The 72,089-nt window shown below is 40.2% G+C and overlaps 1 protein-coding gene across 1 annotated transcript; it reads right to left on the minus strand.

Annotated features, from left to right (window-relative positions):
- Positions 1-2,433: 2,433 nt before the first annotated feature.
- Positions 2,434-29,660, minus strand: FAM240B (family with sequence similarity 240 member B). Its single transcript, XM_044938412.2, has 3 exons — positions 29,551-29,660; positions 12,176-12,321; positions 2,434-3,173 (listed from the first exon to the last, which is right to left on the minus strand). Exons 2-3 carry the CDS (start codon positions 12,316-12,318, stop codon positions 3,080-3,082), a joined length of 237 nt encoding a protein of 78 aa, XP_044794347.1. The 5' UTR covers positions 12,319-12,321; positions 29,551-29,660; the 3' UTR covers positions 2,434-3,079.
- Positions 29,661-72,089: the final 42,429 nt, after the last annotated feature.

Below are 72,089 nucleotides of genomic sequence, written 5' to 3' on the forward strand. Positions count from 1 at the left end.
CTGATGTTGAAGCTGAAACTTTGGCCACCTGATGTGAAGAACTGACTCATTTGAAAAGACTCTGATACTGGGAAAGATTGAGGGCAGAAGGAGAAGGGGATAAGAGAAGGATGAGATGCTTGGATGGCATCATGGACTCAATGGACATGGGTTTGGGTGAACTCTGGGAGTTGGTGATGGACAGGGAGGCCTGGCGTGCTGCAGTTCATAGGGTTGCAAAGAGTTGGACACGACTGAGCAACTGAACTGAACTGAACTGATGAGGAAATTAAACCAATAAACAAATGGAAAGAAATCCTCAACCACTAATGGTCAAAGAAGCAACATGATGTCACTCAACACTCCTCAGATTAGAAAAAAATTAAAAACAGCTATGATACATATTACTGGCAGCAATTTAGAAGGAGGGTACTCTTATAGACTGCTGGTTCACAGGGGAGTTTCACCAGCCTTTTTGGGATGTGTTCTAGTAACATTTTTAAAGTAGAAACTGCAATAATGTTTGCTTTAATTTCCTATTCCTCAAAATCAACTTACTTTCCAGTTCAAAACCACTAGAATAAAGGAACTGTATTTACTGCTGCATTGTTCAAATGGCAAAAACCTGGATGTAGCATGACTGTTTCATCTCTAAAGGAACTGCTGACTTTATTATGGTGCATCTGCACCATAATATGATCCCATTAAAAATATGTATTTAATATTAAATATGTATTAAAATATATTTTAATATATCAGGAACAGTTGAGTAAGGAAATCAAGATGCAGAAAAACTGAAATCATCTTATTTTGTAAATTGTTACCACACAAATATATTCACACAAAGTCCTGTAGATGTAGAGTGTGTGTAAGTGTGTGTTTGTTGTGTATGTGAGTGTGTGTGTTTGTACATGGCTATGTGAATACAGGAAAAACTACAGGAAGACTCATATTGGGTAATTAATATGGGTTAAGCGGTACAAGTGTTGCTGATGGTAGAGAGTACAGAAAAAAGGGAGGGAGCAAGCCAAGACAGTAAAAACAAGATTAATAAAAGATTAATACAAACAGTAATAAAATCATATCAGCATGTATATTTATGCACTTCTATAAAATTATATACACATATATATGTATACCCAAAATTTGAAAAAATTAAAAATGCATATCTAATCTGTTCATTTCACTACCTGTCAAGGACTTCCTAATTCCCTGTAGATCAATACAGAATCTTTAGCTTGGGCTCCAGAGGTCCCTGCTCACATCTCTACCCTCCTATGAAATATAAAATAGTTGCCCTCTTCATTCTGTGTCACAGACACGTATTTCCAGGTCCATCACTTCCCAGGACCCTCTCCTCCTCTACCCTGCAGTCCTGCTGCTCCTCTTTAGTTCTTCTTTCATGCTGTTTCTTTTCTTCTGCATGACTCTTACTCATTTTTATAGGCCTCAGCTTAAACATCAGTGTCTCAAGGGGCTTTCTCTGACCCTCCGATGTAGTTAGGTACTCTGATGTTTATTCCCATGGTTCTCTGTCCTTACTAAATTTCCATTTTATTATTAGCCTCTTTCCCCAAACTTTGCTCAATTTTTCCCAGCTGTAATTTACTACTTATTAGATGTATCTGGGCTTCCCTGATAGCTCAGTTGGTAAAGAATCTGCCTGCAATGCGGGAGATCCTGGGTTGGGAAGATCCACTGGAGAAGGGATAGGCTACCCATTCCAGTATTCTTGGGCTTCCCTTGTGGCTCAGCTGGTAAAGAATCCGCCTGCAATGCAGGAGACCTGGGTTCGATCCCTGGGTTGGAAAGATCCCCTTGAGAAGAGAAAGGCGACCCACTCTAGTATTCTGGCCTAGAGAATTCCATGGACTGTATAGTCCAAGGAGCTGCAAAGAGTCAGACACAACTGAGCAACTTTCACTTCACTTAGTTGTATCTGAATTGGATAAGAGGCTATAGCAAACAAAGATTTGAGCATTGTACTCTGTATCTCATAACTGAGGGATTGTGGAATCACCTCTCTAGCCCTCTTGCCACCCCGTGACCGCCTCAGCCATAAGGATCTCTTTTAGTTTTACAGTGGAAGAAGTTTATGCCACCACATAGCATCTGTGAGTGCTGTGATACTCTCCCCAACACTGTGCGTGTCATTCTCTGGGTCCCTCTGGCCATTTGGGCTCTTTGGCTGGCTGGGCCTTCTCACTCTGCTCCTGTCCACAGTGAAGCATCCCTGGGTAGAGGAGTGGAGGAGCCCTAGTGCCTGTGACTGACAGAATCCCTCCTGATCTGTGTCCATGATCATGTCTGGGCCCAAGAGGAGGCTTCAGTGAAAGTGACTTTAAATTCCAAAATGTGTCTAAAGGCAGCTGGAACTGACACTTGCTAGAGCTTCAGAGAACTAACCATGACAGGCATGAGGGAGTTAACACAGGGCACACACCATTAGGGCACAACAACCAAGTTTATTAACATTCTCTTGCTTTCACTGCATGCTTCTAATTAAAAGTTCATAAAAATTTGTATGAGGAGAAAATAATTTAGTTCAGTTCATTTTCAAACCATAATGTTAAGAATTATTCTTTTTATAAGAATGATTTCTTTCTTTCTTTAGCTTTCTTTCTGTTAGCAGTAGCATTTCTGTCTTCATTTAGAAAAAGGGTGTGGGGACAGGAAACAAGATTGAATGACTCTGTTTTTCCAGAATACTTAGGGAAGCCAGGTTCCCAAACAGTAACTGCCCCTGGTAAGCCTGGATAAAATATTCAGATTTCAAAATGAGAAGAAAATGTGGAAATAAATTACATTACGTGGATCTTTGAAACTTGGAAGTGCTAATTCCAAGAGATTTTTATATTAGATACCCCAAGCTTCGCATCCCATTGGCGGTCATCCTGTCCTCTGTGACAGGGAGGATTGAGATGGATAAAGAGTCCCATTAGCACTAGGGGAGGTTTCACATGTAAATCCCTTCACAAATGGGAGAGCAAATAAAGAGCGTCCTGCTTAGTAAGTCAACATAACTTGGGTGTTAGTTTTTTCTCCTAGAAAAGTGCCCTTGGTGGTTTGTCATCTTTGAAGGCTATGAGGCAGGAAGCTCTCAGCCCACAGTGTTTGCCTGCTTCTCCTTCCCATCAGGATTGTCCAACATCCTCAGCCTTTTCTCCAGTCTCTGCTTCCATTCTTCTCTGAGCCTGAGGAGAAGAAACAATATTCATGGTTATTGCATTTGTTTCCACATCTGCTGGTCCAGTGAAGTTTATTTTCTTCTGAAGAATATTTTTAAGAGAAACAATTGGCTTTTACAAATTAATGAAGAAAATAATTAATAAGAGTAATGAACAGTCTATGAATGTGTAGTTTTCTCCAAAATTTACTTCTTCTGAAATCCATATGTGGATTCAGTGTAATATCAAGCAAAATCCCAGCAGGACTTTTCTGTAGCTATCAACAAGCTGATCCTAAATTTTATATGGAAAGGCAAAAGAAGTTGATTAGCAAAACAATTTTAAAGTAGAAGAAAGTTGGAGGATATAGACTATGTGATTTTGAGGCTTAATATAAAGCTACCATCAAGACAGTGTAACATCAGTGAAGGAACAAACAGATCATAGAACAGAATAGAGTATAGATATAAATACACACAAACACAGACAACTGATTTTTGATCAGGGACAAAGACAACTCAATGGAGGAAGGATGTGTGAATGCTCAGTCGCTCAGTTGTGTCCACCTCTTTGTGACCCCATGGACTGTGGCCCACCAGGCTCCTCTGTCCATGGGATTTTCCCAGCAAGAATACTGGAGTGGGTTGTCATTTCCTCCTCCAAGGGATCTTCCCAACCCAGGGATCAAACTCACACCTCCTGCATTGGCAGGCAAGTTCTTTACCACTGGGCCACCTGGCACGGAGGATAGCTTTAAAAAAAATGGTACTGGAACATTATACATCCATATTAAAAAAAAAAAAATATGGCCCTTGACCCACACTCCACATCTTATGCAAAATTAACTAAAAATGGATCATAGACTTGAAGGTAAATAAGACTAAGGCTTCAACAAAAAAGCCAAAAAATAATATCTTCATGATCTTGTGATCAGGAAAAAATTCTTATATACACCACAAAAAAGCATGATTCATAAAAGAAGAGAAAATTTGGGACTTTATCAAAATTAAAACATTTACCCTGTGAAAGATACTGTGAAGAGAATAAAAGATAAGCCATTAACAATATTTGCACATAACATGTCTGATAAAAGACTTGTTTCTAGAAAGTATAATATTTCAAACTCAATAATAAGAAAATAATATAATGGATAAAATATTTGAACAGCCATTTTTCTAAAGAAGCTATATGAGTGGCAAATAAACTCACAAGACATGCTCAACATAATTAGGATGAGTGGCAAATAAACAGATAAAAGATGCTCAATATAATTAGGAAAATACAAATTAAAACCACGAAGAGGTATCACTCACTTGACAGAATGATCAAAACAAAAACAAAGCCAACTCTGTCACTCTCCACCTCCCCTGGCAAAACTAAAATTCAACCTTCACCCACCAAACCAAAAAAACCTTCACAACAAAACTCAAACCAAGCATTAGTCAACATGCTGAGTAACCAGAATTCTCTTACATTATTATTAAAATGCAAAATGGTGCAGTCAGTTTGTAAAACAGTTTCTTACACAATTAACCGTATGTTAACCATATGACCCAGTAATCTCAATCCTGAGAGTTTACTCAAGAGAAATAGAAATTTATGTTCACACAGAAATCTGTATGTGAATGTTTATAGCACTTTATTTATAGTCATCAAAACCTGGAAATAACCTAAATGTAATTCAGTGGGGGAGTGGATCACCAAGTTATGATACAGTCCTACCATAGAAAAGTACTCATCAATGAGAAGGAATGGATACACACAATTGATACACACAAGAAGAAGAAATCCTAAGTACATTGTGCTAAATGAAAAGAACCAGACGTAAAAGATTAGTACTGTATAATTCATTTATGACATTCTGGAAAAGGCAAAACTATAGTAAGGTAGAACAGATCAGTGGTTGTTATGGACTGGAAATTGGTACAGAGGTTGACTCAAAGCAGAAGCATAGGGGATTTTTTTCAGAGTGATGGAATTATTCTATATCTTGACTGTGGTGATTACATGATTCTGAGCATTTGCTAGACTCAAAGATCTGTAGACAAAAAGAAAAGAAATGCAGGCTTATAAGTCAATTAAGAAGAAGAAAGTCTATAATCTACCAGGCACAGGCTATATGTATACAAATATAGTTTCCTTAGAAAAAAAATCCAGCTAGTTCCTATGCATATGAAAAGATCTCAACCACACTTATAATTAATTAAATTCAGTTTGAAACAGTGAGATGCCATTTTCACCTGTTAGATTAAAAGTGATTAAGAGTTTGACAACACACAGTATGAGTAACAGTAAAATTTGGCATTCCCACACTTGAGTGGAAGTTTAAACTAAAACAACCTCTTTGCAAGACAAGAGGGCAATAGTTATCAATATTTTAAACATTCATCCTTTGACATAACATCTTCATTTCTATGAACTTATCCCATAATATTATCCATGTATGAAAAACGTATGTGTAAGTATTCTTATTGCAACATTGATTGCAAAGTCCCCAAATGAAAAACAACCTAAACGTCCTTCAAGGTGATTGGTTAAATTGTCACATCATTACAGCAGAAAACATTTAAGAACTGAAAATGTTTATAGAAAAACTTCCAAGAGTAAGTTAAAAAAGGAAGTTGCCGAAGAGTGAAGATTGTATAGGTCCCATTTTGTATAGAAATATAGCACACATATTTATTTACTTATTAAAACTAAAGTTTTGGGGAGACATATATAAGAAATTGTTGATGGCTATTTTCTCTGGAGAGCATGTCAAGGAGCCTAACTGAGAAGGACACTGGTTTTCCAAGGTATACACTTGGTTAGTTTCTTAAGTTGGATAAATGCTTGTATTCATTTATGAGGGCAGCCATAAAAAAAAATAACACAGACTGGTTGGCTTAAACAACAGACATTAAAAAAAAAAAACAAAAAACAGACATTTATTGTCTCATAGTTTTAGAGGATGGGAGCTCGAGATGGAGGTGTCAGCAGGTTTGATTTCTCCCAAGGCCTCTTTCCTTTGCATGCAGGTGGCCTCCTTAATCCATCCTTTTCTCTGTGTTTGTGCATTCTTGGTGTCCCTTTGTGTATCAAACCTCCTCTTCGTATCAGGACAACACTTAGATTGGACTGAGACCTATCATAAAAGGTCTCATTTTAACTCTCATCTTTTCTAAAGGCGCTATCTCCAAATACAGTCACGTTCTGAGGTAGGTCTGGGGGTTAGGACTTCCACATACAAATTTTCAGGGTGGGAGGCACAACTCATAACAATGCTAAAGCAGTGCATGATTATTATGGATTAATTAGAATATATAATAAAGAATAAAGAAAACTTGGATTCAGCTTTATTTTACAGTCTTGTAAATAACCCTAAAATGAATACGATAATATGTAATACTCTTTCTGTATACTAGTCTACTTTCATTGAAGAGATTCCCAGAGGTGAATAACGAGAGGGTGTAATTTTTTTAAAATTTATTTTTATTTTTGACTGCACTGGGTCTTCATTGCTGTGCTCAGGCTTTCTCTAGCTGTGTCTAGGAGGGGCTACTGTCTAGTCCCAGTGCATGGCTTCTCACTGCAGTGGCCTCTCTTGTTGCAGAGCATGGACTCTAAGGTGTGCAGGCTTCCATAGTCGTAGGGTGTGGGCTCAGTATTTGTGGCATATGGGCTGTCGTTGCCCTTAGGCTTGTGAAATCTTCCCAGGCCAGGGATCGAACCCATGGTCCTCTGCATTGTCAGGGAGATTCTTAACCATTGGACCACCAGGGAAGTCTGAGGGTATAAATATTTTGAAAGCTCTAGGCATCTATTACCAAACTGTCTCCAGGAAACTTCTTACTTAAAAGTCTGCTCAATTATGGGCTCAAGAGAGAATGCAAAGAATTTGGAATGTTGGCCTGTTGTTTGGTGGTAGTTGTTGCTTAAGCACATTAGCAACCAAGGATGGAAAGTTGAAATATTGAGAGAATTGAATACTGTAAAGACATTGGTTATCATTCTCATTCTGCTTCAACTTTAAATAGAATGAATGACACAAAGATATAACTTTCCAGTTTGAAAGGGGAGATAAAACTTGTAACTGATGCTTTTCTATTAGTGGGCACATACCTTACACATGGACTTCCCTGGTAACTCAGTTGGTAAAGAATCCACCTGCAATGCAGGAGACCCCAGTTCGATTCCTGGATCAGGAAGATCCCCTGGAGAGGGTTGCCATTTCCTTATCAAAAGGATCTCCCCAACCCAGGGATTGAAACTGTGTCTCTGGCATCTTCTGCATTGGCAAGCAGATTCTTTACCACTGTGCCACCTGCGAAGCCCCAGTATCATGTAGGTTCATCATTAATTAAAGGGGCTTTAACTTTTCCTTTGTGTGGCGAGCATGAAAATGTGTTGCTCAGAGATCCAGCTGGCCAATTGCCTGTTTTGGGCAAACTTTTATCAGAATATAGCCCTGCCCATTTGTTGACATACTGTCTGTGACTACTTTCACACAGAAGCAGAATAGAATAGTTGCAACACAAGAGCATATGACCCACAAAGCTGAAAATATTAAGCATTTATTGTTTGTCTGATTTCATCAAATCATAGCTGAATTGCAATCACAGGTGGACTATAGACACAAAGGTTAGCAAAAGCCAATAGAAAGATGCTATGAGAATCCATTGGCTATATTAAATGTGTAATAAAAAGCATTGTATATTTTCTTATGATTTGTAAAGATTTGTGTTACACATCTTTATATCAGTAAAATTTATAATAAACTTATGTACATATATGTGTATATATATCAGTTCAGTTCAGTTCAGTCGCTCAGTCGTGTCCAACTCTTTGCGACCCCATAACTGCAGCACGCAAGGCTTCCCTGTCCATCACCAACTCCTGAAGCTTACTCAAACTCATGTCCATTGAGTCAGAGACACCATCCAACCATCTCATCCTCTGTCGTCCCCTTCTCCTCCTGCCTTCAACCATTCCCACCATCAGGGTCTTTTCAAATGAGTCAGTTCTTCGCGTCGGGTGGCCAAAGTATTGGAGTTTCAGCTTCAGCATCAGTTCTTCCAATGAATATTCAGGACTGATTTCCTTTAGGGTGGACTGATTGGAACTCCTTGTTGTCCAAGAGACTCTAAAGAGTCTTCTCCAACACCATAGTTCAAAAGCATCAATTCTTCGGTGCTCACCTTTCTTCATAGTCTAACTCTCACATCCATACATGACTACTGGAAAAACCAAAGCTTTGACTAGATGGACCTTTGTTGGCAAAGTGATGTCTCTGCTTTTTAATATGCTGTCTAGGTTGGTCATAACTTTTCTTCCAAGGAGCAAGTGTCTTTTAATTTCATGTCTGCAGTCACCATCTGCAGTGATTTCGGAGCTCAAAAAAATAAAGTCTGTCACTGTTTCCATTGTTTCCCCATCTATTTGCCATGAAGTGATGGGACCAGATGTCATGATCTTAGTTTTCTGAATGTTGAGTGTATATATATATATATATATGTATATACTCCACAGAGAAGTAGTTGTTAAATATTTACCAGCACACCATAACTTGCTTCCCATTTTTCTTTCACAGGAGCTTCCCCCAATAAATCTCATGCTCATCTAACTTCATCTTGCCCTCTGCTTCTTGGAGGACCCAAATGAACACATTTGGAATGATTAATTTATTATAGGAACAGAATTTAGGAATCTGGGGTTTATGACACATTTATTCACTTTTTTATAATAGCTATATCACTATATATTACCAGATGGATGATAGATGCCACTATCCACCTAAATCCCCATTAAATCCTGTTTTATGAGTATTTGTACTGTTAACTGCCCCTTTCTGGTCACTATCTTTCATTACTGTGCTGCTTCTCTATCTTTGTGCTCTCAGTAATTTGGTGAATGGAAGTGTGTATATGGACCTTTTAGTCTGTAGTAAGAAAGGTCAATATGAAAAAGATAATACTTAAAAATTGGTATACAGAGTCAGATACAGTAGAAGAGTAATTAAACAGATATTAAAGCTTGAAGAGAAATTTTTTTCCCTTAAGCTTAGAAATATTGACCTCCCTTTTCAAATGGAGACCAAATAATACTTACTATTTATTGTTCTAGATTCATCTGATTTGTGGAGGAGTTGTAATTAATATCTAGGAATACAAATTCTGCTTGATTAGTATGGGTTTTGACTAGAAAGCAGGATTTGGTGAAGGGGGGTGGTGAATCTTAAACCAGAATCCTAAGAATCAGAGATCAGTTGGGCACATAATTAGTGTTTTTCTATCACGTGCTTGCTAGGCCCAAATAAATGTGTTGGTTTGGGTCCTCCAAGAAGCATAATTGAAGGAATTACCTATGGAAAATAGAGCAGGGGCTGGGGGGTGGGGTGGGGAAGGAAAAAATGATTGGATAGGAAGAACCCCAAACCACAGCATAGTTGACATAACTGATAAGCAGGAATCAAAACAGAGGAAGGTGAATGGTCTTGGGGTGAGGACTAATAAACCCCTCTCATCACACAAGTCAACCAGATTTAATGTATACTGACATTGTGAGTTCTGCTAAATTCTGAATAAGAATTTTGAAGGTCATACTTATTGCATTAAAACATTATTTTTTTCATATAAGTATTATACAGTTACTCAAATATAGTTTCAGCCTGGTTATTTAGACTTAGATGTTCATGTAAGTTATCATCTAAATTGAGATTCTTTGGAAAATAAAAGGGAACATAATACATGATGATAACAAAATGATATACATACACCTGGACTGTCCCAGCACACCAGGAGATTTGTTCATTATTCCCACAGTACGCTTGACTTCTCTCAGATTGCCTCAACGGTTATTTCAAACCCGTTTTCTACTTCTCCAGGGGACTGACACCCACTGTGTTGCTTCTTTTTAGCCAGACTCAGAGAGAGTAAGAGGATTTCTAGTTCTGAGACCACCCACTTTGACTTGTGATCTCATCGCCGGGACCTCTTCAACTCACATGTGTTGCCAGGGTAATTGGATTTCTGCAGCTCTGGCTGCATTCCTCCCCATCAGTGAACCCATAGGCGTGTACTAATAAGCATGTCCATGGTAAAACACCTGTTTCCACTCTACCCAGATTTGGCACAGGGTCTTGCTGGTTAGCTCAGCTGGGGAACAGAAGGCATTATTGGCTCTGGCATCAGTGAAAATTTTTGAGATTTTTTTTTTTTTTTTAGATTTTTGTCTTCTTCCGTTCATTTAGAACATTTCTTGATTGCACAGTGGCTTGAATTTGCCACTTTTTTAAATGGAGGGTAAAATTTTTTTTATAGTGTTGGTGTTATATGTTTGTTTGTCACCTACATATATGCATTTTGGAAAGTCATAACCCAGGGGGCTGAAATAGGAACCCAAGTGTTTATGCTATTCATTGGTCTGGTCAAGTGTACGCTGGAAAATAATTATTCTAGGACAAAGTTTCAAACTGTATGGTTACATTAGCAATATATAAACAAATATTCTGACATTTTGTTTTGATTTCTCTGGGTACTGAGAGGCTATTTCCCCTTAGGAGCTGAAGAAGAAGGGTTTTAAGAAGTTAATGTTGGTACAACACAATACATGTGAATTATATGTGTTTTTAGCTCAGCATACTCAGAAACATGGAGGCACATGCCTCGTTGTCCCTCAGAACACAGATGCCATTACACTTGTGAATAAGCATCTTAGCAAACAGACAGCTTGGCTGGGCTATTCCCATTTCAGTGATGGAGAACCCAGACAGTCCCTGAAAAGGTGAGCTGATTCGTCTGCTCCAAGGCACTACACACGTGAGGGCAAGTGCTGGCCATTTCAGTCAGAGCAACGTTGACACATGTGACACATGTCTTCTCACATAAATAAATGTTCCCCTCTCAGCAGACTGTTTTAGCTAGAACAAGTTCAACTGCCAGTGAAGGGAAGACCACATTATCCTCCCCACCCCAGATCTTAATATGTAGGATCTCAAAGGTGGAATCTTTCACACTTTTACACATCTGTTGATCTAACTCTGAAATTCAGTGTAACCTTGTGTCCTGGGGATTGCAACAGAGGCAGGGTGAGGAACAGATTTTTTTCAGTTCATTAAGATATAAATAACAGAAACTCAATTTTGTTTATACCAAAAAAAAGCTTGTTCATATCTATATCATTTGTTCTCAATCAGGGGCGACTCTGTCCTCCAGGGGACATTTGGCAATGTTGGGAGATAATTTTGGTTGTCACAATGGGGGAGGGGAATCCTACCAGCATCTAATGTTTTGAGGGATACTGCTAAACTTCTTACAAAGCACAGGACAGCCACTCCACTAACAAAGAATTACAAGGCCCTAAAAGTCAGTAGTGCTAAAAAGTTGAGAAATCCTGATATAGATGGTGGCATGAGTAGATGAATAAATCATGTCTGTAATTTTCTATATTTTATGATATTTTGACATCTTAGAAAGCTTAATGGCCACAGAAAGGCTGCCCTTCCCAGGGCTAGCCCTTTCTTTTGCATGCCAACCAATCCTGAGTCTGTGGCCCCTAACACCTCCTTATCTCTCTATCATACATAAAGCCATATTTCTTCTGCCCTATACCATCCCAGGGCCAGGACAAGCACCAGACAACTAGAGACCACCCATAAATCCCAAAACCCCTGGGCATTATTCAAACTAGCCAATCCTAAGCTGTTTACTCTGCCTTGACTTGTCTTTTCCTTGGAAATGCCAATAAAGGCTCTGGCTTAGACTTTCCCCTTGCTTTCATCTTCTGTCACCTGGCCAAAACCTGGTGCTTCCCCTGTGGCACTGCATGGCATGCAGCGATACTCTCACTGAAAGCTGTGAATATAATAAACACCTTCTTTCTAAGCCTTGTTCTCCTTTTGATTTGTGGCTGCACTGGCCTAACAATATCGCTTCCAACATTTGCATCATTAGCACATGGGTAATGAAAATAATTCAGCTTCTCCATCTTCACATCTGGTATATTTCTGGGGAAATCTCCCTTGAAAAACAGTGAAGAAACAATTCACATACTTTCTCAGGGCACTCCTTCCCTGGCGATCTTCCTCCAGTTCCCGGTAACAGGTCTGTTTGCTAATTTCCTTCTCCCAGAAGCTTTTGAGCTCATGACAGGTTTCACAGCAGAAGACTTCTCGACGAATGTATTGATTGTTCATCCTCTAAAAATAAAAAGAAAAACAAATCCAAGTACTTAAAATAAAGCCACTCTAATTTTGGAATGATGAAAGATGTTTGAATCCATACACTGCTATTTACAGATTTTGTGACCTCATGGATTATAGCCCTCCAGGCTCCTCTGCCCATGGAATTATCCAGGCAAGAATACTGGACTGGGTAGCCATTCCCTTCTCCAGGGGATCTTCCCAACCCAGAGATAGAACTCAGGTCTCCTGCACGGCAGGCAGATTCTTTACCATCTGGTCCACCAGCGAAGCCCTGATTGCCTAAATATGTGGGGTTTTTTAAATTCCCCTTAAATCAGTTTTAGTATCTTACTAATTTTGTCATTAAATAAAGTAAAAAATTTGATACTAGTTCATCTCATATTTGTGAGAGTCATGATTTTAACTTAAAAAATTATCCTTTAACAGTTATTTCCCAACTCTGTGTGTGTGTGTGTGTGTGTGTAGATTGAGATGGTATGTGCAAAACTCTAGATGCAATGCATGGCAAATAGCAGGCACCCAACAAATGTTATGCTCTTTCCATCCTTCCTCACAGAATAAAAATACCATCTACCATTTACAGATATCAAAGGAACACTTCATGCAAAGATGGTCACAATAAAGCACAGAATGGTAAGGACCTAACAGAAGCAGGAGAGATTAAGAAGAGTTGGCACGAATACACAGAACTATACAAAAAAAGTTCTTAATGACCCAGATAACCACCATAGTGTGATCACTCACCTAGAGCCAGACATTGTGGGATGTGAAATCAAGTGGGCTTTAGGAAGCATTACCATGAACAAAGCTAATAAAAGTGATGGAATTCCAGCTGAGCTATTTCAAATCCTAAAAGATGATGCTGTTAAAGTGCTGCACTCAACATGCCACAAATTTGGAAAACTCAGCAGTGGCCAACAGACTGGAAAAAGTCAGTTTTCATTCCAATCCCAAAGAAGGACAATACTAAATAATGTTCAAATTACCACAAAATTGTACTCATTTCACATACAATAGCAAGGTAGTGTTCAAAATTCTCCAAGCTAGATTTCAATAGTATACAAACTGAGAACTTTCAGTTCAAGCTGTATTTAGAAAAGACAAGGGAACCCAGAGATCAAATTGCCAACATCTGTTGGATCATAGAAAAAGCAACAGAATTTCAGGAAAACACCTACTTCCGCTTCATTGACTATGCTAAAGCCTTTGACTGTGTGGATCACAACAAACTGTGAAAAATTCTTAAAGAGATCAGAATACCAGACCACCTTATCTGCCTCCTGTGAAACCTGTATGCAAGTCAAGAAGCAACAGTTAGAATCAGACATGGAACAACAGATTGGTTCAAAATTGGGAAAGGAGTACGTCAAGGCATATATTGTCACCCTGCATATTTAACATATATGCAGAGCACATCATGTGAAATGCTGGGCTGGATGAAGCACAAGCTGAAATCAAGATTGCTGGGAGAAATATTAATAATCACAGATATGCAGATGATACCACCCTTATGGCAGAAATTGAAGAGGAACTAAAGAGCCTCTTGATGAAGGTGAAAGAGGAGAGTGAAAAAGCTGTTTTAAAGCTCAACATTAAAAAAACTAAGATCATGACATCCGGTCACATCACTTCATGGCAAAGAGATGGGAAAACAATGGAAACAGTGACAGACTTTATTTTCTTGGGCTCTAAAATCACTGCTCATGGTGACTGCAACCATGAAATTAAAAGATGTATGCTCCTTGGAAGAAAACCTATGACCAACCTAAACAGCACAGACATTAATTAAAAATATTAAAAAGCAGATATTAAAGATATTAAAAAGCAGAGACATTACTTTGGCAAAAAAGGTCCATATAGTCAAAGCTATGGTTTTTTCAGTAATCATGTATGAGAGTAGAACCATGAAGAAGGCTGAGTGCCAAAGAATTGATGCTTTTGAACTGTGGTGTTGGAGAAGACTCTTGAGAGCCCCTTGGACTGCAAGATCAAACCAGTCAGTCCTAAAGGAAATCAACCCTGAATATTCACTGGAAGGACTGATGCTGAAGCTGAAGCTTCAATATTTTGGCCAACTGATGCGAAGAGCCAACTCATTTAGAAAAGACCCTGATACTGGGAAAGATTGAAGGTGGGAGGAGAAGGGGACAACAGAGGATGAGATGGTGGATGGCATCACTGACTCAATGGACATGAGTATGAGCAAGATCTGGGAGATGGTGAAAGACAGGGAATCCTGGCATGCTGCAGTTCATGGGGTTGCAAAGAGTTGGACAGGACTGAGCGACTGAACAACTACCATTTATTGAGCATATCGTATATAATAGGCATTTCTTACACATTGTCCCATTTGATCCTCACAACAGTTCAGACAGAGGGATGTATAAATGTCTTAAACTCTCTAAGTTTCTCCATCTGAACCATGAGTTCAGAATCAATTCTGAATTCATGTTTCAGATGGAGAAACTGAAAGACAGAATTTGCCTATAGCCTCATAACTGAACATAACTGAAAGAGCAGAAATTTAGATCTTGGTCTGTCCATCTTAAAAGTGTATACCCTCTATTTCTATTAATCCTCATCGCAAGAAATGTTGACTATTTTGGATCTGAGCATATCCAGAGCAAGTTCATGTAGCATATGTGTGTATGTCCCATGAAAGTATACATGTTTAATACTAAAAAACATTTACTTTTTACCTAAACTTTGCTCATTTTTCATCTTAGTGGCTTTTGGGGGCAAGTAGATTCAAAGACTGTAAAACAAATCCTTTTCTACTTACTGGTGAGTGCCTACTCAGAAAAGCTGTGTCTCCAGCTGGAGATTAGAAAGGACCTTGACCTTCACTCCCTCACTACAGAGTGCCAGTGATCCCATGCAAGCTGAATTGCCTAGGTGGGCAGCCCAGAGGATTGAGAGTGAGAGAGAAGTTTAGAAAAAGTTTCAGGGAATAAGTAATCCATTTATTATATAGCATTTATCAGTTCAGTTCAGTTCAGTTGAGTTCAGTTGCTCAGTCGTGTCTGACTCTTTGTGACCCCATGAATTGCAGCACACCAAGCCTCCCTGTCCATCACCAACTACCGGAGTTCACTCAGACTCACGTCCATCGAGTCAGTGATGCCATCCAGCCATCTCATCCTGTCGTCCCCTTCTCCTCCTGCCCCCAATTCCTCCCAGCATCAGAGTCTTTTCCAATGACTCAACTCTTCACATGAGGTGGCCAAAGTACTGGAGTTTCAGCTTCAGCATCATTCCTTCCAAAGAAATCCCAGGGCTGATCTCCTTCAGAATGGACTGGTTGGATCTCCTTGCAGTCCAAGGGACTCTCAAGAGTCTTCTCCAACACCACAGTTCAAAAGCATCAATTCTTGGGTGCTCAGCCTTCTTCACAGTCCAACTCTTATATCCATACATGACCACAGGAAAAACCATAGCCTTGACTAGATGGAACTTTGTTGACAATGCTATCTAGGTTGGACATAACTTTCCTTCCAAGGAGTAAGTGTCTTAATTTCATGGCTGCAGTCACCATCTGCAGTGATTTTGGAACCCAAAAAAATAAAGTCTGACACTGTTTCCACTGTTTCCCCATCTATTTCCCATGAAGTGATGGGACCGGATGCCATGATCTTTGTTTTCTGAATGTTGAGCTTTAAGCCAACTTTTTCACTCTCCACTTTCACTTTCATCAAGAGGCTTTTTAGTTCCTCTTCACTTTCTGCCATAAGGGTGGTGTCCTCTGCATATCTGAGGTGATTGATATTTCTCCCGGCAATCTTGATTCCAGCTTGTGTTTCTTCCAGTCCAGAGTTTCTCATGATGTACTCTGCATAGAAGCTAAATAAGCAGGGTGACAATATACAGCTTTGACATACTCCTTTTCCTATTTGGAACCAGTCTGTTGTTCCATGTCCAGTTCTAGCTGTTGCTTCCTGACCTGCATACAGATTTCTCAAGAGGCAGGTCAGGTGGTCTGGTATTCCCATCTCTTTCAGAATTTTCCACAGTTTATTGTGATCCACACAGTCAAAGGCTTTGGCATAGTCAATAAAGCAGAAATAGATGTTTTTCTGGAACTCTCTTGCTTTTTCCATGATCCAGTGGATGCTGGCAATTTGATCTCTGGTTCCTCTGCCTTTTCTAAAACCAGCTTGAACATCAGGAAGTTCATGGTTCACATATTGCTGAAGCCTGGCTTGGAGAATTTTGAGCGTTACTTTACTAGCATGTGAGATGAGTGCAATAATATAGAATAATTATAATTTTATGATATAGACTTATATAATTATAATATTTAATATTATAGAATATGCAATTTATTAATAAAACATAATATTTAAATACAGAATAATTAAGAATATTTTATTTATATTTATAATAGTAGACTGACACCTGTACCAGTCAGTCTTCCCTGGTGACTCAGAGGGTAAAGAATCTGCCTGCAATGCAGCAGACCTGGGTTTGATCCCTGGGTCAGGAAGATCCCCTGGAGAAGAGAATGGCAACCCACTCCAGTATTCTTGCCTGGAGAATCCCACGGACAGAAGAGTTTGGCAGGCTTCAGTCCATGGGGTCATACAGAGTCAGACACTACTGAGTGACTAACACTCTCACTCACTGTACCAGAGAGGTGGCAAGACCTTCCCACTTAGAGGGATGTATAAATGTCTTAAAGTAGAAAGAAACTTGATTTTTCTGGAACTGAAGGCAGCTTTAAGTATTCCATAAAGTTTTTTTCCAAATCCACTCCTATTTTTATTCCTAGACCCATCTTCTAGTCATCTGGTCATTTCTGTAGTCACAAATGACTCAGACAAAACTGTGCCAGGAGCATGAGGGAAGGTGCTGTACCCTAGAGTCTCTGCAGATTCTCTCTGACCCTGAGTCTTAAGAGTAGAGCAAGGCCCATCCTGCAGCCTGATGGGAGCATGTTCTGTTTTATAAGGGTGTATTTCCCATTTGTTTTCTGTCCTTGGCTATAGGATTTAATGCACATATTTCTGATAAATTCCTGGTCATTTGACATTAAAAGAGTTGTTAATAAAAGTATATATCAGATTTTAACAAGTATATATCATATCAAATTTTCATTCATAGAATTAGAGTATAGAATGTGTGCAATTAGGTTTCCTATGAATTTAGTTCATACTATCTAAGGCCTCTTACTTTCTTGATGTGATTTCTGCCTCTATAAACACTAGATAAGAAAATACCACTTGCTTTTACCTGGGAGGAAAGTCTTAATGCAGACTTGCAACTAAAGTAGATAAAAAGTAATGCAAGATTTATTCACACATTCTTTTATTACAAAATGTCCCCCAAAATTTCAAGTTTATATTAGGTATCTAGTATTCAGAAAAAGGATAGTTTGTTCACTACCTTCTTTTCTTGATATTTAGAATATTTTTTCTAAAGAGATTTTTATTTTTAAAAAAGAGGCCTATGCATGAACATAGATTGCTCACATCATCATGTCATTTCACATTCATTCCGTTCAGAAAAAAAGGTGCAATTTGAAGATTTATTTCAAAAAACATTTCAGTTGTGTAATTAAGAGTTAGGTTAAGAGAAACAGCTGAAAGCAGGGTGATATCTACACATCCAAGGAATAAATTAAGTCAAGGTGAGCCTTTGGGAATTCAAGCAGCAGGCTCTGAAGAATCTGATGCATGCTAGCACTGCTTCCTGTTCCCTTTGTGTCAGAAAGCACTTCTGAGGCTGTGACATTTGGGAGGACTTGAAAAAGGGTCAAACTCAGATATTCTCAGGGGTCAAGCCAGGCTCCCTCTACTCCTAGGGGAGTGAAGCCACTAGACCTGAGCAACAGGAAGCAGGAAAGACATGGTCATTTGCAGAGCACATGCTCTGCTTCAAGACATCACATTCAAGATGGAGGTGAACACTGGGCTTGCTGAAGAAAAGAGGGTTTTCAACTGCGTGCTGTCTGACGGCTCCCTAGTTGTTTCTCTTAAGGGATGTGTTCTCTATCTAAGACTTTAGCTTTACATCTCTCTTCCTTTTCTCAAAACCCCCTCCACAGCCTCTCTCTGCAGGGCATCCTGTACTATTTCACTTTGTCTCCCTTCTTCCTGCCAGTCTCTCTGAGCAGCCACTTTCCTGCCTCCAAACCTGAATGTGCAAACACCATCCTCATTGGCCAGAGTGGCTCTTGCTATCATCCCAGCAGCAACGGGGTTGAAACTTCCCACCAACCCTCACCTCACTTACTAGATAACATACAGCTACGGTGGCCTACCAAACACAAATTTGGTTCTGGCCCCATTCACCACACCTAGAGGATGGCCAAGGAGCTAAGAAGGAGGACAGAGAGCTGTTGTTACTGCTATGACTTTGGGCAATAACTCCTTCGGCTGCTCTGAGCCGCAGTTTCATTATCCATAAACTAGAGATTAGTTGTGGTAATGTAGAGAAAATCACCTAATACACTGCCATTCATTCCCCCAAATGTTCATCTACCAACACAACACATGCCTGCCCTCAGGGAGCTCACAGTCTATTGCCCTATCCCTGGTAAAAGATCAAAAAATGTTAATGAATTTGAACCATCACCTAAATAAGCTGTTATCATCTTCACTTTAGGGATTCCCAGGCGGCTCGGTGGTAAAGAATCCTCCTGCCAATGCAGGAGACATAAGTTCAATCCCTGGGTCAGGAAGAACCCCTGGAGTAGGAAATGGCAACCCACTCCAGTATTCTTGCCTGGGAAACTCCATGGACAGAGGAGTTCTGGCAGGCTACAGTCCATGGGGTTGCAAAGAGTTGTACACGGCTGAGTGACTGAGCACCTCTTTACTTTATAAATGGTATTAAATGTTTTACTCTTTCTTGGCTCAGATTGTTTAAGGTTTATTTATCTCTGTGGATGAGCTGTCAGAACTGGAAAGCCTTATACTTAAGGGATAAGATGCTTCCGTGTTTGTTCAAGGCCCAGAGCTGGACAATGTACAGAGAGCACTTTAGCAAAAGTTCTTGGTTATGTTTCACCTTCACATCATGTAGGATACTATATGTGGGGATCCTTGTGGTCAGATTTTATAATCCCATTCACTAAATAATGTCCAATATGTTTAAGAAGTGATTGTCTCACTAAAGCTGACAGTTGCTACGCTGCCAAGGTGGACTCAATCCTCCCGTGTTACTTCACAATCTGCTTGTTTTGCTAGAAACTGCTGGAAAATGTGAACTTCAGCATTTAGGATCATGATAGCATGTAAGAATGTACATTCAAGGAAATATATTTTATTTTAGATGAGCTATGCCACCTGTACTCCTTTATTTTTACTTGTTTTATATCTATTGCATCATATACCATGCTATAAGCAACATGGTAGTAGCTCTTCTCATTTTTAGTCTCAAGAAACAGAATTAACAGTAACTCTAGAAAAACATTTTTTAGGAAAATATCAAAATGAGGCAGGGGATATAAAATTAAAAGTGTCCAGCTTTCCCTAGGAGGGCTAATGGGAAACCTAAGCATTGATAGTTACTTTCTCTGCATCCTCACATGTCTCATCAACTACATCTGTAGTGCTGCCCCCGTAGGGGCTCCAATGAGACTGAAAAAGCATTACTTTCCTAAGATGCTCTCTGAGTGGAGTCAGGAAGAAGGGAAAACCACTGTAATCTACTATGGGACAGATCAGTGTTGCTTATATAGTCACAGGGATAAAAAATGCTAAGGAATGTCCGGACACATAAACTCATTAGGTAGCTGAAAACTCCTGAGTCATTTTGAAAGATCTTTGGGATTAAGATCTTATCTTTTACTGAGAAAATTTTCAAACTCAGTTGTTTCCATTATGTTCTTGTGAAATTGATTTTTTTTAATAAACCCAAATTTAGATCTTTACCCTCATCCCTTTTATATTTCAACTTGCTACTTTCATCCCGTGGTGTATGCAGATTAGAGAGGAATAGACCCTTTAGATGAATCTATGTGTGTGCTCTTAAAGTCTTTTTAAATTCTCAGTAGGGTTTCCATAGTAGCTCAGTGGTAAAGAATCTGCCTGCTAATGCAGGAGACATGGGTTTGATCCCTGGGTTGGGAAGACTCACTGGATAAGAAAATGGCAACTCATTTCAATATTCTTGCCTGAAAAATCCCAAGGACAGAGGAGCCTGGCAGGCTACAGTCTATGGGGTCACAAAACAGACAGAACCTAGCAACGAAACAACAACAATCCTGAGATTCTCTAAGAATATAAGACAATTACTTTTTCTTGACACCTAGAGGATTTCCCTGGTGGCTCAGATGGTTAAGTGTCTGTCTACAATGTGGGAGACCTGGGTTTGATCCCTGGGTCGGAAAGATCCCCTGGAGAAGGAAATGGCAATCCACTCCAGTACTATTGCCTGGAAAATCCCATGGACAGAGGAGAATATAAGACAATTACTTTTTCTTGACACCTAGATAGCTATGTTTCCCCCACCCCCAATGGCTCGAAAATCAGGAGCAGCAAATTTAAATAGCTATCATGGCCATGTTGTGCTGTGCACAGCCATATCTGACGCTGTGACCCCATGGACTGTAGCCCCCCAGGCTCCTCTACCTATAGGAGGGGTTGCTATTTCCTCCTCCAGGGGATCTTCCTGACCCAGAGATCGAACTCTCATCTCCTGTATTGCAGTCAGATTCTTTACCCACTGAGCTAACTGGAAATGTTCACATAAGAGTTATTTTTTTATAAGAAACTCTTAGGAATAAGTGATTCCCAACCTTTAAAAATATATATCAGGTTTACTGTATTGATCTTTTCATTTTCCAAATGTTGATAAAAACATGGATAAAGAGAAATAATTCTCCTCTTTAACATAAACAATAGAATAAAATGCATTGGTATTGGAAATTAAAAAGCAAGCGAGTTCCAGAAAAACATCTACTTCTGTTTTATTGACTATGCCAAAGCCTCTGACTGTGTGGATCACAATCAACTGTGGAAAATTCTGAAAGAGATGGGAATACCAGACCACCTGACCTGCCTCTTGAGAAATCTGTGTGCAGGTCAGGAAGCAACAGTTGGAACTGGACGTGGAACAACAGACTGGTTCCAAATAGAGAAAGGAGTACACCAAGGCTTTATATTGTCACCCTGCTTATTTGACTTATATGCAGAATACACCATGGATGAAGCACAAGCTGGAATCAAAATTGCCAGGAGAAATATCAATAACCTCAGATATGCAGATGACACCACCCTTATGGTAGAAAGTGAAGAAGAACTAAAGAGCCTCTTGATGAAAGTGAAAGAGGAGAGTGAAAAAGTTGGCTTAAAACTCAACATTCGGAAAGCTAAGATCATGGCATCTGGTCCCATCACTTCATGGCAAATAGATGGGGAAACAGTGGAAACAGTGGCTGACTTTATTTTTCTGGGTTCCAAAATCACTGCAGATGGTGACTGCAGCCATGAAATTAAAAGACACTTGCTCCTTGGAAAAAAAGTTATGACCAACCTAGACAGCATATTAAAAAGCAGAGACATTACTTTGCCAACAAAGGTCCGTCTAGTCAAGGCTATGGTTTTTCCAGTAGTCATGTATGGATGTGAGAGTTGGACTACAAAGAAAGCTGACTACCAAAGAATTGATGCTTTTGAACTGTGGTGTTGGAGAAGACCCTTGAGAGTCCCTTGGACTGCAAGGAGATCCAACCAGTCCATCCTAAAGGAGATCAGTCCTGAATATTCATTGGAAGGACTGATGCTGAAGCTGAATTCCAGTACTTTGGCCACCTGATGCAAAGAGCTGACTCATTTGAAAAGACCCTGATGCTGGGAAAGATTGAAGGTGGGAGGAGAAGGGGACGACAGAGGATGAGATGGTTGGATGGCATCACTGACTCGATGGAGTTGGTGATGGACAGAGAGGCCTGGCGTGCTGCAGTCCATGGGGTCGCAAAGAGTCAAACACAACTGAGCAACTGAGCTGAACTGATGATATTTGGGTCTTAAGAAAAGGCATAGGTGAAATAAAAGGCTGCCTGGGACGGTACAAGTGAATTCTGAGATAGCTAACGATTTTAAGTAAGAGAAGACTAATAAGAAAATAACACTTGTATTGAATGTGCTCATAAAAATTCAGTCCTCTTGTTTCCCCTGGGACTTATCTGATTTAATTGGAATGACAGTAAGTCATGCAGGAGGAATACCAATAATTATTAGGCAAGTAGTTAACTAAATACAGAAGTGGCCTTGAGTCCATATAACCCTGGGAAATTTCTACAACCATTCTAAAACTTAAAGTTCTCATACCAAGAAAGATTGTTCTGATAATTAAATGAGATTAGATCTAAAATACTTAACATAATAACTGGCTCATGGGAAAACATCCTCATCATTTTCATCTATATTCAGATTATCCATCTGCATCAAGTACAGTACCAAATGTTGTCTCATTTAACCCACAAAATATTGTGGTAGGTTTTATTATTTCTGTATTTGTGGATAAGAAAGTAAGTCTAAGAAGTTTAGTGACTTACCCCCAGCCACAGAGTTAACAACGGGGTTAAGTCATGAATCTACCCCTGACCTGTGGATTTCATGGTCCCTGGTCTGTTCATTCATCAGATTTTGACATCACACAGAAGTAGCAGCAGGTGATGAATCATGCGTTGCAGTTGCTAATGAGATCTGGAAAATTATCTGATTTAATTATATAAATAGCCCTAGGAAGTAGATCTTATTTCCTGTTATCAGGCAAAAAAACAGGTTTAGAAGGTTTAAGTTTTTGTTCAAATCACAGAACCAGTAAACACTGGTGCTGAGCATTGAACCTATGCTGTCTGATCCAAAAGTCCTGCCATCACCTCCCACAATTTGAACCACTTTCCTCACTCATTTAGGGAAAAGTTCACCTACCCTAGAAAAAATAAAGACTACTTAGTTTCTGTCATCAGAGAATATAATTATTCTCTGCAAGGGCATTGGTCGGACTCACCTAGGTCCAACCTATGCTCTCAATCCTGAGAAGCCCTGTGTCTCTGTGGGCTTAGACTGGGAGGCTTGGTAACTAGATCAAAACTATTCTTGTAACATTTCACAATCTTGACTTTTTTTTCCAAATAAGATGTTAAAAAACTAAAAATTACTGCTCTCTTTCTTTCAAGAGAAAAATTGCCACTGGGGTCTCAAAGAGTCGGACACGACTGAGCGACTTTCCCTTACTCACTCACCTTACTTCTCTCACGTTTACCACACTGCCTTGCCAACTTCGTATGCAGAGCACTGACCTCTGGTAAATAAACCTTCGACACATGTTACCTATTAAAATCCCTGCTACTGAGCATTTTGTAATGCCAAAAAGTAAGAAAAGTCTTTTAAAAAGTGAAGGGAATTGCAGAAAGATGGGAGACCAACTTGAAAGAGCTCCCAATATCCAAAACTGGGAACAATTTGAGCAACAAAATAAATAACATGATATTAGTTATAACCCAAAGGATGAACCTCATATAAATTAGTGAAATAAATAAATGGGATAGAAGGGAAAATCATCCCTTTTAGAAGAATTCCAATGAATAAATGTAGAAGGAATGAGGGGGATTGAAATATCACCATAAGAATACCACATAGCTACCTCAGGTGGAATCCTTTGATGAATGATAAAATTAGTGGAGGAAACTTTAAGAAACAGGGTATTTGTATAGCCTCAAAAAACCGCTCCAAAAATTTAGTAATTATTGTGGTAATTTTAACTTATAACCATAAATTGTTGATTGCTATTGCTATTGCTAAGTCACTTCAGTCGTGTCCGACTCTGTGTGACCCCATAGACGGCAGCCCACCAGGCTTCCCCATCCCTGGGATTCTCCAGGCAAGAACACTGGAGTGGGTTGCCATTTCCTTCTCCAATGCATGAAAGTGAAAAGTGAAAGTGAAGTCGCTCAGTCATGTTCGACCCTCAGCGACCCCATGGACTGCAGCCTTCCAGACTCCTCCATCCATGGGATTTTCCAGGCAAGAGTACTGGAGTGGGGTGCCATTGCCTTCTCCGATAAATTGTTGATTACTCACCCCCAACCTGAGAATGAAGCTGAATTCCACTACCCTTGAGTTTTGGATGACTTGGTGACTGAGGAGAAAATAGTAAATTTACAGTAGAGAAATAAATAGCATCCTTAGCCATATGAACAAGGTTCACATCCCTAGTAATAAGCAGTGTTGATATCACATGTCCTCTTATATAAGACAGAGGGGCACATCATCTCTGTGGTATACTTTCCTTAACTCCAGACAGTTCTCCGTCTAGTCACAAGAAAACTGCAGACAAATCAAATTCAGGAACACTCTACAAAATACCTGACCACTTCCCATTAAAAATGTTAAGGTCACAAAAGATAAGGAAAGACTGAAAAACTGTTACAGACTGGAGGAAACTAAGGATATATATTTACACACACACACATATATACATATATCTCATCTAAATTACATGAATACAATGTAGTGTTTTGGATTGGATCCTGAAACAGGAAAAAAAAAACATTAGTGGAAAAATTGGAGGAATCAAAACAAAATCTGCAGTTAATTTTATTGTACCAATTTTTATTATATAGTTTTGGTAACTGTACCTGATTATGTACGATGTTAATATTAGAGAAAACTGGGTGACAGATTCACAACTTCGTCTAAATCTAAAATGGTTTCAAAATAAAAATCTAAAAAAAGGGTTTATATTAAGCAGATGCATTTTCCTGACACTATTGACAGTTGTGAATTATGGGTCCTTCTCTCTCAGAGGAGCATTTTCAATGAGTTTAGAATTAACCCCTTCAAGAGCACAGCCTAACCTGAGTCATGGAAAGAACCCTGAACTACGAATTAGGGCATCTCTACATTCCACTTGGGCAAGTTACTTGAACCAAGTCTGTTTTTTCATCTGTAAAATGGAACAATATATACTTCTGCAAGATTAGTAAGTTTACCATTGAAAAAACTGCTGTGATAAGCATTCAGCACCCAACTACAGTGGTGCTTAATAAAATCCTGGGTTGTCTATTTATATTTGTAATACTGATTGTGAATGAGGGAAAAGACCCTGATGCTGGGGAAACTGAAGGCAAAAGGAGAAGAGGGCAGCAGAGGAAGAGATGGTTAGATAGCATCACTGACTCAACAGACATGAATTTGAGCAAATTCTGGGAGATAGTGGAGGACAGAGGAGCCTGGTGTGCTGCAGTCCATGGGGGTTGCAAAGAGTTGGATGTAACTTAGTGACTAAACAACAACAGCAAATGCTGATTGCCTACAAATCAAGGGCTACAGACTCAGAAGCCTGCAGATCCAGGTTTGTTTAGACAGCTCTGTAACAAATTCTAGAATACATGGCCCATTTAAAGGAGACACTGTCACTTAGCTCTAACTGACTTTTGCCAGCAGTGCCTGGTCCCAGAGCTGCCAAAAGTTTTTCAAGTGAAGCTGAAAACTCTGTTTTAAAAATATGTAATCTCCTTATTTTAAAATGTTGATAGTCAATTTAAGACATTTTAAGCATTGTGTAAATATCTGAACATGTCTGTTGGCCAGATTTGGCTCTTTGGTCACCAGTTTTTGAGTCCTACATGGTCTAATGGGAAAAACCACGGAGTTCTCCATGGGCTATGTAGCTATGCCTTAGTGTGTGAGTCACTTAACTGTATCTGACTCTTTGCAACCCCATGGACTGTAGACCCCAGGCACCTCTGTCCATGGAATTCTCAAGGCAAGAATACTAGAGTGGGTTGCCGTTCCCTTCTCTAGGGAGAAATATACACTCAGCACATGTAGAGTTAAAATTAAAAACTGCAAAGCGAAAGCAAACAATTTGGCCTCCTGCACCTTTGTGATCATTGCTAACCACTGTAGGTTTACATTGGCCACATCTAGATTGCTGCTCCATTGATGTCTAGTCATCTGATTGGGGTTGAAAGGGAACTGGGGAGCTATAAAGCCCATCCTGCCCATCACAGAGAAACCCTGGGTCTGCATTTGCCCAACTCCATTGAAGCACAGAGAACCTCTATGCCTGGCTGTGTTGGGACCAAGAGACAGGTCCCAACTCCATTCCCTTGTCCCATTAACTGTACTCTAAACACTGTAGGCCAAGTACCTTGCTTAATACAGCACCCTTCACTCAGTGCATCATAAACTTACCTGTCCAATGGGCAGAATGCCTGTGATTTCCTCATGATGATATCACTCATCTGATAAGCCAAAATTCTCCAATGAATTTTGAGTTATAAGTGATAGCTCCTCTAGCAAATTTTATATTTTTTGAAAAAGCTTTAAAGGTAAGTGGTAAGGTAGCTAAAATAGAAAATCTGACTAAAATATTGTTCTCCCCCATCGTCACCAACCCCACCCCAGCAAATTCTAGCCCATTGGCTATTTGACTGTCACTAATCAATGTTACTTTTTTCTGAACAAAATATGAACTGAGCATCTTCTTTAAAAGAGTGGGCATTAGAGTCTGATTTCAACCAGAGTCTGATTTCTCAATATAGTTGTGTCCAGAAACATTTTTTTTCTTTTAGAAAATGGAATATCTGGAACAAACCTCCTTAATCATCTTTATTGCTCTGTTGAGGGAGAATAAAAATCAAGATGGTTGTTACTCACATTTTTGCACCATAGATGATGGTTTCTAAATAAACTGGATCATTGTGATTAATAAAACATAATTCATTCGAAAATCAAGAGATGTAAGAGAGGCAGCTGTGTCTAAACAGAAAAAGTCAGGAAGATTGGAGTGTGAGGAGAAAACAATGAGCAGGGATGACAAGGAGAATAAACACATTTGGCACACTTCGTGGTGATATTGATGGAGATAACACATTTGAAACCAAAATATGGAGACTTAAGGAAACATTTGCTCTCCTTTTTCTCTCTGAGTATTGTAGGTCCGTTTAAATTTTTTTCCCTTTCTTGTGACCATCCATATATTTGGGGATATGTATGAAAAGTATTGCATGCCATAATTTATTCAATATTTCTTGTCAGAAAAACCCCCAAATAATTTGATCAACAAATTTCAAAATTTTACACTATTAGCAAAGATGCTCCTTGAAGAATATGAAAATATGGTAGTACACAGCAAACCATTTCAAAAAGTACTAAAAGGATATAATACTCAAAGTCTTCTCTTTCCTTGCTGCTGCCAGATATACTTTTCAAAGATATCCACTGTGAATGATGTCTAAAGTATATTTCCATTTTTATGAAACCACGTGTGCATGTTTTTTCACAGGTAGAACTATACTAAATACACTGTCCTCCATTTTTCATTTTTCACTCTAAAAAATATTTCCTTTCCAGCCTGTACTGTTTTTATGGTCAGCATTTTTAATAGATTTGCTATAATTTATTTAAGCATGCTTATATGGATGGACCGGAGAAGGCAATGGCAACCCACTCCAGCCTATACTCCAGCCTAGAAAATCCCATGGACGGAGGGGTCTGGTGGGCTGCAGTCCATGGGGTTGCTAGGAGTCAGACACGACTGAGCGACTTCACTTTATTTTTTCACTTTCATGCACTGGAGAAGAAAATGGCAACCCACTCCAGTGTTCTTGCCTAGAGAATCCCAGGGACAGGGGAGCCTGGTGGGCTGCCATCTATGGGGTCGCACAGAGTCGGACACGACTGAAGTGACTTAGCAGCAGCAGCAGCAGCAGCATATGGATGGACATTAAGTTAATTCCTATTTGGATCTATTACAAAAAAATTATAGAGTGAATTATTCATTTTGTTCACAAGTTTATATGGAGCATAAACTCCTAGAAGTATAATTATAGGTCAAAGGCTATGTATTATTAAATGCTGAAAGTATAATTCCATATTGTTCTGCAGTTATGTGAGTGTTGGAATGTTTATATACTTAGAAATTCAATTGTGTTCAAACATAAAAAGAACTCATCATTTAAACAAACATAAATTTCAACAAGTTTAATTGCATTCTTATGCTAATCAGAAAGACACATATTTTGAGATAATTTTTTTAAATGTTCAGAGTTCTCACAGTAGGTAGATAATCTAAATGGCCAATTATTGCTTTCTATTTTTCCTCTTTTCTTTTGATGATATGTGGTCTCTAGTTATCCCAACTGTATTATGATTAACATATTCATTTCTTAAATATATATTTAAATGCTTTTTATTTGTGAGTTTCATTCACTTTGCTTACTGAATTTCCTTTTAGATTTTGGCAAGGACACTTCACTTCAGTCACCTCATCGTGAATTGAGCTATTTGGTTTAGACGTTCACCAAGCTTCCCTTCTACCTCTAATAGTCAGGGAAATCCATTAGTATTAAGTTCAAGGGAATAATCTGTACTTTCAGCATTATAGGAGCTTTGTATTTCAATTTATATCTTCCAAATGAGGATATCTGTTTGCTTTGCACATATGCGAAGGGAAAATATCAACAATTAGACAAAAGGCACTGTAGCAAAAGGGAACTATTCTTTGCCAAATGAGCAGTTCTGTTCCTCTTCCTCTCCACAGCAAAGTACTTTTTACTAAAGTTTATATCTATTAAAATAATTAGTTTTATTTGCAGCAACTCAATACCAATTTGGGAAAGTCACAGTTCCTTTGGAAACTGGTAAATTTGCTAAATAACTTATACTGAAAGAGTACCAGAACTTCCTTTAAATAAACATCAGTTTAATCAAATAACATTTATTGACCTTTGATTTTGTTTGAGGCTCAAGCACTTATGTCATCTTATGAGAGGCAAGGCAATGGTGAATTATATAAACTAAAACAAAAAAACTTCTACAGTTTAATTACCCAAGTTCCAGGTAATTCAGTCAAGTGAAAAACCCAACTAAAGATTAATTCTCCTGACCTTCAGCTTTCTGAGAAGCCTCCATGCTTCTGGCATTCACAATCAATGTTTCATTGGGACTAAGTTATCCATTAATCAACATGAAATGTATTCTGTATTTTATTTAATCTTAAGAAAGCCTTGCTCAGTCAGATAAAAAGCTAATTTCTGCTTTCTCACACTCTTTAACTTGAAATTCATGCATAACTGACACGTAGAAATCAGAGACAGAAAAACTCTGTTGGCCTAACTCTATTTCCAAACTGGTGCAGAAGAGGGTGAAAAAAATGAGTCCAAGTGGCCAAAAAAGAACACATGTATAAGAATTGGGATTCAACTCCCAGCTCCAGAGGTAAGCTGTTCCCACACCTGACAACACAGAGCTGAACACACTGTACCTTAAAGATGAATTTGCAGGTGAACTGATATCCTGCTGGGTTACAACAGAGGGCAAGTCTCCCAGTCCCACTCCTGGATCCTTAGCTCTGATTTGTGAAGACTTCAGGTGCTGCCCTGAAATCTCATTGTTACGGCCCTTTATATATGAGGAGTTACACAGAAATCCCTCAGTTTTTCAAGGTCATCAGAACCAAATTAGTAGCAGAATTAGACAGTATCTTTCCAGGGACATTGTAGCCTTCCCTAGTGGTGAGAGATGTCTCTAAACAAATTCCATCTCTTGCTACCCCACCCACCCCAGGACAGGGGAGCTTCTGTTTTGGCAGATCCCACAAGTGCCATGACTTGGCCTGAACCAAACGAGATGATTTAGAACATGAACCGGATTATTCATGTGCCCTGTTTCTCTGAGACTTGTAAAAAGCCATCCTCTGCCACTCAACGTGCAAAGGGGGCTGGAATGGTGGGACAAGTCACTACTGGGTGTAACATTACAGGAAGACTTAGAGAGGCATCTTGCTCTTTGGAGCCATTAATCCTTGAATGGAATCTGGTGATGACATATCACGGTCTGCCCAGTTCTCCACCAGTTGAAACAGGAACTGACCCTTATTGAGTGTCTTCCAATAAAACACATCCAAGTGAGATGACTTCTCATTTTAGAGTGGCTCTTATCCCATTTTGGAGGCGCACACTTTGTCCTTAGGGAAAAACATTCAGAATACTCACTCATCTGATAACAAAAATAGCTCTGGTTTTCAGCAAATCCTTCTACTGTGCTATTAATTGCATGCCCATTCATTCAGTGGGTTATAATTGTTCAAACTTACATTACATGTGACAACCTTATCTAACATTGATGTTTAAATTTTATCTTATTAAAGTGTAATATTTAATTTTGAGTCTATGAAAGTACTTTCAGTTCATTTTTTCAGCTTATTTGTGTCTGACTCTTTTGGACCCCATGAACTGCAGCACACCAGGCTTCCCTGTCCATCACCAACTCCCAGAGCTTGTTCAAACTCATATCCATCAAGTCAGTAATGCCCTCCAACCATCTCATCCTCTGTCATTCCCTTCTCCTCCTGCCTTCAATCTTTCCCAGCATCAGGATCTTTTCCAATGAGTCAGTTCTTCGCATTGGGTAGCCAAAGTACTGGAGCTTCAGCTTCAGCATCAGTTCTTCCAATGAATATTCAGGACTGATGTCCAGGATTGACTGGCTTGATCTCTTTGCTGTCCAAGGACTCTCAAGAGTCTTCTCCAACACCACAGTTCAAAAATATCAATGAAAATACTTTAATAAGACCATTTACTTTAAACTGAATGCCTACTTTAATAGTGGAAACAAATTTTACAGAAGAAAAATTTTTTCATAGGGAAAGAGAGGAATTAATTCTGAAACCATATTGTAGGTTACCACCAATACAAAAACAACAATTTACAGTAAGAAAAACTCAGCAAAAATGTTTCCAATGAGCACATTGAAACCTTAGGAAAAAATACAGTGAAGCTGAATAACTAGCAGATGACAGATTACTTGATGACAGTTTCTTTCTCTCCCTCTTGATGAAATAAAATTCATATTTTATGGCAAGATAGGAAAGTTTTATACGTAAGATTTTTCTTTGATCATTTGGGCTTCCTCCCTCCCCTTTAGTGCCTGTTGTGCATTTGTATTAACCAGACCTCCTTAGGAGATAACATTCCTTCTTAAGCTCATCCAGGGTCACAACTACTTAGGAGGTAATCTTTTGTCTTCATCTTGTAAGGGGCTATGATGACCCATGACCTACCACTTGCTTTTTACAATGTAGATCTGGACTATGTAAACTGTTAACAGTGCATCATTTGACATATAACCCTTTGTCTCAAACTTATTTAACTGTGTTTTGACCTCTAATGGGTAGGAACAGTCCTCAGAGCTTTCTGAAAGACTGTCCCCTGGGTTGTAATCTTCAGGGTGGTTTGAATAAAATTTTCCTCTTTTTTCTTAGGCCTATTGATTTTTTTTTTTCAAACATTCATAATGTAGCTAGTAGGATATCAGAGATACCCACGAGAGGGCACCTAGGGTTTCCCCAAACTAGTGCTTAGAGCAAAGCAGGGGCCCATTGAGCCTCACTGACTTCTCAGTACTCCTCAGGAGTTCTTGTCAGTTATCCTGGCATCCAACTTTCATTGTTTCAGCAGTGATCCTGAAAGTTTTATTCAAGCTGTTTTTACTTAAGAAAGACTTGGAATCTTTTTTTTAATTTTATTTTATTTTTAAACTTTACAATATTGTATTGGTTTTGCCAAATATCGAAATGAATCCGCCACAGGTATACATGTGTTCCCCATCCTGAACCCTCCTCCCTCCCCATACTATCCCCCTGGGCCGTCCCAGTGCACCAGCCCCCAGCATTCAGCACTGTGCATTGAACCTGGACTGGCAACTTGTTTCATATATGATATTATACGTATTTCAATGCCATTCTCCCAAATCATCCCACCCTCTCCCTCTCCCACAGAGTCCAAAAGACTGTTCTATACATCAGTGTCTCTTTTGCTGTCTCATATACAGGGTTATCGTTACCATCTTTCTAAATTCCATATATATGTGTTAGTATATTATATTGGTGTTTTTCTTTCTGGCTTACTTCAGTCTGCATAATAGGCTCCAGTTTCATCCACCTCATTAGCACTGATTCAAATGTATTCTTTTTAATGGCTGAGTAATACTCCATTGTGTATATATACCACAGCTTTCTTATCCATTCATCTGCTGATGGACATCTAGGTTGCTTCCATACCCTGGCTATTATAAACAGTGCTGCGATGAACATTGGGGTACACGTGTCTCTTTCCCTTCTGGTTTCCTCAGTGTGTATGCCCAGCAGTGGGATTGCTGGATCATAAGGCAGTTCTATTTCCAGTTTTTTAAGGAATCTCCACACTGTTCTCCATAGTGGCTGTACTAGTTTGCATTCCCACCAACAGTGTAAGAGGGTTGGTTCCCTTTTCTCCACACCCTCTCCAGCATTTATTGCTTGTAGACTTTTGGATTGCAGCCATTCTGACTGGTGTGAAATGGTACCTCATAGTGGTTTTGATTTGCATTTCTCTGATAATGAGTGATGTTGAGCATCTTTTCATGTGCTTGTTAGCCATCTGTATGTCTTCTTTGGAGAAATGTCTATTTAGTTCTTTGGCCCATTTTTTGATTGGGTCATTTATTTTTCTGGAATTGAGCTGTAGGAGTTGCTTGTATATTTTTGAGATTAGTTGTTTGTCAGTTGCTTCATTTGCTATTATCTTCTCCCATTCTGAAGGCTGTCTTTTCACCTTGCTTATAGTTTCCTTTGATGTGCAGAAGCTTTTAAGTTTAATTAGGTCCCATTTGTTTATTTTTGCTTTTATTTCCAATATTCTGGGAGGTGGGTCATAGAGGATCCTGCTGTGATTTATGTTGGAGAGTGTTTTGCCTATGTTCTCCTCTAGGAGTTTTATAGTTTCTGGTCTTACGTTTAGATCTTTAATCCATTTTGAGTTTATTTTTGTGTATGGTGTTAGAAAGTGCTCTAGTTTCATTCTTTTACAAGTGGTTGACCAGTTTTCCCAGCACCACTTGTTAAAGAGATTGTCTTTAATCCATTGTATAGTCTTGCCTCCTTTGTTAAAGATAAGGTGTCCATATGTGCGTGGATTTATCTCTGGGCTTTCTATTTTGTTCCATTGATCTATATTTCTGTCTTTGTGCCAGTACCATACTGTCTTGATGACTGTGGCTTTGTAGTACAGCCTGAAGTGAGGTAGGTTGATTCCTCCAGTTCCATTCTTCTTTCTCAAGATCACTTTGGCTATTCGAGGCTTTTTGTATTTCCATACAAATTGTGAAATTATTTGTTCTAGCTCTGTGAAGAATACCATTGGTAGCTTGATAGGGATTGCATTGAATCTATAAATTGCTTTGGGTAGTATACTCATTTTCACTATATTGATTCTTCCAATCCATGAACACGGTATATTTCTCCATCTATTAGTGTCCTCTTTGATTTCTTTCACCAGTGTTTTATAGTTTTCTATATATAGGTCTTTAGTTTCTTTAGGTAGATATATTCCTAAGTATTTTATTCTTTCCATTGCAATGGTGAATGGAATTGTTTCCTTAATTTCTCTTTCTGTTTTCTCATTATTAGTGTATAGGAATGCAAGGGATTTCTGTGTGTTGATTTTATATCCTGCAACTTTACTATAGTCATTGATTAGTTCTAGTAATTTTCTGGTGGAGTCTTTAGGGTTTTCTATGTAGAGGATCATGTCATTTGCAAACAGTGAGAGTTTTACTTCTTCTTTTCCAATTTGGATTCCTTTTATTTCTTTTTCTACTCTGATTGCTGTGGCCAAAACTTCCAAAACTATGTTGAATAGTAATGGTGAAAGTGGGCACCCTTGTCTTGTTCCTGACTTTAGAGGAAATGCTTTCAATTTTTCACCATTGAGGATAATGTTTGCTGTGGGTTTGTCATATATAGCTTTTATTATGTTGAGGTATGTTCCTTCTATTCCTGCTTTCTGGAGAGTTTTTATCATAAATGGATGTTGAATTTTGTCAAAGGCTTTCTCTGCATCTATTGAGATAATCATATGGTTATTTTTTTTTTCAATTTGTTAATGTGGTGTATTACATTGATAGATTTGCGGATATTGAAGAATCCTTGCATCCGTGGGATAAAGCCCACTTGGTCATGGTGTATGATCTTTTTAATGTGTTGTTGGATTCTGATTGCTAGAATTTTGTTAAGGATTTTTGCATCTATGTTCATCAGTGATATTGGCCTATAGTTTTCTTTTTTGTGGCATCTTTGTCAGGTTTTGGTATTAGGGTGATGGTGGCCTCATAGAATGAGTTTGGAAGTTTACCTTTCTCTGCAATTTTCTGGAAGAGTTTGAGTAGGATAGGTGTTAGCTCTTCTCTAAATTTTTGGTAGAGTTCAGCTGTGAAGCCATCTGGTCCTGGGCTTTTGTTTGCTGGAAGATTTTTTACTACAGTTTCAATTTCCATGCTTGTGATGGGTCTGTTAAGATTTTCTATTTCTTCCTGGTCCAATTTTGGAAAGCTGTACTTTTCTAAGAATTTGTCCATTTCTTCCATGTTGTCCATTTTATTGGTATATAATTGTTGATAGTAGTCTCTTATGATCCTTTGTATTTCTGTGTTGTCTGTTGTGATCTCTCCATTTTCATTTCTAATTTTATTGATTTGATTTTCCACCCTTTGTTTCTTGATGAGTCTGGCTAATGGTTTGTCAATTTTATTTATCCTTTCAAAGAACCAGCTTTTGGCTTTGTTGATTTTTGGTATGGTCTCTTTTGTTTCTTTTGCATTTATTCCTTCCCTAATTTTTAAGATTTCTTTCCTTCTACTAACCCTGGGGTTCTTCATTTCTTCCTTTTCTAGTTGCTTTAGGTGTAGAGTTAGGTTATTTATTTGACTTTTTTCTTGTTTCTTTAAGTGTGCCTGTATTGCTATGAACTTTCCCCTTAGGACTGCTTTTACTGTGTCCCACAGGTTTTGGGTTGTTGTGTTTTCATTTTCATTCATTTCTATGCAAATTTTGATTTCTTTTTTGATTTCTTCTGTGATGTGTTGGTTATTCAGCAGCGTGTTGTTCAGCCTCCATATGTTGGAATTTTTAATAGTTTTTCTCCTGTAATTGAGATCTAATCTTACTGCATTGTGGTCAGAAAAGATGCTTGGAATGATTTCAATTTTTTTGAATTTACCAAGGCTAGCTTTATGGCCCAGGATGTGATCTATCCTGGAGAAGGTTCCATGTGTGCTTGAGAAAAAGGTGAAATTCATTGTTTTGGGATGAAATGTCCTATAGATATCAATTAGGTCTAACTGGTCTATTGTATCATTCAAAGTTTGTGTTTCCTTGTTAATTTTCTGTTTAGTTCATCTATCCATAGGTAGGACTTGGAATCTTAAGGGACATTTCCTAGACAGGGTCTTAGGAGGATGTGAGCAGAAGGCTGAGGAAAACAGGTGGCTGGGTTTTTGTTAAATTTGGCTTTGAAAAAAACCCAACAGCTTGAAACCTAAATGTTCATTGATAGGTGAATGGATAAAGAAGAAGTTATATGTGTGTGTGTGTATATATATATATATGAAACTAAAGAGCCTCTTGGTGAAAGTGAAGAGGACAGTGAAAAAGTTGGCTTAAAGCTCAACATTCAGAAAACGAAGATCATGGCATCTGGTCCCATCACTTCATGGGAAATAGATGGGAAAACAGTGGAAACAGTGGCTGACTTTATTTTTGGGGCTCCAAAATCACTGCAGATGGTGACTGCAGCCATGAAATTAAAAGACGCATCACTACGAACAAAGCTAGTGGAGGTGATGGAATCCCAGTGAACTGTTTCAAATCCTGAAAGATGATGCTTTGAAAGTGCTACACTCAATATGCCAGAAAATTTAGAAAACTCATCAGTGGCCACAGGACTGGAAAAGCTCAGTTTTCATTCCAATCCCAAAGAAAGGCAATGCCAAAGAATGCTCAAAGTACCGCACAATTGCACTCATCTCACATGCTAGTAAAGTGATGCTTAAAATTCTCCAAGCCAGGCTTCAGCAATACGTGAACCGTGAACTTCCAGATGTTTAAGTTGGTTTTAGAAAAGGCAGAGGAACCAGAGATCAAATTGCCTACATCTGCTAGATCATCGAAAAAGCAAGAGAGTTTCAGAAAAAACATCTATTTCTGTTTTATTAACTATGCCTTTGACTGTGTGGATCACAATAAACTGTGGAAAATTCTGAAAGAGATGGGAATACCAGACCACCTCACCTGCCTCTTGAGAAATCTGTATGCAGGTCAGGAAGCAACAGTTAGAACTGGACATGGAAGAACAGCCTGGTTTCAAGTAGGAAAAGGAGTACGTCAAGGCTGTATATTGTCACCCTGCTTATTTAACTTATATGCATCATGAGAAACGCTGGGCTGGAAGAAGCACAAGCTGGAAACAAGACTGCCAGGAGAAATATCAATAACCTCAGATATGCAGACGACACCACCTTTATGGCAGAAAGTGAAAAAGAACTAAAAAGCCTCTTGATGAAAGTGAAAGAGGAGAGTGAAAAGGTTAGCTTAAAGCTCAACATTCAGAAAACTAAGATCATGGCATCTGGTCCCATCACTTCATGGGAAATAGATGGGGAAACAGTGGCTGATTTTATTTTTGGGGGGCTCCAAAATCACTGCAGATGGTGATTGCAGTCATGAAATTAAAAGATGCTTACTTCTTGGAAGGAAAGTCATGACCAACCTAGACAGCATATTGAAAAACAGAGACATTACTTTGCCAACAAAGGTCCGTCTAATCAAGGCTATGGTTTTTCCAGTAGTCATGTATGGATGTGAGAATTGGACTATAAAGAAAGCTGAGCACAGAAGAATTGATGTTTTTGAACTGTGATGTTGGAGAAGACTCTTGAGAGTCCCTTGAACTGCAAGGAGATCCAACCAGTTCATCCTAAAGGAGATCAGTCCTGAATATTCACTGGAAGGACTGATGTTGAAGCTGAAACTCCAATACTTTGGCCACCTGATGCGAAGAGCTGACTCATTTGAAAGGACCTTGGTGCTGGGAAAGACTGGGGGCAGGAGGAGAAGGGGACAACAGAGGATGAGATAGTTGGATGGCATCACTGACTCAATGGATGTGGGTTTGAGTGGACTCTTGAAGTTGTTGAAGGACAGGGAGGCCTGCAATGCTGTGGTTCATGGGGTCGCAAAACATCAAACACGACTGAGCAACTGAACTGAACTGAACTGAGTGCAACACTTTTACAGCATCATCTTTTAGGATTTGAAACAGCTCAACTGGAATTCCATCACCTCCACTAGCTTTGTTCATAGTGATGCTTCCTAAGGCCCACTTGACTTTGCATTCCAGGATGTCTGGCTCTAGGTGAGTGATCACACCATCATGATTATCTGGATCATGAAGATCTTTTTTTGTATAGGTTTTCTGTGTATGCTTGCCACCTCTTCTTAATTTCTTCTGCTTCTGTTGGTCCACACCATTTCTGTCCTTTATTGAGCCCATCTTTGCATGAAATGTTCCCTTGGTATCTCTAATTTTCTTGAAGAGATCTCTAGTCTTTCCCATTCTGTTGTTTTCCTCTATTTCTTTGCACTGATCGCTGAGGAAGGCTTTCTTATCTCTCCTTGCTATTCTTTGGAACTCTGCATTCAGACACTTATATCTTTCCTTTCTCCTTTTGTTTTCACTTCCCTTTTTTCCACAGCTATTTGTAAGACCTCTTCAGACAGCCATTTTGCTTTTTTGCATTTCTTTTCCATGGGGATGGTCTTGATTCCTGTCTCCTGTACAATGACATAAACCTCCATCCATCGTTCATCAAGCACTCTGTCTATCAGATCTAATCCCTTGAATCTATTTCTCACTTCCACTGTATAATCATAAGGGATACGATTTAGGTCATAGCTGAGTGGTCTAGCAGTTTTCCCTACTTTCTTCAATTTAAGTCTGAATTTGGTAATAAGGTGTTCACAATCTGATCCACAGTCAGCTCCCGGTCTTGTTTTTGCTGACTATATAGAGCTTCTCCATCTTTGGCTGCAAAGAATATAATCAATGTGATTTCGGTGTTGGCTATCTGGTTATGTCCATGTGTAGAGTCTTTTGTGTTGTTGGAAGAGGGTGTTTGCTATAACCAGTGTGTTCTCTGGGCAAAACTCTATTAACCTTTGCCCTCTTCATTCTGTACTCCAAGGCCAAATTTGCCCGTTACTCCAGGTGTTTCTTGACTTCCTACTTTTGCATTCCAGTCCCCTATAATGAAAAGGACATCTTTTTTGAGTGTTAGTTCTAGAAGGTCTTATAGGTCTTCATAGAACCATTCAACTTCAGCTTCTTTAGCATTACAGGTAGGGGCATAGACTTAGATTACCGTGATATTGAACGGTTTGCCTCGGAAATGAACAGAGATCATTTTGTCATTTTTGAGATTGCATCCAATTACTGCATTTCAGAATCTTTTGTTGACTATGATGGCTACTCCATTTCTTCTAAGGGATTCTTCCCACAGTACTAGATACAATGGTGTTTTCAGAAGCAATCAAAAGCCCATCAATCGTTTTACCACTCCCAAAACCTCCTCTATTTATCTTAAGAGGCTGGTAAGTGTTAAAAAATTTTTTTCTGGCCCTAAGAGAACTAAGACTTCCCCAGAGGGACTTGCCTTTTTCCTCCTATGCATTTGATATGCAAATATTCTAACTCGTCTCCTCCAGAAGACGAGTTTCTTCTCCAGAAACTCTTATGTTTAAAATACAAATTTCAAAAAGGTAAAACAAAGAAGGAGAGATAATTAGGAACTTGACTTGTCAAGGACAGAAAGAGATCTTAAGTGTCTTCTCCACAAGTATTAGTAAAAAGGATGTAGCCATCTGGACAGGTAACCTTGATTTGTTTCATCTGCCAGAAACCCAATTTGAATCCATCCCCTTTTGTAACTGATGAACCCATCAGTTTATATTATTGTAACCAATTCATGGATGTAATTTTGTGATGGTAACTATGGGGTGTCTGTTTGTGTTTTTATATACATGTGTTGTAGATGTATGGTATTCTCAAAAAGTTAATTTGTAAAAGAGCTCTATTTAATTGGTTTATAGGAAATTAAGCATTTCTATAAATACTCAGAAATATAAAAGAAACTGGTCAGCATGAGTTTGGAGTTCGCATAATCTGGGAAATATTTAGTACTGTGTTAAAATCTGGTATTAAAGATATTGTTTCTTTGGCTTAATTATTAAGACATGTCTTTAGAGTTATCAACATTGTCAACTACAAATTGGCACTTGCCATATACCCTTACAGGGATTAAACTATGTGATGTTGTGACTGGTGATTTTCAACACCCCCTGAAAGGAGTTCAAGGTAGAGAGCAGAAGCGAGGCACTCTGTCCTTGGGAAAAATCTGTCAGGACAGGACTTCAGATATTTAGATATATTCAGGATCTGATGTTATGAGTGCAATTCTTGTATCTCCTCATGTCTAGAAATGCACTGAAATCCTTCATGGTGATAATTGTTTCTCATGACTAGCAGAAATCTGGAAAAATATGTGCTTGATTGCATGTATTTCCCCATCACCAGACTCACATATACACTGACCTTCCCCTTGGCCTCTTTGGAGCAGTTTCTCAGAGCTATTTGAGGTCTTGTCTCCTAGGCTGCAGTCCTCATTTTGCCCCAAATAAAACTGACCTCACAGCTCTCACGTTGTGCATTTTTTCTAAGTCAACATTAAATATAATACTTTTATTATACCCAGGTTTATTAGAAATCAAATAAGATATTATTCCTGTTAAAAATTTTGTCAGCAAGAAAAATAACTTGGTATGATGAAATTTTTAAGTAAAAGAAGAAAGGTAAATGAGATAAAATGTGTTAGATAAACTCTTCAGGAATGATTACATTTTGGGAGTAACCTTTTAAAAATAGTCTCTCCAGATTTTGGTAAGTTGAGTTTTGTTGAAGTAAAATGATGGGACTCCATTAAAAATCCAGGTCATTTCCAAATAAGATATTGGAACGTTAATTGCTGAACACTGACTTCCTTTTACAGAGAAACTAAAGATCTTTATGAATATTAATAAATATGTTTGGTGCCACATTAAGAAAATTTCTATTTAAAGAGCATATATTTTCTAGAAACTGTAAGTAGTATTTATGTTTGCTAAATCTATTTAATGCTAGACAGTTCATAATTGAAAAATAAAAGACATTGAAGCAGTAAAAGACAGTTCATACTTGCTTACTTAGTTTTTTAAAGAAACCAGGTTTTAAGATGAAGAATTAAAATATATGCTAAAAAAAACTACTAAAATAGTATGGGAAACATTTCAGTATGTAAGGAAAATAGGAGGTGTGTTTTTAGTAATAGAAGATGTGAGAAATGGAAATGAGCTCTATTTAATTGGCTTATATGAAATTAAGGGAAAAGAAACCCTGAAGGAAAAATTTTGTGCATAATAAATATTGGTTAATATTATATTGACTGATTAAGTAAAATTTGATATTAAAGGTAAAGTGATACAAAATCTGACTCTGGTTTTCTGTTAAAAGGATAAATATTTCTTAAAATACTGATCTGCTTTTGATAGCAGATTGCAAAGTTTCTCTGCCTTTAACTGGCAATCTATTATGACTTTCTGTATTTTCTTTCAAGATCTTTTATTGTCACTTTCATTAAGTGAATAAGCATTGTTCCATAGTAACCTATTTGACCAAGTGTTTTGAAACCTCTTGACATTTTTTTTTCCAAGAAGTTTTTCTGTTTGTTTTAAAATATTTATTTGTTTGTCTTCTCTGAGTCTTACTTGCAGCTCTCGGGATCTTTGATTTTCCTTGCGGCACACAGGACATTTAGTTGCTATGTGTGAACTCTTAGTTGTGGCATGTGGGATCTAGTTCCCTGACCAGGGATCAAACCCAGGTCCCCTACATTGCAGGCATGGAGTCTTAGCCACTGGACCACCAGGGAATTTCCAAACCTTTTGATATTTTTGACAAACTTCCCAATACCAAGTTCTAATAATATTTTGACCTCTAACCTTGGGATGTTTAACTCTTTTTCTCAGAGACAGAAATATTAAGCTAATTAGGCTTATTTGGTATGTTAAATTACATGGGAAACATTGTCAAATGAGTAGTGATAAACAGGTTACATTTTATGGGTAAATGTTACTAATATAGATTTCTAGAAATAATGTGGAAATCAAAAAAATCAGGTATGTCCTGGTAGAATCTTGCTGTTGTTGATATTCAGTTGCTAAGCCATGTCCAGCTCTTTGCAACCCCATGGCCTAGAGCACACCAGGCTTCCCTGTTCTTCACTATCTCCTGGAGTTTTCTCAAGCTCATGTCCACTGAGTCAGTGATGTTATCTAACAATCTTATCCTCCGGCCGCCCCCTTCTCCTCTTGCCCTCAGTCTTTCTGGACCTCAGGGTTTTCCCAGGAGTCAGCTTTTCCCATCAGGTGGCCAAAGTACTGGAGCTTCAGCTTCAGCATCAGTCCTTCCAATGAATATTCAGAACTGATTTCCTTTAGGACTGACTGGTTTGATCTTCTTGCTGTACAAGGGACTCTTCTCCAGCATCACAATTCAAATGCATCAATTCTTGGGCACTCAGCCTTCTTTATGGTCCAACTTTCACATCCATTTGACTAACATAGCTTTGACTATACAGAACTTTGTCAGCAAAGTGATGTCTCTGTTTTTTAATATGCTGTCTAGGTTGGTCATAACTTTTCTTCCAAGGAGCAAGTGTCTTTTAATTTGATGGCTGCTGTCACCATCTGCAGTGATTTTGGAGCCCAAAAAAATAAAATCTGTCACTGTTTCCATTGTTTCTGCATCTATTTGCCATGAAGTGATGGGACCAGATGCCATGATCTTAAGTTTTTTGAATGTTGAGTTTTAAGTCTGCTTTTCCACTCTCCTTTTTACCCTCCTCAAGAGGCTCTTCAGTTCCTCTTCGCTTTCTGCCATTAGAGTGGTTTCATCTGCATATCTGAGGTTGTTAATATTTCTCCCAGAAATCTTGATTCCAGCAATCTTGATTCTACCTGTACTTCAGCCAGTCTGGCATTTCGCATGATGCACACTGCATGTAAGTTAAATAAGCAGGCTGACAATATAAAGCCTTTACATACTCCTTTTCCAATTTTGAATCAATCCATTGTTCCATGTCTAGTTCTAACTGTTACTTTTCAACCTGCATACAGGTTTCTCAGGAGGTAGGTAAGGTGGTCAGGTATTCCCATTTCTTTAAGAATTTTCCACAGTTTGTTGTGATCCACACAATCAAATGCTTTAACATAGTCAATGAAGCAGAAGTAGATGTTTTCTTGGAATTCCCTTTCTTTTTCTTTTTTTTTTTTTCCCTTTCTTTTTCTATGCTCCAAAAATGTTGGCAATTTGTTCTCTTGTTTCCTCTGCCTTTTTTTTTTTTAATTTTATTTTATTTTTAGACTTTACATAACTGTATTAGTTTTGCCAAATATCAAAATGAATCCGCCACAGGTATACATGTGTTCCCCATCCCGAACCCCCCTCCCTCCTCCCTCCCCATTCCATCCCTCTGGGTCGTCCCAGTGCACCAGCCCCAAGCATCCAGTATCATGCATCGAACCTGGACTGGCAACTCGTTTCATACATGATATTTTACATGTTTCAATGCCATTCTCCCAAATCTTCCCACCCTCTCCCTCTCTCACAGAGTCCATAAGACTATTCTATACATCAGTGTCTCTTTTGCTGTCTCGTACACAGGGTTATTGTTACCATCTTTCTAAATTCCATATATATGCGTTAGTATACTGTATTGGTGTTTTTCTTTCTGGCTTACTTCACTCTGTATAATAGGCTCCAGTTTCATCTACCTCATTAGCACTGATTCAAATGTATTCTTTTTAATGGCTGAATAATACTCCATTGTGTATATGTACCATAGCTTTCTTATCCATTCATCTGCTGATGGACATCTAGGTTGCTTCCATGTCCTGGCTATTATAAACAGTGCTGCGATGAACATTGGGGTACACGTGTCTCTTTCCCTTCTGGTTTCCTCAGTGTGTATGCCCAGCAGTGGGATTGCTGGATCATAAGGCAGGTCTATTTCCAGTTTTTTAAGGAATCTCCAGCTTGTACAACTGGAACTTCTTGGTTCACACACTGCTGAAGCCTAGCTTGAAGGATTTTGAGCATTATCTTGCTAGCATGTGAAACGAGCACAACTGAACAGTAGTTTGAGCATTCTTTGGCATTGCCCTTGTTTGGGATTGGAATGAAAACTGACCTTTTCTAGTGCTGTGGCCACTGCTGAGTTTTCCAAATTTGCTGGCATATTGAGTGCAACACTTTCACAGCATCATCTTTTAGGATTTAAATAGCTCAGATGGAATTCCATCATCTCCACTAGCTTTGTTGTTAGCACTGCTTCGTAAGGCCCATTTGACTTCACACTCCAGGATGTCTAGCTCCAGGTGAGTGACCACACCATCAAGGTTATCTGGATCATTAAGACCTTTTTTGTATAGTTCTTCTGTGTATTCCTGCCACCTCTTCTTAATCTCTTCTGCTTCTGTTGGGTCCATACCATTCCTGTCCTTAATTGTGCCCATTTTTGCATGAACTATTCCCTTGATATCTCCAATTTTCTCGAAGAGATCTTTAGTCTTTCCCATTCTATTGTTTTCCTCTATCCCTTTGCATTGTTCACTTAAGACCTTTTTATCTCTCCTTGCTATTCTTTGGAACTCTGCATTCAGATGGGTATATCTTTCCCTTACTCCTCTGACTTTTGCTTCTCTTCTTTTCTCAGCTATTTGTAAGGCCTCCTCAGACAACCATTTTGCCATGCTGCATTTCTTTTTCTTGGGAATGGTTTTTGGTCACCACCTCCTGTACAATGTTACAAACCTCTGTCCACAGTTCTTCAGGCACTTTATCAAATTTAATCATTTGAATCTGTGTCACTTCCACTGTATAATTATAAGGGATTTTATTTTGGTCATACTCGAATGACCTAGTGGTTTTCCCTACTTTCTTCAATTTAAGTCTGAATTTTGCAATAAGGAGCTGATGATCTGAACCACAGTCAGCTCCTGGTCTTGGTTTTGCTGACTGTGTATAACTTCTTAAACTTCAGCTGTAAAGAATACAATCAATCAGTATTGACCATCTGGTTCAGTATTGACCATCTGATGATGTCCATGTTTAGAGTTGCTCTTGTGTTTGCTGTAACCAGTGTGTTCTCTTGGCAAAACTCTGTTAGCCTTTGCCCTGCTTCATTTTGCACTTCAATGTACAAAATGAAGCTTATTTTGTACATTGTACAATGTAGCTCAGCTCAGGTCCTTCAGAGACCCGATCACTTCTGATGCCCTATCTGTGTAAGCACAAGTAATGGCTGTGCCTGCATTGTACGGATGATGCTCCAGGTCTGAGGCACCCTTTCCTCTTAGAGTTGAGCTTTTTCCTCAGCTTCAGCAGCTCTTCCTCTGGTGTGGAGCTGTGTTGTTAAGGGAGTGGGACTAGCATAGTTGTTTTCCTCAGGCTGGGGTGTGTGCCAGAGTGGTCAGGGGAAACTGGCCAGTAACCAGTGCAGTTCTAGTTGCCTCTCTCTGTCCTGTTTCGGGAGTAAACAAGCAGGCACCTGCTTCCCTCAGCTGAGTCCAGGCTTCCCACACCCCTTCTATTAGTTGCTCCAACCAACCAAGCAGACTGGTTTTCCTGATATTGGATCCCAGAACGGGGGCACCCAAAATGTGACTTGAACCACTCACTCCCCAGTGAGGATCTCTGCCCATGTTATCTTCCTCCTCTCCCTCCTACCAAGGGCACAGGTCCCAACCTTATCACTTCTAGTCCCTTCCTGCCCAATTGCATGTGATCTTTCTCACAGAATTGGTTATAAAGAAATCTTTCTGCTAGTCTTCAGTTAGTATTAAGTGAGAACAGTTCCATAAGTAGATATATTGTGATGTGTTCATGAGGGAAGCAGAGTTCCATGTCCTCCTACTCCATCATCTTTATCTCCTTCTCTTTCTTCATTTTTTTCTTTCTATCCCTAACACTCAATATCCATTTGTCCTATCTTCAGGTTGGCTAATTCTTTAAACTTCTGCCTGCTTAAATCTGCTAGTATATTCCTCTTGGGAATTTTTCAATTCATTTCTTGTACTTTTCTGCTCCAGAATTTGTTTGGTCCTTTTTAAAAAATACTTTCTATTTTTTGTTGGTATTCTCATTGCCATATAGTTTTCTTGATTTCTGTTAATTCTTTTTCCTTATTGTCCTTTAGTCTTTTGAATACATGTAAAGCAATGGTTTTAAAATATTTCTTCTGTAAATCTGATGTTTGAGCTTCCTCAGAGATGATTTCTGTCAATTATTCTCTTCCTTTGAAGGGTCGTGTTTTTCTGTTAATTTGCATGCCTGTGATTCTTTTGTTGAAAGCTTGGCTTTGCAGCAACTATGGAAATCGAATTCACCCATTCCCCAAAGTTTTTTTTTTTTATTGTTGAAGGCTGTAATAGTCGGTTTTGTTTTGAGAATTTTCAAAAGTATTTTTTAAAGGCTGTTACTTTTTGTTTCTTATTACCGAAGTCTCTCTTACATTAGCTCATGTTCAGCTAAAGTCTGGACAGATGTACTTGAATGGTAGGGCCCCTCTGAATTTCATGTATTAGCTCTGTTCTGGAGCAATCCTTCAACACTTAGCTCTGAGCCTAGGCTAGCTTTCAGCCCAAAGTGAAAGCCTGAAGTCTTCTCAGGTATTTTCTGAGCATGTATCTTGCCTGGGCTTGTGCATAGTTTCTAAATTCTCCAGTATAAACCACTGATTTTGAATGTCCTAATTTCCCAAACTGTCTCACCCTAACTCCTCCTTCCTCATATGATCTTTGGTATGTTTTCATCTGGAACCTCTTGCTCAATTCACTATGGGTCTGTATAAGCCGTGCCTATCATTTTTGTACCTGAGTTCTCAGTTAGGCAAAAAAGAGATGAGCATCTTGTATCAGCCACTGAGATATCCCCTAGATAGGTTAGAATAGATGTACACAATAATATGCAACAAATTCAGCTTCCTGTGGTTGACAGGGAATAACTGGGAACTGTGATGCTACCGTGTAGACATAGGAACTGCCACTGTGTCAGAAGGTATTGGCACAAGGGCGAGTAAAAATGCCACATAGTTTTCCTTACATTTTGAAGATGATTTTTCTTAATTGGGCATTTTCTTTGTTATTATAAATCTTTCACTGTTTTCCAGAGCTCTAACAAAGTTGTTTCAGTTTCTGCTTTAAAAAACAAAAAGTTTCTATGAGACAATGAGAGCTTAGAGCTTTTGAGTCTGCCATTCTGCTGCCATCCCCTTTGAAAACAAAGTTTTAAACAAAACGGTATATTGCATGAGGAATCAGGGCAAGAAGGTAGGAAGTGTGGAATCTGAATTTTATTCATGAAAGAGTGGCTTGATAAATTATTTTAGGTGTTGAGAAAAAAAACAGAGTAAAATGAAATTCTTAGTTTAAAATGGGAGAAATGAAGTTTTATTTAAAAGGGATTGAAATAAAAAGATTTGCTTTCAATTTTGACATTATAGTTTTCTTTCAGCCTTCTCACAAGTGTTATTAGGTCATTAAATTATTGAAATTGGTCAAATGCCCTTCTCCAAGAAGAGAGATGAATGAGACCCTCATCATCACTAGAGAAGCTGCTGACAACACTCTCTTGTTAGCATTAATCTCACAGTAATCAAAATTAAATAAGTTGCCCTGGTAGAGACAGGCCAGTTACATATGCTGTAAATGGTAGGTAGACATAAACTTGAGGTTGACATACACTTTGGAAGAATAAAACCCAATGTATGTAAAGAGGAGTTCATGAAGAAATTCTTTAATTAACATTCAGTTTGATAAGCGCTCCCAACCCAGGGATCAAACCTGGGTCTCCTGCATTATTTACCATCTGGGCCATCAGGGAAACCAAGATTTGTTGTGATGCTTAGAAAGATAATGTATTTATTACTTTTGAAAATTTAAACAGATGGGCTAACCCAGGTCTAAAGCAGTGATTTTTAATGCTGACTTAACTTTGGAATCATCTGAGGAAACTCAAAATTATGGCTGACCAGAGTGATCAGAGGCTTTCCTGATGGCTGAATTGGTAAAGAATCTGCCTGCAATACAGGAGACCTGGGTTCAATCCCTGAGTTGGGAAGATCCCTTGGAAGAGGGCATTACAACCTATTCCAGTATTTTTGCCAAAGAATTCCATGGACAGAGGAGCGTAGTGGACTGCAATTCTTGGGGTCTCAAAGAGTCAGAGATGACTGAGCAACTAACGTTTTCAGAGTGAACCACAGACTAAGTCAGAATCTCTGGAGATTTTTTCAAACATATTTATTGAGGTATAGTTTACATAACATAAAGTTAACCTATTTAAAGTCTACAGCATAATGATTTTTAAAAGTAAATTTATAAAGATGTATAATTACAGTGGCTCAGATGGTAAAGTGTCTACCCACAATGTGGGAGATCCGGGTTCGATCCCTGGGTTGGGAAGATCCCCTGGAGAAGGAAATGGCAACCCACTCCAGTACTCTTGCCTAGAAAATTCCACGGATGGAGGAGCCTGGTGGGCTACAGTCGGTGGTGTTGCAAATAGTCAGACATGACTGAGCGACTTCACTTTCACTTTCACTTTCATAATTATTAGCATGATCCAATTTCAGAACATTTCCATCATTTCCAATAGATTTATCTTGCTGGTTTGCTGTTAATCACCACCTTTTTTTGGAACTTTCATAAAAATGGAATCATACAGTATGTGGTATTTTACATCTTAGTTCTCTCTTCTTACGTTACACATACATTCAAGTATGTTGTTCACCTTTTCACATTAGATTGCTTAGCATATATATTGCAGTTGCTTTAAATTCCTGGTCTGATAATTCCGACATCTCTGCTACATATGAGCCTGGTTCTGATTCTTCCTCTGTCTCTTGACACTGTGTGTTTTCTTTTAGTATGTGTATAATTTTTTTTTTTTTTTTTCCCGAAAATGAAACAGGCTGTTAGAGTGAGGTTTCAGTTGTCTGGCTGGAGTTAGGCTGAGTTTAGTGTTTGCTGTAGCCGTAGGTGTCAGGGGCTAAAATTTTCCTCTGGTGTCCTTGTTTTTGTCCTTCTTACTACCTTTAGGTTTTCCTAGAGACTTCTGATGGAGAAGGCGATGGCACCCCACTCCAGTACTCTTGCCTGGAAAATCCCATGGATGGAGGAGCCTGGTGGGCTGCAGTCCATGGGGTCGCGAAGAGTCGGACACGACTGAGCGACTTCACTTTTACTTTTCACTTTCATGCATTGGAGAAGGAAATGGCAACCCACTCCAGTGTTCTTGCCTGGAGAATCCCAGGGACGGGGGAGCCTGGTGGGCTGACGTCTCTGGGGTCGCACAGAGTCAGACACAACTGAAACAACTTAGCAGCAGCAGCAGCAGCAGCAGCAGAGACTTCTGAAATGAGGTTTGAGACATGCAGTTTTTTCGATTTGGACCTCTTGTTACTTAACAAGAGCCTTATTGATGTGGCAGTAAATTATGAGGGTGAACAGGGAAGTAGTCTATAGGCTTATGCTTAAGTCTCAGTCTTTTAGTGATCCTGTGACCATGGGCTGTGACCTTCACAAGTGCTTCTCAGTTTTTTCTTTAGGTGGCAAAGGTATACTAGAGAGCCTGAAGTTGGATATTTTCCTTCTCCCAACTAGTTGAAGGCTAGTTGGAGCTGGAGTTGGGTACTTTTCTTACCCTGTTCAATTAAGCCCAGTTAGTTAAGGTTTTGCAGAGTAGTTTCTCTTGATAAAGCATATTATTGAAAATACAATGCTTTGCATGCATTACAAAATTACTCCTTTCCCCCCTCTTCTTCCCAGAAGCATAAGGAAACTTTTCTCAGATATTCACTGTGAGAGCCCGGTTGGCCTCTTAGAAGTAAAACACAGAAGTTGTGGGGCCTCCATTAAGACTGGTTTGCCCTGGCATTTTTAACCTATCAAATTTGTCCACAGTGAGCCTCCAACAATTTGTCAATTACATTTTAATTTTTTGGTATAGTATAGTCAAAGCTATAGTTTTTCCAGAAGTCATATACAGGTGTGAGAGTTGGGCCATAAAGAAGGCTAAGCAACCAAAGAATTGATGCTTTTAAACTGTAGTGCTGGAGAAGACTCTTGAGAGTCCCTTAGACATCAAGGAGATCAAATCAGTGAATCCTAATGGAAATCAATCCTGGATATTCATTGGGAGGACTGATACTCAAGCTAAAAGTCTAATACTTTGGCCATCTGATGCAATGAGCTGACTCATTGGAAAAGACCCTGATGAGGGCAGGAAGAGAAGAGGGTAACAGAAGATGAGATGGTTGGATGGCGTCATCAACTCAATGGACATGAGTTTGAGCAAACTCCGGGAGATAGTGAAGAACAGGGAAGCCTGGCATGCTGCAGTCCATGGGCTCCCAAAGTCAGACACAACTGAGCAACTAAACATGATATGAAACCATTTCAATATTAAAAGTTCCAAAATTTCAAACAAAGTAAGTACCCTTGACCTATAAAATGAAAGTTGCCAAAAGGGGGAGAAAATAAGCAATAAGGAAAATATAGAAAATAAAGCATAAAATAAGATGACAGAAATAGATCACAATAGAACAATAATTAAATAAATCAAAATAAAAATTGTCATACGATTTTTAAATCTCAAAAGAAATAAAATAATATTGAAAATAAAGTAATAGAGAAAACTTAGAGAGCAAATGTGAATGCAAATTTAGACCTAAGTCTAAATTTTGATAGAAGGTTGAATTAGTGATAAGAATATTATAAAGAAGGAAAAGACTGTTGACTATAGGAGCAACAATTGAAGTATACATTCATTGCAATATAGTTAAATAAACCCACAGGCCCACGTTCCCACTAAAGCTATATGAAAACATTATAACCCACAAATAGAGAAATACACGTTATTTAAAACCTCCATGGAGCATTAAGACAAATCTACCATGTGAATCCCTCATTGGATCCTGTGTTACTAAGGGTTAGAGAATTGCAACAAAAGGGAATTTTGTATAAGACTCAAAGCTCCTTCTCTATATAGTTCAGGCTAGACTTAAAGCTTCAGGAGGATGCAGTGAGGGGAATGGTAACGCACATTCAGAAAACAGAGTATGTACGTAACATTCTAGGCCTGTCTGAAGAGGCTGCTTAAAAACAGACTCAGCCCCAAGGGTTTGACCCCTAGTCCTACACTTCACCCTACTGCCGTTTAAGGTCAGTACCTAAGCTCACCCTAACTCATTCCTGGCTTCTGGGTATGGCACAAGTGCACATGTCTGAATGTTCATGTTCCCTAAAAATTTAAATGTTGAAATCCTAACTCCTAAAGCTGGGAGGTGAGGACATAGGAATGTGCTTATGAGCTTTCATGAATGGTATTAGTGCCTTATAAAAGAGCTTCCTCCCATCATGTAATAATACAGAGAGAAGACTCTGGCTTTGAACCAGGAAGAGAGGTCTCACTAAGGTGACCGTGCTGGGTGGGAATTTGATCCTGGATTTCCCAGCCTCCAGAACTGTGATAAATAAATTTCTGTTGTTTTTAATCACCCCAGTCTAAGATATATTGTTATAGCAGCCCTAACAGATTAAAACAACATGTTCCAAAACTTATGTAGAGAGTAGGGACTGTCTTATTGTTACAAACTAAGAAGTTGTGGACAAGGAAATGGCAACCCACCCTAGTAGTCTTGCTGGGAAACCCCATTGACAGAGGAGCCTGTTTTGCTACACAGTCCATGGGGTTGCAAAGAATTGGACATGACTACTAAACAGCACTAAACAGCAGCAGCAAGCAGTTGAGTAGAGACAACATATGACAGGTTTTAAAATGAAAATTATGGGTTATTAGATTTGAAAGTACTGGATTGATTAAGGAAAGATGAGTGTATGTGTGTAAAAGTGTGTTTGTAGTATGTCCCAAAGCTCTCTGTGCAGTTTAAAGCTTTACTAACTCCAGAATTATAAATGCTTCAAACTTACAAAAATATCATCTGAAGGTTTAACTGTTACCAGAGGCAAGCATGTGTGTGCCCATTTTAAGCAATATTGAAACGTCAGAGTTTGGAGCAGAGAAAGGTTTATAGCAGGGCCATGCAAAGACACAGGTGGCTCATGCCCAAGAAAAACCCTTGAAGCCTTTTAGAAAACCTTTTTAAAGGCAAGGTGAGGGAGGAGGATGGTTAGATGTTGCAAACTACTGTTTGGATCCTTTGTTCTAGCAGCTGTCCAGGTAGGTCAAGTCACAGTCATGTCATATTCCTGTAAACCTCCAACAAAACAAATGTTATTTTCTGTTCTGCAACTTTTTATCTCCATATGAATGAGCTTTTAAAAGTCAATGCCATGAGAATAGGCTATCCTGTATGTTTCAAGCTATAGACAACATTCTTCTACAAAAAGTACAAAGCCAGCATGACTAAACACAGTTTACGTCTGTTTACAAAAGATGCAGAGCCATTCTGCAGTCCAGGGAATGGGTGAGGTCAGCCTGGAGTCACAGGGATGGGCAGAGTCAGCATGAATAAACAAAAGCAACAAAGCACAAAGATTAAAGTAAAAAGGAACAGATCTAATGTGGAGTCAGATATGTTCTTCCTTATTACATAACTACTTATAATTCTTTCATGTTTATGAATTTTTAAAAATAAATTAGTTTTGCATTTGCATGTTGGTCTGATAGAAAATGGGATAAAACATATACTAGTCAAAATTCACAAAACTAAACAAGTCTCTAGGTTTACATAAGACACAAATACGTGGGGAAGTTGGAGTTGAGGATAAAAGAATTTCTGAGTGCAAAAATTGCGGGCCAATAGCCAAACTTTCAGGGTCAACTTCAGATTTTTAAGGGTTCTAAAACTGGTAGGCCTTGGATCAGGATCTCTAATGGATGAAGGAACCCAGTAATATCTGTATTCCACGTGGAATGAATAGAAAATTGGCTAAGGTCTCTCTGAGTGGATGAGACTAGTGGGAAGGAGGGATCTAGAAGCCTCAGGAGGGGGCAGGGATCTGTGCGGCTCGGCTCATAGAGAAGGAGCCATGATTGAGCCTACTCCTCTTCCTGCCCTTCCCCCACCCTTAGGACCCCCTTTGTGACAAGGCCGGAGCTCTGTGATGCAGGTTTGAGGTTCCGACCTCAAGTGAACTCCCAGTACTCTGTTGCCTAAGGGCAACAGTGCAATTCAGAAAATGGAGAGTTTCTTTTCTTTGAAAAGCATTATTGCTACCTTGCTGAGATCCAGCTCAACTTCCTGGTTGACTGATATCATTCTTGCGTTCCTCTGTGGACTGGGGCTCTTCCTTCTGTTACTCCCATGCTTGCAGAGTAATCCATACTTACCACCATCTAGAAAACATAGAAACATCAGGAAGGTAAGAAACCTTTGCCTCAATCCCAAAAGAGATTATCTCTTTTTTTCTAATTCTTATATCCACTTTTTTTTTCAAGTCAGAGAAACTTTTTTTTTCTCGTTTCATATATGATATTATACATGTTTCAATGCCATTCTCCCAAATCATCCCACCCTCTCCCTCGCCCACAGAGTCCAAAACACTGTTCTATACATCAGTGTCCCTTTTGTTGTCTCGTATACAGGGTTATTGTTGCCATCTTTCTAAATTCCATATATATGCGTTCAGTTCAGTTCAGTTCAGTCGCTCAGTCCTGTCCGACTCTTTGCAACCCCATGAATAGCAGCATGCCTGGCCTCCCTGTCCATCACCAACTCCCAGGGTTCACCCAGACTCACATCCATCGAGTCAGTGATGCCATCCAGCCATCTCATCCTCTGTCGTCCCCTTCTCCTCCTGCCCCCAGTCCCTCCCAGCATCAGAGTCTTTTCCAATGAGTCAACTCTTCGCATGAGGTGGCCAAAGTACTGGAGTTTCAGCTTTAGCATCATTCCTTCCAAAGAAATCCCAGGGCTGATCTCCTTCAGAATGGACTGTTTGGATCTCCTTGCAGTCCAAGGGACTCTCAAGAGTCTTCTCCAACACCACAGTTCAAAAGCATCAATTCTTCGGGGCTCAGCTTTCTTCACAGTCCAACTCTCACATCCATACATGACCACTGGAAAAACCATAGCCTTGACTAGACGAACCTTTGTTGGCAAGGTAATGTCTCTGCTTTTGAATATGCTATCTAGGTTGGTCATAACTTTCCTTCCAAGGAGTAAGCGTCTTTTAATTTCATGGCTGCAGTCACCATCTGCAGTGATTTTGGAACCCAAAAAAATAAAGTCTGACACTGTTTCCACTGTTTGCCCATCTATTTCCCATGAAGTGATGGGACCAGATGCCATGATCTTCATTTTCTGAATGTTGAGCTTTAAGCCAACTTTTTCACTCTCCACTTTCACTTTCATCAAGAGGCTTTTTAGTTCCTCTTCACTTTCTGCCATAAGGGTGGTATCATCTGCATATCTGAGGTTATTGATATTTCTCCCGGCAATCTTGATTCCAGCTTGTGTTTCTTCCAGTCCAGCGTTTCTCATGATGTACTCTGCATAGAAGTTAAATAAGCAGGGTGACAATATACAGCCTTGATGTACTCCTTTTCCTATTTGGAACCAGTCTGTTGTTCCTTGTCCAGTTCTAACTGTTGCTTCCTGACCTGCATACAGATTTCTTAGGAGGCAAGTCGGGTGGTCTGGTATTCCCATCTCTTTCAGAATTTTCCACAGTTTATTGTGATCCACACAGTCAAAGGCTTTGGCATAGTCAATAAAGCAGAAATAGATGTTTTTCTGGAACTCTCTTGCTTTTTCCATGACCCAGCGGATGTTGACAATTTGATCTCTGGTTCCTCTGCCTTTTCTAAAACCAGCTTGAACATCTGGAAGTTTATGGTTCACGTATTGCTGAAGCTTGGCTTGGAGAATTTTGAGCATTACTTTACTAGTGTGTGAGATGAGTGTAATTGTGCAGTAGTTTGAGCATTCTTTGGCATTGCCTTTCTTTGGGATTGGAATGAAAACTGACCTTTTCCATTCCTGTGGCCACTGCTGAGTTTTCCAAATTTTCTGGCATATTGAGTGTAGCACTTTCACAGCATCATCTTTCAGGATTTGAAATAGCGCAACTGGAATTCCATTACCTCCACTAGTTTTGTTCGTAATGATGCTTTCTAAGGCCCCCTTGACTTCACATTCCAGGATGTCTGGCCTAGGTGAGTGATCACACCATCGTGATTATCTTGGTCATGAAGATCTTTTTTGTACAGTTCTTCTGTGTATTCTTGCCACCTCTTCTTAATATCTTCTGCTTCTGTTAGGTCCATACCATTTCTGTCCTTAATCGAGCCCATCTTTGCATGAAATGTTCTCTTGGCATCTCTAATTTTCTTTTTTTCTTTTTTTTTCTTTTTATTATTTTTTTTTAATTTTATTTTATTTTTAAACTTTACATAACTGTATCTAATTTTCTTGAAGAGATCTCTAGTCTTTCCCATTCTGTTGTTTTCCTCTATTTCTTTGCATTGATCACTGAAGAAGGCTTTCTTATCTCTTCTTGCTCTTCTTTGGAACTCTGCATTCAGATGCTTATGTCTTTACTTTTCTCCTTTGCTTTCTGCTTCTCTTCTTTTCACAGCTATTTGTAAGGCCTCCCCAGACAGCCATTTTGCTTTTTTGCATTTCTTTTCCATGGGGATGGTCTTGATCCCTGTCTCCTGTACAGTGTCACGAACCTCATTCCGTAGTTCATCAGGCACTCTATCTATCAGATCTAGGCCCTTAAATCTATTTCTCACTTCCACTGTATAATCATAAGGGATTTGATTTAGGTCATACCTGAATGGTCTAGTGGTTTTCCCTACTTTCTTCAATTTAAGTCTGAATTTGGCAATAAGGAGTTCATGATCTGAGCCACAGTCAGATCCTGGTCTTGTATATGCGTTAGTATACTGTATTGGTGTTTTTCTTTCTGGCTGACTTCACTCTGTATAATAGGCTCCAGTTTCATCCACCTCATTAGCACTGATTCAAATGTATTCTTTTTAATGGCTGAGTAATACTCCATTGTGTATATGTACCACAGCTTTCTTATCCATTCATCTGCTGATGGACATCTAGGTTGCTTCCATGTCCTGGCTATTATAAACAGTGCTGCGATGAACACTGGGGTACATGTGTCTCTTTCATTTCTGGTTTCCTCAGTGTGTATGCCCAGCAGTGGGATTGCTGGGTTGTATGGCAATTCTATTTCCAGTTTTTTAAGGAATCTCCACACTATTCTCCATAGTGGCTGTACTAGTTTGCATTCCCACCAACAGTGTAAGAGGGTTCCCTTTTCTCCACACCCTCTCCAGCATTTATTGCTTGTAGACTTTTGGATTGCAGCCATTCTGACTGGCGTGAAATGGTACCTCATTGTGGTTTTGATTTGCGTTTCTCTGATAATGAGTGATGTTGAGCATCTTTTCATGTGTTTGTTAGCCATCTGTATGTCTTCTTTGGAGAAATGTCTATTTAGTTCTTTGGCCCATTTTTTGATTGGGTCATTTATTTTTCTGGAATTGAGCTGTAGGAGTTGCTTGAATATTTTTGAGATTAGTTGTTTGTCAGTTGCTTCATTTACTATTATTTTCTCCCATTCTGAAGGCTGTCTTTTCACCTTGCTTATAGTTTCCTTTGTTGTGCAGAAGCTTTTAAGTTTAATTAGGTCCCATTTGTTTATTTTTGCTTTTATTTCCAATATTCTGGGAGGTGGGTCACAGAGGATCCTGCTGTGATGTATGTCGGAGAGTGTTTTGCCTATGTTCGCCTCTAGGAGTATTATAGTTTCTGGTCTTATGTTTAGATCTTTAATCCATTTTGAGTTTATTTTTGTGTATGGTGTTAGAAAGTGTTTTAGTTTCATTCTTTTACAAGTGGTTGACCAGTTTTCCCAGCACCACTTGTTAAAGAGATTGTCTTTAATCCACTGTATATTCTTGCCTCCTTTGTCAAAGATAAGGTGTCCATAGGTGCATGGATTTATCTCTGGGCTTTCTATTTTGTCCCATTGATCATGGAACATGATCATGTTCCATGAAAACATAGAAATATCAGGAAGGTAAGAAACCTTTGCCTCAATCCCAACAGAGATTGTCTCTTTATTTCTTATTCTTATATCCACTTTTTAAATCACTCAGAGAGATTACTGAGATGGGAACTCTCAGGAAAGCTAGAACATCATCCTTCTAGGGACAAGCCAGGTCAGACAATGGTTAGAGTGGGCATAAGGATTTATAACCCAAGATCTCAGGCCAGGAGTCCAGGTATGGTGGAGAGCTCTAGGCAAGTCCCAATGCAGTGACTAATGGCCAAGGAGTGAATTACTAAGAGTTCAGTCTCTGCAGGAAGACTGACCCCTGAGCACTGGTTCACTAGCCACCTTCCCATAGCAGGTGTTGAGTGAGACTTTCCCTTGTGTTGGGACTGATCCTTATAAGTGCAATGTTGAGTCCCTGAGAGCCTCAGAGCAGAGGGTAGAGTGGAGATCTGGCCTTGGGAAGCAGAATCCTATCTGATCAAGCTCACATGGGAAATTAGTTTCACACAACTGAGAATGTGTGTGTTTCTTGATCCGAGGAACAATGACAGAAGAAATCTATGGTGAATATCACTTACAAAATCCTTCTTTGCACTCTTCAAAGAAAAAACTGAAAATATTGTTATCCATGTTAAAAATAAGTAAACAAGGAAAAAAACCACAGAGGCCCATTAGTTAAATGTAGAAAATCATACTGTTCATGAACAGTAAGCATCTGTAGCTCACCTGGAGAGAGGAGAGGGTTGGGTGATAGTCTCTCTGTTTTTTCTTATCTCTCAGCATCAAGTGGAGGTGAAGGGGAGGAGCCAGAGTAGGAAGAAATGTGGATCTTTGAAAGGTAAGCCTTTGCCATTCAGTCCTGCATGCCCTGAGAGTTAGCTTCCATCTCTCCTGTCCCTGAGGGCCCAGCTCCACGGTCTCTGAGGATGCCAGTGGCAACGCCTATTCTTCAGGAAACAGAGCATTAGGGAGGCTCCTGGGAAGGAAATCAGAGTCCAGATACTTTCCCGAAATGTGTGCTTAGAATGAAGCCATGAAGAACCTGGAAATGGGGTATGTGGATTGTGGTGGAACAATTGTGCCTGTGTTGGGAGGTGGGACCTCCAAGTCTAACTGTGGACAAGTTGTTAAACTTTGCTCAGATTCTTCTGTGAGATGATGCTGACCTTTCTCCTACAGGGCAGTTGTAAGGGCCATAGGGAGTAATGAATGTGAAAGCACTTTGCAAAGGACAAACCCTTGTCAAGTGAGCCTTGCCATCACTGTCAGGGACATATGCCTTGGACACTGATGCTTGGGCTCTAGAGCTTAATCCCCCAAAGATTTTCTTTAAAGAGCCATTGCACTTAGCCTCCTGAAGCACTCTTAGGCCTCTGCCTTCACCACCATGACACAATCTCCTGATTTCCAGCTTACAGAGATTGCCTGGAAGAACTGGAGGGGACTCGCCGCTTGGTTTCACTTCTTCAAAGGTAATGAATCTTCCCCCTTCCCTCCTGGGTCCTCCTTCCTCCTGGAGCCAATAATGTGACCCCAGCCCTGGGAAGGGTGGCAAAAGCCCTAGGGTGAGGGACAGCAGGAGCATTATGAAGTCAGTGTAGGGGCAGAGGAGGGATCCTGGGCTGCAAGTGTCCACCCTTGCCTGGCCTGCCCAGCCCTCCTGGGCCCATCTGCTCCTGGTTGCAGCTTCTGTCTCCTGCCTCCTGCAGCCACCTGGGGAGGCTCCCTGACAAGAGCAGCTTTCATCAGTTCTCCTGTCAAGACCTCCTTGATGAGGTATGCAAAGCAGTGCCTGCTGGAGCCCACCAGCCATGCGGGGAACCTGTGGAAGACACCGCTCCTGCTATGCCCCTATTGGCTCCTCTGACCAAGCATCGTCTGCCTCTGGCCTCCATCATTTCACCAGGCCCGACGACTTCCTCAGTTTCTGTTCATCCACACACATCCCTGAGTACCTCTCCGCCACTAGAGCCTTTTATTTCCCCAGACATCCTTTCATCCCCACGAGTTGCTCTTTCCTCACCCCCACCACATCCGCCTGATTTAGAGGCCTGTCGTCTGACAGCCTCCTCTGCCCCACCACTGCTAGACTCCATTTTGACTCTTACTCAGCGTGACTCCTCGATGGCACTACCACTGGGACCTGCCCCACAGAGCTTGTTTCCATATCTTCCTTGGTCAGCTTCTCTTATCCCAGCTATCTCAGGCCTTGGTCACTCACACTGTCCCGTTTCAGCCCTGTCCTGGTGGCAGGCAGCTGCCAAAGCCTTATATCTCTCAACCTCATCAGAGTACAAGTCCCAGAAAGGGGCCTCATTCTGGATAGGCCCCACAGACAGACAAGTAGAGGCTAGTAGCCCTTCTTTGCTCAGCTCTCATGAACAGAAGCTCCTAGATATACCAGTGACAAAGAGAGTTGAGATCAAGATTTGGAAGGAAAAAGAAAAAGATGAATCACATCTAAAACAAATGAGCCCAGACTGTCACCTGAATTCTTTGGGGAATATGTTGGAATCTCTGCATGCTGAGCAGGACACCACAACCCCCCAGCCTTTCTGGAACACAAAAGACAAACCAGGACAGCTGCCTGGTCCTCAGCAGTTCTCATATCCCAAGGTCCTGGGGAACAATCTACAGCAGAAATATAACCAGCTTTTCTGGGGTCTCCCTTCTCTGCACAGTGAATCTTTGGTGGCTACTGTTTCGATCCCTGAGACCTCTTCTGTACCACAGTCTCCTTTCTTATTCAACAAAATTTCTCATGCCTACCCAGTTCAAATGCAAGCTAAAATACCTCCACTGCTTTCCCAGTTCCAGCCCTTGTCCCACCTAGAATTTCAGTCTCGACCCTTTATTCCAACAATACCTCAATTCCAGCCCCCACCTCTGGCTCGGATCCAAACCCAAGCACATCTAAAACCCTCTCTCCCAATCCTACCAACTTATTCTTCAGCCCAGATTAGGACCTCTGGACTGTCTTGCCCTACATCCCAGAATAAGCCACAGTCTCTTACCCCAACTGAGATTCAACATTCAGAATGGTCCTTGTTGCAGAAGCAACTAGAAAATGGGAAGACTTTATCTTCTGTAGTCAAGCAATCTGAGGAAGTCTTTAATGTCTTCCCTTCCAACCTTCCTGAAGACAGCTGGGTGGTCTCCATTCTTCCTGAGAATTTTCCAATCAGTCCAGAGCTCAGGAAGCAGCTGGAAAAACATCTCCAAAACTGGCTCATCCAACATCGGTGGGAGCTGCCCCAAAGGATCCAAGAGTCTTTAGAGATAAGGCAGCTTCAGGAAGAATTACCAGGCACATGCCAGACAAAGGGCAAGGATAGACCCTCACAATCATCTTCGTTTACAGGTGAAAGCAGCAAGGTTGCACAGAAGGTGAGGTTCCAGCTAAGCCAGGGTGTGGGCAAGGGCCTAGGGCATATTCTGGGGAAGGTTCCAAAAGATCTGTCTAGGAACTCAGAAAGCTCCATAGTGAAGTTTCAGGAGGTGAACTCTGAGGAGTCAGAAAATGACCTAAGGCTCTTGAGGAGTGACTCAGAAATTGATTTACTAAGGAGCTTAGATAAGAATCTAGACAACATTCTGAAAGGCCATTTGGGCAGGAAGTTGGGGCAGAACAGCAAGGGTTTTGTTCCTGTGAATGTACATCAGTCTAGCCTTGATGTCAAGCATCCTTCTTCTAAGTCTGATACTCACGTGGAAACCAGCAGTCTAGGCATCTTGAAGGGTTGGGAACCCTGTGTGAACACCTGTTATAGGGTTTCCTTCCTTGATCCAGACACTCAAGAGGAACTGGAAGCACATATTACAAGGTTTTGGGTAAAGCATAGGTGGGGCCTACCTCTCAAGGTCCTCAAGCCCATAAATCTCTTTAAATTGAAAAAGCCTCAACCCTCCCCCATGCAGTTTGTCTCCTCCCCCTCAGCCACCTATGTATCTGAGTCCCACTCAACAGTAAAATTTGCTGAGTTCCTCGGAAAACCTCCTCAGGCCCATTCAGGAGAGAAGGTGATAAAAGTAGAGTCAGTTCCCACCCTGATAAGGCCTCTCCTTACCCCCTCACCTGTGTATAAGGAAAATCAGAGGGTGCTGGCAAGTATCCCATGTGATGACTACCATGAACCCTCAGAGGCTTCTCTGACTGTACTGGAGGACAGGTCACCTTCTCAGTCCTTCAAACTCAGCATTGTGGGAAGAACCTGGAAGACTGAGACTGTGAAATGGACCAAGAGGGACAGCCTAAAGTCACATCCAGGCTCTATAATGGCCAGGAATGAGCCAAGAGAAGAGAGTGGTGGTCAGGCCTCACAAGACCCCTGCCAAAGGGTAAAAATGATGGAGGTGAACTTAGGATCCCAATCTTTGAGAAGTAAAGAGGCCAGGGAAGCAGCAGAGGCCAAGGAGTCTCCTGCTTTTCATCAACAGTCTAGAGTTACATTGGAAACCAAAGTGTTAACAAAACCCCAAACCACAAGTGTACACAGGAGGAATTTAGAGGCCCCAGGGGCCAGTAAACATTCCCCACTCACTAGAATGTCTGTTTTCCAACATCCAGGTGAGCCATGCCTTAACACGGACGCTGCTACTAAGTTTAAGTCCAAAGTAAAGGCATGGTCAAACATCCAGTTTCAACACTGTCCCAAACACACATGCCTTGCTGCAGACAACTTGACTTCTCCAGTGCCTCACTGCCATCCCCAGAGATTCCCCACCAGAGACAGATTAGCTTCCCAGACACTACGTGTCTTTAAGGCAGCCCAAAGGAGAAGCCTAGGGCAGCAGGAGCCCAAAACTTCAAAACTTCAGGATTCATGGAAGAGCCAGAGCAAGATGAGAGCTCCTACTTATAAAAGAGAGGACTGTAGGAGGCATAAACCAGGAGAGCATAAGGAAAGCTTCAAAGAATTAGGGACCTCTCAAGCTGGAAGTATGAGACGCCCTGCTCAGGTCTGGGAAATAGTAGAGTCTGTTCGAAACAAATGTCTCCAAGTCATGCCAGAGAAGAAACAGGGCTCTCAAGAAAGCCTCTTCAGAAAAAAGATAAGGCTACTTTTAAAGTGGATTTTCCCCAGTAGAAAAGTTAAAAGTGGCGAAGCCCTGCAAAACTGCAAGCCCATATCGGCCACTGCCCAGAGCGAAGGACCAGTCGAAAGCAGATCAATCTTGAACAGTGAGAACGCTGAGGCTCAGGCACTTATGACAGCAGTTGGACAGATCCTAGAAGAAAAAATGGCAATTCACCAGGGACCTCATGCCACAAAGTTAAAAGAACCCAAACAGGAACTCCAAGCCTTGGTATGTAGGGGTTTCTGCTACCATAGGCTTCCCTCCTACCCACAGCAAGGGAAAAATATGGGTCATACAGCCTGTAGTCATCAAGCCACCTCCAAGGGCCAGAGTTGTTCTATCAGAGAAAGGGAAGTCAGACATCAACAGAGCTCAAAAAGTGTAGGATTCAATGATGAGCAGCTGAGCCCAAGGTGCCTCCCAACCTCATCCCCCAAGAAGACTCTGATTCTGGTCTGTCCCTGCCAGTATGGACCAAGGATTCCAGGTGCCCCGGTCCACCAACACTGTCCAAGGCACTGTCGTCTTTGGGGAGGTGTCTTGCCTGCTCAACCATGAAGTACTTCTCTAGTCTTTCCTTTAGAAGAAAAACATGTCTCCAAGAAAAAATTCAGTCCATGTAAAGAAAGTTTTTCTCAGCATATTCAAGATATTTAATGTTCCCCAATACATATGTGTGGTTTTTTTTTCTAATAAGAGTATATAGTGTAATGGATGCTGTCTGTGCTGCGCATTTTGTTTTCTAGATGGCAGGGGCATGGAGGGAGGAATATAGAGAAAGTTTTTCTCAGCATATCCAAGATATTTAATGTTCCCCGATACATACGTTTTTTTCTCATAAGAGTATAGTGTAATGACTGCTGTCTATGCTGTACACTTTGTTTTCTAGAAGGGAGGGGCATGGAGGGGCATAGAGGGAGGAAGGAGAGTAGCATTGTAAGCTTGCTCCTTGTCTCGAGTCTCTTCATTGCCCCTTATAATACTGTCATTACACAAACAAAAACTATGAGGTGGGAAAAAGCTATGAAGCCCACACAAAGGATTTGGTTCAACCGGTCTTTCTCCTGCTTCTACTCTACTTTGAACTTTATTCAGCTATAGCGGATAGGTTTACAGAGGCAAGATAGAGCTAGACATTCCAACTGAGGCTCCAGGAAATGTCAGAAGCAAGTGGATGGAAGTTTGGAGGGAATTAGGGTACTGGGCTCTGAGTTTAGAAGCAGGAGAAATCTGCCCCTAGATCTCTTGTTAGGCAATATGCAATACTCACCCTTGAGAGCACCTTCTCTCTATGATGAAGGCTGGGATTGACATATGCCCTATTAACCCCTTTGAGTTTAGCATTAATAGAGTGTACAGCATTACTCTCCACCTCCTCTGCTTTTCCTACACTTTAGAGCACAGCAAGGATCTGCTCTGTGTGTGTTGGTGGGGGAGGATTAGGGAGGCTGCTGAGGGCTGTGTTGACCCCTGTCCCATATAAATGAATAGCTATGTTCATGGTCACCTATCTTCCCCTCTATGTTAACTCCAGAAAAGAAGTTTTAGATGAATAGAACAGGGCTGTGACTATGTGTACTGACTATCTGATGGTCATACACTGTGAATCTAGTGTAAGATGTAGATGAAGATAAAAGGTTTTATCCAGGGAAGAAGGCAAAGTGGTATCAGGTGCCCATAACTGTGCAGTGAAAGAGAAGCCTCCTGACATACAGCCATCTAAAGGCCTAGAAGGGAGGAAAAGTTGAGTCCAGCAGCTCATCATGGCCCCACCCCAGGGTTTCTACCCTATTCCAACTCTAAGATCACAGACCTACAGAAAACACCTTAGGTAAAAACAGAAGGTCAAACTTGTAGAAGTAAAGCAGATCAAGGAAGGTTAATACTATTCAAAAGCAGAGACATTACTTTGCCAACAAAGGTTCGTCTAGTCAAGGCTATGGTTTTTCCAGTGGTCATGTATGGATGTGAGAGTTGGACTGTGAAGAAAGCTGAGCCCCGAAGAATTGATGCTTTTGAACTGTGGTGTTGGAGAAGACTCTTGAGAGTCCCTTGGACTGCAAGGAGATCCAAACAGTCCATTCTGAAGGAGATCAGCCCTGGGATTTCTTTGGAAGCAATGATGCTAAAGCTGAAACTCCAGTACTTTGGCCACCTCATGCAAAGAGTTGACTCATTGGAAAAGACTCTGATGCTGGGAGGGATTTGGGGGCAGGAGGAGAAGGGGACGACAGAGGATGAGATGGCTGGATGGCATCGCTGACTCGATGGATGTGAGTCTGAGTTGGGACAGGGAGGCCTGGTGTGCTGCGATTCATGGGGTGGCAAAGAGTCGGACACGACTGAGCAACTGATCTGATCTGATCTGATAACAAGCTTACACATCACTTCTTGAGTTCTTAAAAGGAAGATTTGACAAGGAGTGCTGTACTTAGTCACTCAGTCATGTCCGACTCTTTGTGACCCCATGGATTGTAGCACGCCAGGCTCCTCTGTCCATGGGGATTCTCCAGGCAAGACTACTGGCATGGGTTGCCATGCCTACCTCCTGGGGATCTTCCCAACCCAGGGATTGAACCCAGGTCTCCCACATTGCAGGCTAATTCTTTACTGTCTAAGCCACCAGGGGAGTGACCTGTCCAAAATGGGGGGCGGGGTGCAGTCCAGGAGTGTTCCACTGCTCTGCTTCTAGCACAGCATTTCTTGTCACCTGGCCCCCATTCATATGGGAAAGCAGGGAAATGAGGAAGAATTTCTCTAGAGTGATTAGGTGCATTCTGCCATGTGCAGGGTACACAGTGGACCCAGCTCCCAGGGGTGTCTTTCCCATTGTGGAGAGTTTTGCTCCAGCATATGCCCCTAATCCAGATAGCAACAGAAGTGGACTCCATCCCCCATACCTGTCAGACTTCTCAACATGTGGAACTGAGACCTGGGGTGGTAAGGTAGAGTGGACACAGGACTGCTCACAACCCTGCTTTCTCCCTGGAGCCAGTTCCTGCCTCTGGGGTCTAATTTCCAAAGCAGTCTCGAGGATGGGCAGAGCAATGAGAATGGAGCCAGGATTTGTGGGAGGAGTCAGGACTCAGGGCTGGAACCTTAGCCTGGCTGTTACTGGATCCTCTCCAGGGCATCCCGAAGTGAGCTCTGGGAATGTGGGGAACCTGAACACAGACCCCTATGGCTCCTGCTGGGAGGAGACAGGTGATGCTGATGGAACAGCAAGAAAATAGAAAGAAGCAAGTCCCTTTGCCCTTCTTTCACGGCTCAGTCTTCCATAAGGTACAGTAAGATCAGAAATGGAGAGAAACAGAGACAATACACAAAGACTTTACAGAGACACCTCTCAAGAGAGACTTCTTGCACAGATACCTTCCACAGAGAGTCCATACTGAGGCCTCACTCAGGGACCTCATGTTGCCTCACAGGCCCTCAGACAGAAACCTAGCCCAGATTTAACAGACTTCCCAGAGATACTTTCCAAAGGGACCTCATACAGAGACTTCACCCAGAGACCTCATGTGGCCTCACCAGAGACTTCACATGGAAACCTCACAGAGAGTTCATTTAGAGACAATGCAGGAGATCTCTTGTGCCCTAAAGAGACTTCTTACTGAAATCTTAACCTACAGATAACCTTAACCTACAGATAACCCACAGATACTTGACACAAAGCCCTCACAGAGACCTCAAATCTTTTCTTTAGGATCCATTGATAAATCTTCCTCAGTGAATATGAAACCACTAGCAAATTGGCAGCATAAAAAGAATATTATCTGTTGTGCTCCCTTGAGATCCACCATTACTCTAAGTGGGGAAATGCTTGGGAAGTTTTGTTCTTTTGTAATGTCATTGTCTCTGAACCAAAGAATTATACACTCCACATGTAGATTTGCAAAGTTAATTCTTAGGTGTTCATTAGCTTGAGAACCACAAATTCTTATTTTTTAATTTTTATTAGAAAAATGAAGAAAATGTTTATTTCTTAAAAACACACAAGTACTTAATTTACTTATTTTTTTAAAAATATTGGAGTTCAGTTAATTTACAATGCTGTGTTAATTTCAGATGTACAGCAAAGTGAATTAGTTATAATATACATATATCCACTTTTTTTAAAGATTCTTTTTGCATATAGGCCATTACAGAGTATTGAGTAGAGTTCCTTATGCTCTACAGTACGTTCTTATTATCTATTTTATATATAGTAGTATGTATTTTTCAACCTCAATATCCCTCCCCCGCCCCTTATCCCCTAGTAACCATAAGTTTGTTTTCTACATCCGTGATTTGACTTCTGTTTTGTAAATAAGTTCATTTTTACCCTTTTTAAAAGGAGAATCACAAATTTTAAGCACAACACTTTCAGTCTCCAATGAGAGAAAATATTTGTCCAGTTTTAATTATCATCCAGTCATACGGTATCTTTCACATTTTTTACTTTATTGGAGGTAAGACCTGAATTTGAGATGGCTTACTTATTTCCTTCGGAAACATAAGAAAAACCTGCAACAATGGACTCTAGGAATGAAATAAATCAATAAAGAAGCATCAGGACTCACATTCACTTCCCAGAGGACTTTGTAACTAGCACATTATTTTGCACATAACAGCTTGCAATGGGTTTGTGGAGTCTTGTTTCCTTCATTTTTTAACAGGCCAGTAATCATGTGACGATTTTTCACAAGTCAAATTCTTGGCTATTAATATTCTATTATATTTTATCTGGCAAAATTATGTTCCTTAACATTATTTTATTTCTTAAAATGTAGCAATGCCCTAAAATGGTATTAGACAATCCTAACACTCTGCTCCTCTTGGCCGCCTCCTCTTGGGCATGGGGTCCTCCTGGCTTCTGCCCCTGACCTCGGATGTGGGGTAGCTCCTTTTCGCCGTGCTAAATGCGCCGGTCACAGCCGCCCACACTAAATGCACCGGGAGGACCCCATGCCCAAGAGGAGGCAGCCAAGAGGAGTTACCCCACATCCGAGGTCAGAGGTGGCGGCCGGGAGGAGCTGCCCCACCTCCAAGGAGAGGTGGCTGCGGGCGCAGGAGGGCCTAGAGGAGCTATTCCACATTCAAGGTCAGAAGGGGCAGTGGTGAGGAGATACCCCTCGTCCAAGAGAAGGAGCAGTGGCTGCACTTTGCTGGAGCAGCTGTGAAGAGATATCCCACGCCCAAGGTAAGAGAAATCCAAGTAAGACGGTAGGTGTTGCAAGAGGGCATCAGAGGGCAGGCACATTGAAACCATACTCACAGAAAACTAGTCAATCTAATCACACTAGGGCCACAGCCTTGTCTAACTCAATGAAACTAAGCCATGCCTGTGGAGCCACCCAAGACAGGCGGGTCATGGTGGAGAGGTCTGACAGAATGAGGTTCACTGGAGAAGGGAATGGCAAACCACTTCAGTATTCTTGCCTTGAGAACCCCATGAACAGTATGAAAAGGCAAAATGATAGGATACTGAAAGAGTAACTCCCCAGGTCAGTAGGTGCCCAATATGCTACTGGATATCAGTGGAGAAATAACTTCAGAAAGAATGAAGGGATGGAGCCAAAGCAAAAACAATACCCAGCTGTGGATGTGACTGGTGATAGAAGCAAGGTCCGATGCTGTAAAGAGCAATATTGCATAGGAACCTGGAATGTCAGGTCCATGAATCAAGGCAAATTGGAAGTGGTCAAACAAGAGATGACAAGAGTGAATGTCGACATTCTAGGAAGCAGCGAACTCAAATGGACTGGAATGGGTGAATTTAACTCAGATGACCATTATATCTACTACTGTGGGCAGGAATCCCTCAGAAGAAATGGAGTAGCCATCATGGTCAACAAAAGAGTTTGAAATGCAGTACTTGGATGCAATCTCAAAAACGACAGAATGATCTCTCTTCATTTCTAAGGCAACCATTCAATATCACAGTAATCCAAGTCTATGCCCCAACCAGTAACACTGAAGAAGCTGAAGTTGAATGGTTCTATGAAAACCTACAAGACCTTTTAGAACTAACACCCAAAAAAGATGTCCTTTTCATTATAGGGGACTGGAATACAAAAGTAGGAAGTCAAGAAACACCTGGAGTAACAGGCAAATTTGGCCTTGGAATACAGAATGAAGCAGGGCAAAGACTAATAGAGTTTTGCCAAGAAAATGCACTGGTCATAGCAAACACCCTCTTCCAACAACACAGAAGACTCTACACATGGATATCACCAGATGGTCAACACTGAAAACAGATTGATTATATTCTTTGCAGCCAAAGATGAAGAAGCTCTATACAGTCAACAAAAACAAGACCAGGAGCTGACTGTGGCTCAGATCATGAACTCCTTATTGCCAAATTCAGACTGAAATTGAAGAAAGTAGGGAAAACCACTAGACCATTCAGATATGACCTAAATCAAATCCCTTATGATTATACAGTGGAAGTGAGTAATAGATTTAAGGGACTAGATCTGATAGATAGAGTGCCTGATGAACTATGGAATGAGGTTCGTGACATTGTACAGGAGACAGGGATCGAGACCATCCCCATGGAAAAGAAATGCAAAAAAGCAAAATGGCTGTCTGGGGAGACCTTACAAATAGCTGTGAAAAGAAGAGAAGCAAAAAGCAAAGGAGAAAAGGAAATATATTCCCATCTGAATGCAGAGTTCCAAAGAAGAGCAAGGAGAGATAAGAAAGCCTTCTTCAGCGATCAATGCAAAGAAATAGAGGAAAACAACAGAATGGGAAAGACTAGAGATCTCTTCAAGAAAATTAGATACCAAGGGAATATTTCATACAAAGATGGGCTCAATAAAGGACAGAAATGGTATGGACCTAACAGAAGCAGAAGATATTAAGAAGAGGTGGCAAGAATACACAGAAGAACTGTACAAAAAGTATCTTCATGACCCAGATAATCACAATGGTGTGATCACTCACCTAGAGCCAGACATCCTGGAATGTGAAGTCAAGTGGGCCTTAGAAAGCATCACTATGAACAAAGCTAATGGAGGTGATGGAATTCCAGTTGAGCTATTTCAAATCCTGAAAGATGATGCTGTGAAAGTGCTGCACTCAATATGCCAGCAAATTTGGAAAACTCAGCAGTGGCCACAGGACTGGAAAAGGTCAGTTTTCATTCCAATCCCAAAGAAAGGCAATGCCAAAGAATGCTCAAACTACTGCACAATTACACTCATCTCACACGCTAGTAAAGTAATGCTCAAAATTCTCCAAGCCAGGCTTCAGAAATACGTGAACCGTAAACTTCCAGATGTTCAAGCTGGTTTTAGAAAAGGCAGAGGAACCAGAGATCAAATTGCCAACATCCACTGGATCATCGAAAAAGCAAAAGAGTTCCAGAAAAACATCTATTTCTGCTTTATTGACCATGCCAAAGCCTTTGACTGTGTGCATCACAATAAACTGTGGAAAATTCTTCAAGAGATGGGAATACCAGACCACTTGATCTGCCTCTTGAGAAACCTATATGCAGGTCAGGAAGCAACAGATAGAACTGGACATGGAAAAACAGATTGGTTCCAAATAGGAAAAGGAGTATGTCAAGGCTGTATATTGTCACCCTGCTTATTTAACTTCTATGCAGAGTACATTATGAGAAACGCTGGGCTGGAGGAAGTGCAAGCTGGAATCAAGATTGCTGGGAGAAATATCAATAACCTCAGATATGCAGACGACACCACTCTTATGGCAGAAAGTGAAGAGGAACTCAAAAGCCTCTTGATGAAAGTGAAAGTGGAGAGTGAAAAAGTTGGCTTAAAACTCAACATTCAGAAAACGAAGATCATGGCATCTGGTCCCATCACTTCATGGGAAATAGATGGGGAAACAGTGGAAACAGTGTCAGACTTTATTTTGGGAGGCTCCAAAATTACTGCAGATGGTGACTGCAGCCATGAAATTAAAAGACGCTTACTCCTTGGAAGGAAAGTTATGACCAACTTAGATAGTATATTTAAAAGCAGAGACATTACTTTGCCAACAAAGGTCCGTCTAGTCAAGGCTATGGTTTTTCCAGTGGTCATGTATGGATGTGAGAGTTGGACTGTGAAGAAAGGTGAGTGCCGAAGAATTGATGCTTTAGACCTGTGGTGTTGGAGAAGACTCTTGAGAGTCCCTTGGACTGCAAGGAGATCCAACCAGTCCATTCTGAAGGAGATCAGCCCTGGGATTTCTTTGGAAGCAATGATGCTAAAGCTGAAACTCCAGTACTTTGGCCACCTCATGTGAAGAGTTGACTCACTGGAAAAGACCCTGATGCTGGGAGGGATTGGGGGCAGGAGGAGAAGGGGACAACAGAGGATGAGATGACTGGATGGCTTCACTGACTCGATGTACGTGAGTTTGAGTGAACTCCGGTAGCTGGTGATGGACAGGGAGGCCTGGTGTGCTGTGATTCACGGGGTGGCAAAGAGTCGGACAGGACTGAGCGACCGAACTGAAATGAACTGAACACTCTGCTAACATACCTACAAGGATGGTCTATTAAGGGTTCATTCTTAAATAATTCTGTGAAATGCACATTTTATAAAACATCAGTCAAGATCCATTTTATATTTATTGTAGGGTTAAAAACATAATACTTTAAAATTTTTTGAAGTATTATAAAATATATCAGCCTATGCTTGATATTATACATGTGGCCTAATAAAATTGCTGAGGGAGGGATATCTTAATATCTGAATTGAAGGTAGTGTACATTTAATATGCATTTGGTTTATAACAATGAATAGTGAACAGCTTTCCTTTATTATCCCACACTTTCCAAAAGGGTACACTTCTAATAGACTACTTATTTCTTATTGCTAATAAGCAACCTACTGTCCATGCCTTGGTAAAATCTATTGGGTTGGCCAAAAGGTTCATTCCGTTTTTTCTGTAAGATGGCCCTAGTAGTGCTTACTTGTCTTTGACTTCATTTGAAACAGTTTTGTTGGATTGTGTTATGACAGCTGTCATATCAAAGGGCATTTAACAAAAATACCATCAAAATGGGTGAATTTTTATGTAGCCATTTTAATACTGAAGATGGAAAGAAAAAAGCAACATTTTTGGTACTCTAAAACGAACACACATTCTAAAATCTCCATTAAAAAAAAAAGAAGAAGCCTTACCTGATGGCAGAAAGGGTGACTGCAGGATCAGCAGCAGAAAGAGCAGCAGCTGTGTGCAACAAGTCAGGCTTTGCAACAAAGGTCTGAGATTTACAGTGTGTGATTTCCAGACCTGTAATGAAGGTATCACCAGGGAACTTACTGAAAGGGGACTCTTCGATTTCTTCATCTGTGGGAGGTGCATTTTGCCCAGATCCCAAAGTGGGAGCTACTTCTCGGAGGCAGCCCTGAGATAGCACTGTGGTGTTGAGACCATCTGGACAGTATACAGGACTAAACACAATCAAATAAAAAAAAAAAAAAAGCAACCTTTTTGGCATATTATGCTTTATTATTTCAAGAAAGGTAAAAACGCAACTGAAATGCAAAAAGACTTGTGCAATGTACAGAGAGTGAAAAAGCTGACTTAAAACTCAACATTCAAAAAATGAAGATCATAGCATCTGGTCCCATCACTTCACAGCAAAGAGATGGGAAAACAATGGAAACAGTGGCAGATTTTCTTTTTGGGGGCTCCAAAATCACTGCAGATGGTGACTGCAGCCATGAAATTAAAAGATGATTCCTCCTTGGAAGAAAAGCTATGACAAACCTAGACAGCATATTAAAAAGCAGAGACATTACAACAAAGATCCATCTAGTCAAAGCTGCGGTTTTTCCAGTAGTCATGTATGGATGTGACAGTTGGGCCATAAAGAAGGCTGAGTGCCAAAGAATTGATGCTTTTGAACTATGGTGTTGGAGAAGACTCTTGAGAGTCCCTTGGACTGCAAGGAGATCAAACCAGTCAATCCTAAAGGAAAACAATCATGAATATTCATTAGAAGGACTGATGCTGAAACTGAAGCTCCAATACTTTAGCCACTTGATGGGAAGAGCTGACTCACTGGAAAAGACCCTGATGCTGGGAAAGATTGAAGGCAGGAGTAGAAGGGGATGACAGAGGACAAGATGACTGGATGGCATCACTGACTCAATGGACATGAGTTTGAGGAGGCTCTGGAAGATGGTGAAGGACAGGGAAGTCTGGCGTGCTGTAGTCCATGGGGTCCCAAAGAGTTTGACATGACTGAGTGACTAAGCAACAACAATCTTCCCAGAAGGAAAAAGGACCTGACTTGCTTGTCTCTACCCAACTCTGGGGATCCCAGAGCCTTTTATATAAAAGTAGGTAAAATAGGGAACAAAAAGAGAAAGCCTTCTAAACTTCCCCTTAAAAACCAAAGCTTGTACATTTAAAGAAACTGACAAAAATGACTTTCAGTTTCATGTGAACTGGTAAATATTCAATATTAAGTTGATAACTAATTTTGTTTAAGTTTGTTGATCTAATTAATATAGGCATGCCATTAAGAGCCAAAGTTCATTTACATGAGACTGAATTTACTAATAAATATGATTTCTAACTTCATGACCTTAGAAAATATACTAGGTTGAATCTTGTTTTTCAGAAAAACCTTTCCTCTTATGCTGTGACCTACAACAAGGTGTTAAAATGTTCCCCTGTAAACAGAGATAAAACATCTTTGTTTTCTCTGTACCTGATTCTGCTAGAATTTAGCTTCTTCAACTGGCTCCCATAGACTTCAT

The sequence above is a fragment of the Bubalus bubalis genome, chromosome 3 (genome assembly GCF_019923935.1).
Source record: "Bubalus bubalis isolate 160015118507 breed Murrah chromosome 3, NDDB_SH_1, whole genome shotgun sequence".
NCBI lineage: Eukaryota > Metazoa > Chordata > Mammalia > Artiodactyla > Bovidae > Bubalus > Bubalus bubalis.

What these genes read in the sequence shown, in the direction of transcription:
- FAM240B (XM_044938412.2), bottom strand. Translation starts at nt 12,318, where the DNA reads ATGAACAATCAATACATTCGTCGAGAAGTCTTCTGCTGTGAAACCTGT. An exon ending in GGAAGGAGTGCCCTGAGAAA is followed by an intron (nt 3,174 to 12,175) that starts GTATGTGAATTG and finishes TCTTCTCCTCAG; the next exon opens with GCTCAGAGAAGAATGGAAGC.